This window comes from Schistocerca americana, chromosome 2 (assembly GCF_021461395.2).
Source record: "Schistocerca americana isolate TAMUIC-IGC-003095 chromosome 2, iqSchAmer2.1, whole genome shotgun sequence".
Taxonomy (NCBI): Eukaryota; Metazoa; Arthropoda; class Insecta; order Orthoptera; family Acrididae; genus Schistocerca; species Schistocerca americana.
This window is the reverse complement of record NC_060120.1, coordinates 628,023,802-628,095,890: the sequence shown is the minus strand read 5'-3', so window position 1 is coordinate 628,095,890 and position 72,089 is coordinate 628,023,802.

Here is a 72,089-nt window from a genome sequence, read left to right as displayed (position 1 = left end):
GGCAATGGACATTTATAAACAGAGCAGTCACATATGTACAAGGAAGGTAACTAAGATGAAACCTTGGCTAGCCGAAGAAATACTTCACTTGATCAATGAGAGAAAAGTACAGAAATATTCAAGGAAAGATAGGAATACAAAAACATTAATTACATTGGAATGAAACATACACGAACTGCGGGGAAACCAAGGCGAAATAGCTGAAGGAAAAATGTGAAGAAACAGAAGAATCTGCGGTCCTCTGAAGGACTGACTCGGCTTACAGAAAAGTTATAACAACTGACTGTGAAATTAAAACAAGGGTGGCAATGTTAATAGTGTAAAGGGAATCCCAGTGTTAAACGGAGGGAAAAAGCGGATAGTCGGAAAAAGTACACAGAATGCCTCTGTGAGGGGAAGGAATTATCTGATGACGTTATAGAAGTGAAAACTTTAGTTGATATGGAAGAGATTGCTAAAGAGTCAGAATTTAAAAGAACTGAGAACCACTTGAAGTCGAATAAAGTAGAAGGTTTAGATAATATTACATCGGAATTTCTAAAAGCATTAGAACACGTAGCAACCAAACTAATGTGAAGCTGTCGTGTACAATTGTGAGGCAGCCGATATACCATCAGACCTTCGAAAAGTATGTCATCTACAAATTTCCGAAAACAGCCAGAGCAGCTTAGTCCGAGAACTGTGCTACAATTGTCTTAACAGCTCATGCATCTAAAACGCTGACAAGAATAACAGAAAGTATAGTCTCCACGTGGGATCGCATTGTAGACATGGTTATTCAGAAATATTTCCATATTTCTGGTTTTGTACTTAAAATATCGTGAAAAAATTACGAAAACAACAATATGAATTTTTATGATTGGAAATTTCTTGAATGGGTAATTAAAAGTACACAATGAACCTTCCTTAAAAACTGATATGTCAGGAAACACTTCAGTGATTTCATGTACCTGTAATCAAAAGTCGTATGGACGTTTGGAATCGAATCTGGTTGTGTAATCAAGGTGGTTGCACCAAAAACGATACCTCAGCCATTCAGACTGTGGGGTTAAATCTCTTTCTGTATATAAGGATCTGTCGACAAGTAAGTCGATGTAGTTGCAAGGGTTCAAAGAAATCGCCCGTAAATTCGCGCCAGTAAATAGGCAGCCTGCAATCTGAGAGCGTAAAGGGAGGAATCGCGTGGAGGCGTTTTAATAGCTTCTGTGAAAGACTGCTACTGAGGCAGTAATTGCAAATAGGAACGTGCCGCAGGAGGTAAAAGGAAGCAAAGTATTCCTAACGCTTAAGAAATGGCCTTCCCTGACAAGTACGATTAAACTTAGGATCATAGCAACGAAATACATTATACTAAGGAGCGGGAGACGGTTAAAAACAAATGGACTGTAAGTATGACACCAAAAAAGCCAGCGGCAGGACGGCTCCCGGGCCAAAGAGTAGAAACGAATATTATTGTGTAAGGAAAACGATGTGATTGTACGAGGGCTGTAGTCCAGACATATGAACTGTGCTGTCAGTTGTTCCGCCACTAAGAGGGCTGTAGTCCAGACATATGAATTGTACGGTCAGTTGTTCTACCATTACCTTCTTCTCGTTTGCGTTGACTCATAGTATTCCTTTCCCAGTAAGTTTTTCAAGAAAACATGACCAATCTTTCCTCATCTTCTTTTCCGTTACAAGCCAACCAACGACCAGATTCGACTTGCTAATTTAGCTTGAAGCCTTCTCCAGCATGTTGTTTACATAAACTTTTCAGCTGTCCCTTTTCCTTTGCATTCACTGTTTCATTTAATATTTGTGATCTCCTATTTCCTCTGTCGTCAATTTATCACTTATTTATGACCTTTTCTCCATGTTCCCTGTCTAAGACTATTTATTTCTGGCATTTAATTTTAGCAAGAATTCCATAATTAACCTTGTCAGAATGCCACGAACCGTTTTTGGGAAGTGCCGATAAATTAATGTTTCCTTTCATATTTTACCAACTTTTTCCTATGCTACATTATACATGTCAGTTAGTAGTGAAATGTGAAAGCGGTGAGATTTTTCAGTGACCTAATATACTCCTTGCGCCCTTTGCTTAATCACTGAAGAGCCAAAGATACTGGTACACCTGCCGAATATGGTGTAGGGTCCCCGCGAACACGCAGAAGTGTCGCAACACAACGTGGCATGGAGTCGACTAGTGTCTGAAGTAGTGCTGGAAGGAATTGACACCAAGAATCCTGCAGGGCTGTCCATAAATACGGAAGAGTACAAGGGGCTGGAGATCTCTTCTGAACAACACGTTGCAAGGTAGCCCACATATGCTCAATACCACTAATGTCTGGGGAGTTTGGTGGACAGTGGAAGTGTTTAAACTCAGAAGTGTGTTCCTGGATACACTCTGTAGCAATTTTGGAGGTGTGGGGTGTCGCTTTGTCCTGATGGAATTTCCCAAGTCCGTCGGAATGCACAACGGACATGAATGGATGAAGGTGATCAAACGGTATGCTTACGTACGTGCCACCTGTCAGAGTCGTATCTAGATCTATCAGGGGTCCGATATAACTAAAATTGCGCACGCCTCACTCTATTACAGAGCCTCCACCAGCTTCAACAGTCCCCTGCTGACATGCAGGGTCCATAGATTCATGAGCTTGCCTTCATACTTGTGTACATCCATCCGCTCGATACAATATGAAATGAGATTCGTCCGACCAGGAAACATGTTTCGTGTCGTCAACAGTCGAATTTCGGTGTTGATGGGCTCAGGAGATGCGTTAAGCTTTGTCTCGTGTAGTCATCAAGGATACACGAGTGGGTCTTCGGCTCCGAAAGGCCATATCGATCATGTTTCCTTGAATGGCTCGTGCGCTGACACTTGTTGATGGCACAGCACTGAAATCTGCAGCAATTTGCGGAAGGGTTGAACTTCTGTCACGCTGAACGATTCTCTTCAGTCGTCATCGGTGCCGTTCTTGCGGGATCTTTTTCCGGCCGCAGCAATGTCGGAGATTTGATGTTTTAGCGGATTCCTGATATTCATGGTACACTGGTGAAATGGTCGTATGGGAAAACCACTACTTCACCGCTACATCGCAGACGCTGTGCCACACCGCTCGTGCACCGACTGTAGCACCACGTTGAAACTCACTTAAATCTTGATATCGTGCCATTTTAGCAGCAGTAAGCGATCTAGCAATTGCGCCAGACACTTGTCTTACACAGGCGTTGCCGACCGCAGTGCCGTCTTCTGCCTGTTTACATGTCTCCGTTTTTGAATACGCATGCCTCTTTGGAACTTCAGTGTATATTTTCCGTGAGATTCCCTTTCCTGTGTTTGATACCCCACGAGTTACTACCAAGAGGAAATATACAGCCAGATATGCGACTTTGAAAGATTGCACATTGGCAAGGTCGAAGCGACTAAGAAACTCGTAACATGTTCGCTGCAAGTAGACTTTTTGGTGAAAGAAATTCTTCATGGAGTGCATATGAATTGTTTTCCTAATCTCGTATGTGCCCTCTCAGATGATGTACTGCACCACTCAAATTCTGACTGAAGTTGAAGAAAGCTCTATTGTCGTCGCCTGTTATGCTAACAACTGATAAGGAATTCAGTATCTCGGTAATAAGAAATTTCTTCAATAATGTACTCCTAACAAAAAAAAAGATAAAATGGACGTTAGATTGATAATGAATCAAACCAGTTGCTGTTTAGGTGAGAAAACACTTACGCTGAATGGTAGTATATTCAACAAACACCAGCTGTGTAAATTGTAACATCCAGGAGCAATACCAGGAAAGAATCCGATATTATAGAATAAAGCGGTGTGTCAGCAACATGTAAACATGAATGCGTGCACTAGATACGGAGCACTGGGTTCGGTAGCGCAGTCTTCGTATGCTGAGAGGTCAGTGGCTCCTCAATTTATTCAGAGGACACTCGTGAGACCAATAGGAAACGTGCCAGTATGTGGCGTCGACATCAAAGAGTGCACCAGTAGACTCGAGCATGGCAGAACGATGCGTCCTCGGGAAAGGAGCATGTCATACCGTGACATTAAGGCCCTTAAAGGCAATATATCTCGTATAGTGACACCTTTGTGATCGGAGTCGATATAGTATGGTCCTACATCGGTAATGTCTCATGGTACTACTTCTGCCCACAGTCATGTTCGGCGCCGGTGCGCTGACAACGCTGTGAATCACTGCTTGCAGTGCGAACGGTCGCTGGACACGTCACCGGACGTCGACACTTTGTTCAAGGCGATACCCCAGCAGACAAGAGTGATGCCTCGTGGAACTCACATACAAAAAATAACTTCTAAGGAAATTTCACAAAATATTTCAAGATTCTCTGATTCCTTAACTGCGACGTGTAATGCCTCTGATTCATGCGAAGGACTCACATAATACAGGATCGCTAAAGCCGAAGGAAATGTACAGTTCTAACACACTGTCATGAACCTCATAAACGGTAATAAATTTATTTCGCTCTCATATCTTCACGTTGCAATTTACAGAAACGTTACAGTGTTAGTTAAAAAATTATTGACGAGTACTTCCTAACAGAATTTTTTCACGGAAAGAAAATTAATATAATAAGGTTCGCTGACCACATAGCACTAACAGCCGAAAGTAAATAAGAATTGAGTCAGGTTGAACCACATGTGTCATATCTTCTTTAAATATAAACAGACATTTTTTAACTTCTTCATTATTATTTTGCCTGAAACTTGTAGTGCTATTTTGCAAAAGTATATATTGTAAAATTTATTGGGAATTATTTATTATTAATGCATTAATTTTTTACCATTAACGTAAATTTACTGATCCATGCATGCAGCTTGCAAGTAGTACAAGCAATACAACGTTACGGAGACACTAGAAAATGGAAACCAGTGGCGAAGCACCTCCGCGTAATATAGTCACGAAGGTCTGCGTGATATAGTCACGAAGGCGCTAAAGAAGAAGTTGGACAGTGTGAAGTGCGTGTACAACAAGTCAGTACACTTAGTCCAGTTGTGGCTGCCAGACAGTGCAGTCAAACGAGTCGAGTGTTAGGTATTAGTCACTATAAGTTACGTTGGGAACTGTCCATCCACAAAGTATTCCAATGACCCTTAATCTTCCAATTTTACGTGGTACGGACCCAGCCAACACAACCTTTCACCATACCTGCAAACCCCTCATTAGCAACCCTGTTCTCCAGGCAATGACCAGGCTGCTACCTAGTTTGATGGCACTGAAGTATGCAGTAGTACTCCTGCGTTAGAAGGCCCACTTTTGATATACCGCATATATACTCCAGGCAAGGCGAACAGATTTTCGGCACGGCTGAGCTATGTACCGACACCCAGTGTGAGTGGGTCATCTCTGCTGCGTCGACTTTGTTTTCTGGATGCATTTATCATATTCGCAGTACGGATGCGAATCCTCGACTCCTGTCTCACGGCCTAGACATTAGGTCACTTGCTGCCATTTTCACGAGATCGTCTGCCGGTAATCCTGTCGCAACCTCAGGTTCCGATGTGCCAATGGAGGTCTTCCCAGCTTTGAGGCATAGGGGCCCAATGCCGCCAGACGGATCTTTCCAGCCATCACTCCAGGTTTCATCAACCTGGGTGTCCCTACCCTATACAGCGTCACTAGGACAGTGGGTCACCACCGCTTGAAACCTTTGCCCGAACAGCCACAAGTCGTCAGCCAGCCTACACCAGCCACCAGCCAAGTCATGGACTTATCACCACGACTGGTGTCTCAGCACCTGCCATTTCGGCATCGTTGACTAGTTGCATTGCTTCGCAGCAGCGAGCATAAACTGTAGAAAACTGCCAAGTCTACTGAACCAGCTTAAGGACAATGTAGCTTAGCAGTGGGCTTCGCCTGGGTCATGGGCAGCTGTTCAAGGTTAATAAGGTGGACGCTAGTTGAATAATAATTATACTTCTTGTACAAGTACTGTCTATCAGGAGCCACCCACAAGCATATAAAGTTGCGGTCGTTGGTTCACAGCCCAGTTGCGTTGATGGTAACTGCATCTGGAGGATGTTGTGAGCCTGCAGCGGTGACCCACTCACTTTGGACATCACTACGAAGCCCAGCCATACCGATGAATCCCAAGTTGATTATTTTCATGGGGGACATCTGCTGGTGCCAAAATTAGCCCGCCACCCCAGCCCCCTGGGGGTGGGGCGGGACGTAACTATAAAATTTCAGATGGACATCCCCAATTTTTATTGCAGAATCAGATTCAAGAAAATCTATGTTCTCCTTCTTACGTGAAAAGTCGTTAGAGATAAATAAAAAATACTTATTTACTTCTAAAATTTTGGTTCGCTAAAACCAAAAATCACCCTCTCTCCCCATAGGGTTTGAGAGAGAGGAATTAGAGTTTTGCAATGTTGACCCAAATATTAATTTTTTCCGCAGATTCAGATAGGTTTTGTTTGTTTGGTTGTCATAAGCCCACACAACTTTTAATTGTCAAGCAAATCGTCTGACAAGCTAAATAACTAACCAAATATCCTACTTACTAACGAGTGAACTCATTAACTAAAAAACTAAACTGACTCGCGAACCTATTTTTATATTAGATTCGGAGTAATCACTCTTGTTTCTCAAGAAGTCTCACAACTGGGGTGCTTGCTTGATTTGAGTCGTTTAATTTCACGTGGAAAAACGTAGAAAACGACATTCATACATTTATTAACATAAATCACATTGTTCACACCTTTATTTCATTTTATTTCGGAATATCGCGGCTGTTACGTCGTTTACATTTTACTTGAATTACAGTGGCAACTACCAAGAATCAAAACAAATGTTTAAGACAAAATGTACGTAGTTTATTATGTATAATCTGATTGTGCAATAAATAATGGGGGTTCCCATTTGAAATTTTAAAATTGCCTCCCGCTCCACCCCCTGGGGGCTGGGGTGGTGGGCTAATTTTAGCACTAGCAGATGTCCCCCTCGAAAACAATCAACTTTGGATTCTACAATTATTTTCGTGTGAAGCTTATTTTTCGAGTTATTCTGGTTTGTCAGCTTAAAATTTACACCCTGTATATACCCCTGGAAATGGAAAAAAGAACACATTGACACCGGTGTGTCAGACCCACCATACTTGCTCCGGACACTGCGAGAGGGCTGTACAAGCAATGATCACACGCACGGCACAGCGGACACACCAGGAACCGCGGTGTCGGCCGTCGAATGGCGCTAGCTGCGCAGCATTTGTGCACCGCCGCCGTCAGTGTCAGAAAGTTTGCCGTGGCATACGGAGCTCCATCGCAGTCTTTAACACTGGTAGCATGCCGCGACAGCGTGGACGTGAACCGTATGTGCAGTTGACGGACTTTGAGCGAGGGCGTATAGTGGGCATGCGGGAGGCCGGGTGGACGTACCGCCGAATTGCTCAACACGTGGGGCGTGAGGTCTCCACAGTACATCGATGTTGTCGCCAGTGGTCGGCGGAAGGTGCACGTGCCCGTCGACCTGGGACCGGACCGCAGCGACGCACGGATGCACGCCAAGACCGTAGGATCCTATGCAGTGCCGTAGGGGACCGCACCGCTACTTCCCAGCAAATTAGGGACACTGTTGCTCCTGGGGTATCGGCGAGGACCATTCGCAACCTTCTCCATGAAGCTGAGCTACGGTCCCGCACACCGTTAGGCCGTCTTCCGCTCACGCCCCAACATCGTGCAGCCCGCCTCCAGTGCTGTCGCGACAGGCGTGAATGAGGGACGAATGGAGACGTGTCGTCTTCAGCGATGAGAGTCGCTTCTGCCTTGGTGCCAATGATGGTCGTATGCGTGTTTGGCGCCGTGCAGGTGAGCGCCACAATCAGGACTGCATACGACCGAGGCACACAGGGCCAACACCCGGCATCATGGTGTGGGGAGCGATCTCCTACACTGGCCGTACACCACTGGTGATCGTCGAGGGGGCACTGAATAGTGCACGGTACATCCAAACCGTCATCGAACCCATCGTTCTACCATTCCTAGACCGGTTAGGGAACTTGCTGTTCCAACAGGACAATGCACGTCCGCATGTATCCCGTGCCACCCAACGTGCTCTAGAAGGTGTAAGTCAACTACCCTGGCCAGCAAGATCTCCGGATCTGTCCCCCGTTGAGCATGTTTGGGACTGGATGAAGCGTCGTCTCACGCGGTCTGCACGTCCAGCACGAACGCTGGTCCAACTGAGGCGCCAGGTGGAAATGGCATGGCAAGCCGTTCCACAGGACTACATCCAGCATCTCTACGATCGTCTCCATGGGAGAATAGCAGCCTGCATTGCTGCGAAAGGTGGATATACACTGTACTAGTGCCGACACATTGTGCATGCTCTGTTGCCTGTGTCTATGTGCCTGTGGTTCTGTCAGTGTGATCATGTGATGTATCTGACCCCAGGAATGTGTCAATAAAGTTTCCCCTTCCTGGGACAATTAATTCACGGTGTTCTTATTTCAATTTCCAGGAGTGTATGTGGTCAAAGGACGCTTGTAAATGCATAACTCAAGTAATACTGCATACTTCACTGCTGTCGAAACTTCTTTAGGCTGGCCAGTACTGGAGATATGGGGGAATTTGAAGGAGCATGGAGAAATGTTCCGTCCGCTGGGTGTGGCTTGATAGCTAGCTATATGAACCCAGTATGTCTATATGGGAAATCAGGAAGCCTCCTGACTAAAATTAAGAACGGCTCCTGGTTTCTGACGTCAGACGTGAGTTGGAGCATATGGTACCTGCAGTGGTGATTCTATGTGTGAAACAGCAACGAATATAATACTAAAAAAGGCATGTTACATACTATTCGGGTATGGCTCTTGTAGCATTCAGTTTGTCTTCTTGCAGCCGTTCTGTTATCATTATGGCATAGACTCTACTATGATACCTGGAAGGAGGCAGATGTGTGAACTCCTTGTGTGTAACCAAAGTAATAGACCTGGACACGTGGTCCTGTGCGCCAAGTAACGTGATATAGTTTGCTGGGTATGCAGACACAAAGAGCGTTGTACGAGAAAGTACAGAGAAAACGCTTAGCCAAGACGAGGAAAGCCATGAGTGCTGAGAAAATTCATCAGATCGACGCACACAAGTTCGTTTGCGTGTTGGTATTCGGCTGCTATGGGTTTAATTATCTTTTTTTTGTGTTTCATAGCTGCTCTTTGAGTTTAAGTATTGTCATTTTGTCATTTGGGATAGTGCGTGGAGCTGTGGACGCTAGAAAGTGGAGTTCCAAATGGAGAAATCGGAACATTTCCGGCATATACCGGGTGATCAAAAAGTCAGTATAAATTTGAAAACTTAATAAACCACGGAATAATGTAGATAGAGAGGTAAAAATTTACACACATGCTTCGAATGACATGGGGTTTTATTAGAACCACCCCATATTGCTAGACGCGTGAAAGATCTCTTACGCGCGTCGTTTGGTGATGATCGTGTGCTCAGACGCCACTTTCGTCATGCTTGGCCTGCCAGTTCCCCAGACCTCAGTCCGTGCGATTATTGGCTTTGGGGTTACCTGATGTCGCACGTGTATCGTGATCGGCCGACTACTCTACGGACGCTGAAAGACAACATCCAACGCCAATGTCTTACCATAACTCCGGACATGCTTTACAGTGCTGTTCAAAACATTATTCCTCGACTACAGCTATTGTTGAGGAATGATGGTGGACATATTGAGCATTTTCTGTAAAGAACATCATCTTTGCCTTGTCTTACTTTGCTATGCTAATTATTGCTATTCTGATCAGATGAGGCGCCATCTGTCGTAAATTTTTTGAACTTTTGTATTTTTTCGGTTCTAATAAAACCCCATGTCATTCCAAGCATGTGTGTCAATTTGTACCTCTCTATTTAGATTATTCCGTGATTTATTCAGTTTTCAAATTTATAGTGAATTTTTTATCACCCGGTAAGTTCAGTAGAGTGTGGACAACAGGGGAGGCAGTCAGAAACATTTTTGCAGTGTATGGGGATGATGCAGCTGGACAGAGCACGACAAAAGAACGGTTTCGATTTTACGGAGGATCGTTTGACATTAGTGACTCTCCGTACCCAGGAAGACTTTCGGGTTTGATGAGCATCATTTAAACGCATTAATCCACAATGATCCATGCCATTGTACTCAAGAACCGGTAAATGTAATGGGCTGTCATGACTGCGCTGTCGTAGAACATTTGTATGCAGTGGGGAAGATTCAAAAATCGGGTGTATTGGTACCACATACTCTCAGCAAAAATCATAAAAAATCTGTGGGTAGCCGTACGTGTATCTCTGCCTGCTCGTCATCAGCTGGCTCATCCCGTATAGGAACTAGTGAAATAGTGTCTTTCTGTTAACATAAGGAAAAGAAAGTAGTGGCTGAGAGCAAATAAAGCAGCAAGTCCCCGCGCAAAGACTTCTGTTCATCCAGAAATGATAATTTCATGCAGGTGGTGGAACAGCGACGGTGTGGTACTCTGCAAATTGCTTCCCCGAGATATAATCATCACGGCTGAGATTTGTTGTCAACAGTTCAGATGTTTTGCAGACGCAATCCAAGAACTACGATCAGGAAGACTACATGAAGGGATGCTTTTTTTTGTCATCAGTCATCTCACTGGTTTGATGAGGCCCGCCACCAATTCCTTTCCTGTGCTAGCCTCTTCATCTCAGAGTAGCACTTGCAACCTACGTCCTCAATTATTTGCTGGATGTATACCAATCTCTGTCTTCCTCTACAATTTTTGCTCTCTACAGCTCCCTTTAGTACCGTGGAAATCATTCCCTCATGTCTTTACAGATGTCCTATCACCCTGTCCTTCTCCTCATCAGTATTTCCCACACGTTCCTTTTCTCTCCGATTCTGCGCAGAACCTCCTCATTCCTTACCTTATCAGTCCACCTAATTTTCAACATTCGTCTGTAGTACCACATCTCAAATGTTTCGATTCTCTTCTGTTCCGGTTTTCCCACAGTCCACGTCTCACTATCGTACAATGCTATACTCTAGACCAGGGCCGCCCAGAAATTCTGCACGAGTGCGGTGCTCCTGCACATGTGCAACTTCCGAGTCACAGCGTGCACGCCGCAGCCGTCAGCGTTCATGTAGTGCATGTTTCTACGCACAGATGTCGCTTTATCCAGATGCTGGTATACTCTGTACCGGCGCGTTCTCTTTCCACAGCTTGCAAACCAACCATGGGAAGGTATTTCACGTATTAAACATTTAAAATACTGTCACAGTCTACTCATTGAGATTTCTACTGTTATGTTAACAGTTTAACCCAGTAAGGCAAGTAATACAGCTAACAACCGTGGGTTTTTATTAAAGCAGCTTGACTGACGGCACGTAAATACGCGTAATGTTTTTTATCAAGTTTTTAAGAAATAGAGCACTTAGCGACTTCCAACGAACCTTATTCATGATTTCAAATAACATTAAACTAATGCAAGGTTTCCTATAACTAATTCTCGGTGCCCTCAGTTACACCCACATAATTTCTGTCCCACTGACCTCTGAGTGGAATGATAACCGCAGACCTCTCGATGATCACCTGTTATTTCAATACCATTATTGCTACATCTTTCATCAGTTCCGTCTGAAATCTGCGTAATAACTGACAATTAGATGAATGTTACGTTTTATCGACTTCAGCTGAGCGTAGCCCGTCACACATTAAAAAATACCTAAATGTAAGTATACATTGGAACAATCGGTTTAATGACCAACTTTCCTGATAATAATGTAACATGGCGCAGAATGAGGCAATAATGCACAGTTAGTAAACAATAATTTTTAATTATGAAAGGAATAAATCCAAACACTTTTATCATTGGTCATTAGAAATGATAATCGAGTTAATGTGTCTCATCCATTTTCTTAAGGACATTTAATTTTGCTTGGCGTTCTTCACTGTTGAGTACACTACACTCGTCTTTGGGATATGTATTGTAGTGTTTTTCAATTGAAAACTTACGCTGGCCGCCTATTATTCGGCGGCATAGCAAACACTGAGTTTTCACCAACGGCTACAAGAAAGAATTGCAGTTCCCAGTCGTTTTTGAACTACTGAGAACATAGATCTCCCGTCCTTTGCTTTTTCACAGTACCTGCCATTTCTCAGTACTTCTTTGTTAAGGTTACGGTTACCAGGGGTAAACGAGACTGGGTATGTTGCACTCTTGCTTGTACCACATAAACAGGAAGTGGAGCCGCCGCCGTTCGTTTAGGACACATGACTAATAACAAATGTTGCTGTCACTCGCTGTCGCACACGTGCGCACACGTGCAGCACTTCCGCACGTCTGCACACTGTGCAGCGTTTGGCCGGCCCTGCTCTAGACGTACATTCTCAAATCTTTCTGTCTCAAATTAAGGCCGAAATTTTATAGTAGTAGACTTCTCTTGGCCAGGAATGCCCTTTTTTGCCATATCTAGTCTGCTTTTGATGTCCTCCTTGCTTCGTCCGTAGCCTTGGTAGCAAAATTCCTTAACTTCATCTAGTTCGTTATCATCAATCCATTACCTTCGTCTTTATTCGATTTGCTACTCCACGCTAATACCCACGCGCATTCTGCTAGACTGACAAAAAACACTGCACGTAATCTGCTTTGGGAAGTTATTCCACACTCTTATTCATCTGATCTTGTGCCCTCAGATTTTCATCTTTCCCGCTCTCTGTCGAACAACCTTCAAGGAACTTCCTTTCTGGAGGAAAATGGGCTCTGAACATGTCTCTACGAGTTATTTGCCTCAAAACTATGTAATTTCTACAGATGCGAAATCGAAAAGTTACCCCACTGCAGGTAGACTGTTATAAATAGTGAAGCAGAATAAATTACTGATGTCTGAAGTGTCTGTTTTGTTTATCTGTTGGGTCAGGGATTTTCTCTGCCTCGTGATGACTGGGTGTTGTGTGATGTCCTTAGGTTAGTTAGGTTTAAGTAGTTCTAAGTTCTAGGGGAATGATGACCATAGATGTTAAGTCCCATAGTGCTCAGAGCCATTTGAACCATTTTTTTTTTGTTTATCTGTTGCGTCTATTTGACTTGTGGAAAAACGCTAAGAACTTGTGCACGAACCCCATGCAACAACTCATGCGGATAAAGTGGATGTACAGCGCAGGCCAGGAAGAACATGGTTACTGTGTCTCAACGGTAACATATGGTTAGATTGTCCTCTCTTTACATAATTCAACGCTGACTCAAAGCAGCAAGGCGCTGAGATAATCGCAGATGCCAGACAAATTACTGACTACGAAATAGTCAATTAAATCGCTTCTGTTCCCTCGCAATACACTGAGCACAGTAGCAGAAAATCAGCCTAAGGTACTTACCCAAGCAACAGAATTGCATTAAGGGAGGATGTATTGGATGCAAAAGAAAGTAATGTATGTACTAAGGGCACAGAGAGTAAGTCAAAAGGGACTATGACATAGGAAATAAATCTGTGATATCCGAGAACTCTAGCAGTTTGATATGCTGTACAAGACTCTCATCATGAGAGATAACTGTAAGCTGAAGTGCCGAGGATTCATTAAGAGACTGTAACAATTATGATGATATGTCCGAATCCAGCGAAGCATATTGTTAACTTTCTACGGGTGATTGAGACTCAAATAAAATGTATCACAACGGCCATTTGGCATTTACATATACCATGAATAATTCAGTAAAGATAAAAAAAATCAGGCGTTCAGTCATCAGCTACGCAAGAAAACCTTTATTTGGTGCACTTTCCCAGTTTCAGCAGTTTTAAACTGTCATCTTCATAAGTGAAATTGGCTCAAATCATTGGCAAGCAGATGGCCGCTGTGGCTCAGTGGTTCTAGGCGCTTCAGTCCGGAACCGCGCTGCTGCTACGGTCGCAGGTTCGAATCCTGCCTCGGGCATGGATTTGTGTGCTGTCCTTAAGTTAGTTAGGTTTAAGTAGTTCTAAGTCTAGGGGACTGACGACCTCAGATGTTAAGTCCCATAGTGCTCAGAGACATTTGAACCATCATTGGTAAGCCAATGTCAAAATAGGAATTGGACGGTAGTGTCCTTTGCTACACAATCAATAAGACGGACTGGCACATACATTATATGTGCGATGAGTAGCAAGTAGTAGTATGTGTGACAACAGTCAACCTACATACTGTATGTACATATACCAGCATACATATATACAGCGTGTTGGTTGGCTGTCGTCGCACATAGTATGTATGATGTGAGATTTGACAGTTAATTGCCTGCTACTCATCGCACATACCATGTATTTTTAGCAATGTCACTGTATTCTGCAGAAAAAGACGCTGACGTCAAATCCTATTTTTACATTGACTTACTAATGATTTCAGCCGATTTAGCTTCTGAAGATGACAGTTTAAACCGTCGACTCTAGTAAAGTGAACCAAATAAAGATTTTCTTGTGCAGATTATAACTTACTTTTTATCTTTGTTAAAATATTCTGCAACTGCTGAATTACAGCTATGAACAAGACTATGAATGAATTAGGAATACAGTCTCTCGATATAAAAACAACAGCAGTGGTACAATTTCCAGGACAAATATTTATTTACCTAGTGGGCAACTGCTTGCACTGGTGTAGGACGGTAAGAGGCGTTGTAAGCGAGGGAGAGAATATGCTGTGTGGATTGTTGATCGAGAGGAGATGACCAAATTCAGATACAGGCAGTCAGCTAGTTAAATGTTATTCATGAACTCTGTCAAAAATCTGCTTGTAATGTTTCATAACCCGACAGCTTCAAACAAGAAACGATCGAGGACTACGACGAACTCTGGAGCGGGTGTTTACTTCCGTGTACAAGAAATACAAGGATAGCGAGACCACAGCGAATAGGATCTGTCACTATTGCAGCAACCGTAAGGGCTCATGAAAATGGTAATCTCCTTCTAACGGAAATCGCATTCCTTACTAACTTTATTTACTCTAGAACTGGTAAATTCGTTTCCTTCGCATCAAACATATTCCATGTTTCAAAAATAAATTCTTTATCTGCGCTATTGCGTTCATGTCTACTTTCGTGACATGTGATATTCAGGTATTTGAGTTACAATTATTCTCCATCGATTTTTGGAAAACAGTCTGTTAAGCGTTAGCGTTCTAACAGTAAGGTTCAGTACAGTAGCTGACAGCGCCAAGTAGAAACCAAAGTCAAGACAGATATCATTTTCGTTAATGATCAAAGTTTAGAATCTCTATCACTATTGGATAGTGTGAAGTGTAATTATTGATAAACGGGTTAAGAATGTAAGTAGCAAATTAAAATGAGATACTACCACATGTGCTGTTTCATAGAAGGCATGAGGTTGTGAATAGTCATGTTACTCACAGCAATAAATCGGTGCAAAGAATCAGTTGCATGCCTTGTCAACTGTCCATATACTCCTTTCCACATTTGCGTTTTCACAATATTTGGAAATACGTTGCCCATGTTGAATAAACTCAATTCACACTTCGTTACATGTGCCCAAAAGTCTGGTGTTTCACATAATTTTAATCGCTCATAGTGCAGCATTGTATTGTGTACAATAACGAGGTTTTTATTTGTACTTTCCGTTACTGGACGTCAATGACCCCGTTAAAGTCAGATTCCTATTTCTTAAATACTTCTCAGAGTTTTGATAAATATCCTTCTTTGACGAACAACGCGAAGCAAAGATTTTTATGACGGTTTCTTGATTTGATTACGTGCGAACAACACTACCAGTTTCTACAGTCATACAAAAAAACTTTCCTCTAAACAAGTTGACACATGGCTAACGTTACTGTGGGTTGCCTACAGGACATAGCTCTCATTCTGTAGATCTCGGCAGCACCTTACTATAAAGTTGATAAATTTTCATAGCGCCATCATATTGTAAATTGTAGACTAGAACACAGAAGACAACTCGTGTTTACCTTGTACCTTCAATCTAAGTCACGCAGTTTTAGGCTATGGTTATTCCCGCACCAACAACTGCACAATTTAAAAACATTACTTAAAGCCCAGCATAAAATGTGGATACTGTTACTAGCCAAACGATAACGACATTTATTTAAGGAAGCAGATGACGGTGATAGGATCTCGTGTGGCACTTCCAGCGGATATTCTAGACAACTTTGGATGACGATTTAACAAAAGCTACAGAGAATATAAATCTCCAAGGTATAACGAACGGCCAAAAACTAAATTAAGACAATAAATAATGAAGAAAATGAGTCTTTTAATCGTTAAGCGAGATATCCTGAGTAATTAATGAACCACTTAGCGAAGTCGATGGAATATCGGAGACTGGGAGAGGTATTTCCAGTTCATAATTAGAAGCTGTAGGGTTGCGGGAGCAATAACGAAGGTCGCTTGAGAAACGGGTCTAAGAAAATAAACTTGGAATAACGACGACGCTGCAGGAGTAACATTACGACTGCAATGGGAATGCAATGCCGATTCTGGACCAAACAACCTTTGTTCTTGAACATTGACCTCCCACCCCCTTCCCCCAACAATTCCCGACCCCTGCCCCTCCCATTCCCATATACTTACCTCTCCTAATTCGTAAGCCATACCACGTCCCTCCCTCCCTAAGCCACACCCATCTTTCATAATAGATCAACCAGAGCTTTCAAGGCAACACATATTTTTATCCCGCAATAATAGTTCAGAATCTCACTCTCCTATCACGTTTCTCGATTCCTTAAACCATACCCGCTTTCTTGAAAACAGATGAGTCAGAGAGCTCATAATCCAGATGTGTTACACATATTTACATCTCCCAATCACAACTCACTGTCATACTGCCACGTTATGTTTATCGCATTGCATGTTCCGCAATCATTGTAAATCCAATTCATGTTTGGTTGAAAAGCTAAAGTTATGTATGTTGTTGTTTCAAGAGCTGTAAAGAATTTAATTTCTCATTTCCACGTAATTTCTGGTACAACATATTCTATTAAATCCCAATAACAGAATGCCAGACAGAGGTATTTTTTCAGATATTCCATAATTATATTTGCCCTCTCTCGGACATTTGAATTTCTATCATTTCCTGGCACGTGTTTTTCGAGCGTGAATTTCAGCTTGATGGTTTCCTTATCCAAGATGTCACAGTTAAAGTTCTGCATGAAGCAAAACAGTAGAAAATCCTGGTGAACGTCTCAAATAACCTTCCTGTAATCCTCTGAGAAGACACAAGTTGAGCGAGATGCATAAGCTGAAACATCCATTATTATCAACAATTTGTTTTAGTTCTTATTATTCTTTCTATTTTCATACGTAGTATGTGGCTCTTTACGACACCCAATACATTCCCCTAAATAGAATCAAACAATTATTTCTTCACCATCGAAATCTATTTGATAACTAATATCTTGAGTACTAGCGTGTAAATGGATGAATTTGGTAGCTCCATAATCTTATACAGAGATGGTACTGCGGGCCTCAACTGATGTGTGTGTGTATTTTTTTTTTTTTTGTTTTTTGTTTCTTTTTTTTTTTTTGTTTTAGGAGCAGTTACAGTCAATTCATAGGAAGTCAATCTTCTGAGTATTTACTGGATTTATAGCGCCTTTACTGCATCTTTTTCAAAAAAGTTTCTCAAAACCTAAAACTGAGCCTACATTAAAATCCAGTTTAAAATATATTCATTCATTACTGCACATCTCCCATGGTTTGATATTTATTGTAACTGATGCTCAGTTTTACACTGATGTCGCTTACTTTTCTCCTCGTTGCATTACTATCTCTCTGTCTTTCTGTCTGTCTGCCTCTCTCTCTCTCTCTCTCTCTCTGTATCTCTCTCTCAGGAAGGCCCAAAGAAAGTCACGGAGTTCATAAGTTCCACGTTTTAAAGTAACTCTGTCCAGAATTTCCTGATTGCTTATCTTATTATTGAAGCAGAAATAATTTTGTCTCGACGTAATATTAGCTTGGAATTAAATTTAAATAAATGAAGTAAGGAAATTTCCAACGCCTGATAAAAATAAATTAGCACTAGATTGTATATCATAGTGATCATCGAGGTTTTGCCCTATAAGTGAAGCGAAATATCTTCTTCAACGGTATCCGCAGTGATCTGTCACAATACTTAAAAATACTTGCTAATTTAGCTGGAACGGAAACTTTGGACAGAGGTGGCCACATTACTTACTTTAAAGTGACTGAAACATACTGTTGTTATATTTTACTATTGTTGTTGTTGTGATCTTCTCTCTGAGACTGTTTGATGCAGCTCTCCATCCTGTGCAAGCCTCTTCGTCTCCAGATAACGGCTGCAACCTACATCCACCTGAACTTGCGTACTGTATTCGTATCTTGATCTGCCTCTACAGTTTTTAGTCGCCCCTCCCCCACCCTCCACTTCCCTCAATACTAAATTGTTATTCCTTGATGTCTCGGAATGTGTTTTATCAATCGATTCCTTTATTTAGTCAAGTTGGTACACATTGTTTTTCTTCTCTTCAGTACTATTCAGTACCTCCTTAAAAGTTAGACGACCTACCCACCTAATCTTTAATATTCTTCAGTGCTACCACACTTCAAAAGTTTTTGTTCTCTCCTTGTCTGAACCTGTTGTTGTCGATATTTCACTTCGATACAAGATTACATCCAGACAAATAATGTCAGAAAATACCACCTAACACTTTCATCTGTATTCAACGTTAAAAAATTTCTTTTCTTCTGAAACACTTTCCTTGCCAATCCCAACTTACATTTTATGTCTTCACTACTTCGACCATCACCAGTTATTCTTCTAACCAAATGGCAGGTACATCCACTGCTTTAAGTATCTCATTTTCTAATCTAATTCACTCAACATCACCTGATTTAATTTGTCTTAATTCGGTTACCTTTCCTTTGTTTTTGTCAATGGTCAACTCAAATCCTCCTTTCAAGACACTGTCCATTCCGTTCAACAGCTCTTCAAGTCCTTTTCTATCACCGACATAATGACAATGTCACAGACATACTTCAAAGTCTTTCTCTCTTCTCCCTGAACTCCAAATCCTTCTTCACATTTTTGATTAGTTTTGTTTATTGCTTGCTCTATCAACAGACTGAAAAACATCTGGGACAGGCAACAACCCTGTCTCCAACCCATCTCACCCACTGCTTCCCATTCACGTGCTTAGACTCTCATAACTGCCATCTGGTTGCTGTATAAGGTTTCAATAAGCTTTAGCTCTGTGTATTTCATCCCTATTACCTTCAGAATTCCAAATAATGTGTTCCACCCAGCATTCTTAAAAGTTTTCTCTAAGTCTGCGAGTGCTATAAAAGTATGTTTGCCTTTGCTTAACCTATCATCTAAGAAGAGTCAGAATTGCCTTCCGCTTTCCTACATTCCCCACAATCCAAACTGATCGTGCCTGAAGTTGACTTTCTGCAGTTTTCCCACTCCTCTGTAAAGAATTTGCGTTAGTAATTTGCAACAATGACTTTTAAATTGATAGTTAGGTTATATTAGGACCTACCAGCACCTGCATTCTATGATGTTGGGGTTGTTACATTATTGTTGAGGTTTGATGTTCTTTTCTTGTCTCATACATTTCGTGCATCAGATGGAACAGTTCTTTCATGGCTGCTTCTCCCAAGGATATCAGCATTTCTGACGGAATCTGCCTTGTTTCGACTCCTCAGTGATCTGTCAAATTCTTCTCACAGTATCGTTCAAAAATGGTTCAAATGACTCTGCGCACTATGCGACTTAACTTCTAAGGTCATCAGTCGCCTAGAACTTAGAACTAACTAAACCTGACTAACCTAAGGACACCACACACATCCATGCTCGAGGCAGGATTCGAACCTGCGACCGGAGCGGTCACTCGGCTCCAGACTGTAGCGCCTAGAACCGCATGGCCACTCCGGTCGGCCACAATATCGTACCTCCAATCTCAACTATTCTCTGTTTTCTTTTTATAATCTCGCCTTCAACTTAATTTCACTTGTATAGCCCCCCTATATATTACTTTCGTATTTCAGCTTTCCCTTCTTTTTATTAATCAGGTTTGTCACGTGAGCTCTCGATACTCATACAGCTGATTTTCCTTTACTCAAAAGCCTCTTCAATGTACGTGCAGGTGATAGCCATCTTTCCTCTAGTTTTACAAGGTTCTATAGCCTTGCATTTGTGCTCTAGCCCTTACTGCTTACACATTTTGCACTTTCTGTTTTAGATGTACGTATTCTGTTTCGTCTGCTTCATTTGCTGCCTTTTTATACTGTCTCCTTTCATCACTTAAATTCAGTGTCACGTATGATATCCAAGGATGTGTATGAGCCTGAAAATTTCTTTAATTTTTTAGAATCTCTTAAAAGAATTTCTGGAAACCGCATTAGCTGTTGATGACCCTTTATTCCATGATTATACGCGAGCGATTTTGCAATATTGTATCTTCAGGTGAAAAAATCTCCAAAAACATGCAATGTGAATTAGTAGTAAATTAATAATGTCAAAAATGTAAGGTTCCTGGTTTAGGTACTTCACCTCTCTAACATACAAAAATAACATAAGGATCAAAATAACGATTTGTATTACTAATAAAAAATAATGATAGTAAACTAGTGGTAAAATAATGGACGCATTGGGACTGATATTGATTAGTTATTAGATAAATATCTCAGTAGTACTAATTTATATTATTGATAATAATGAAAGACGAGAAGATTGAAGTGAATGTGACAGTGGCTGTTAGGAATGAAGAAAATTTTAATGGAGATCACTGTATACAAAATTGACATATAAACCTGTACTACTGTAGTGGGGTTTGGCATTGTGTATATCTGTGCTTCGATTAGGCATTCACTACGCTGTTCACAGTACCGTATTCCTAGATGATTTTGTACTTACCATTTAGTACTCGTCAGACCACAAGTGCTATTCCTCGTGCCAACGAACTTCACTGTTTCCGACTGTATCTAACTTCAGCTTGTCCATATTCAGTCAAAAATTTTAGCCTGTGTGTCCAATTAAGGGATGTAACATTCCACTCTCCATGCATGGTCAGCCTCGAATCTTACACCATTAACACTAAAATCTGAACCGTGAATTCATCAAGTAATAAGACCAGTGTCAATACGTAGGTATTACGTCAGTTTCCTTTCCCTTTTATTCATGTTACTCTTTTTGATCTATTATTTGCGTATTGACTTCTTTCTCCCGCTACATATAACTAATGTGTAGTGTGCGACGCTATAGCCCATAGAATTTGTATTTTGTCATTGCATCATGTGGTCAGCTTGTGTCTCTATACGCTTTGTTTAATATTTCAATCAGTAGATGAATCGATAGCAGTTCGGACGTGCTACAGCTGGAAAATGACAGGCACCACCAGCGGTGGGTAACATGGGCCCCCCTCTCACAGCAAAGCTCCCCATAAGATCTTGAAAATGTAATAAAAACAATGTCATGCAACAGAAACGTCTTACTGACGGAAAGTAAGAGTGGTCCAATCAAGCATGAAAATAGCGTTAACACAAGACACATGGCTATATTAAAAAGGGGCCCATCTATCTAGAAAAGAAAATACTACTCACTATAAAAATTTAGTTTATTACCATGAAACATCAGACAAATAAATTACCCATTGAATTAAGTATGTAAACATTTAATGCGTGGCCAAAAAGATTGTAATTATAAAATAGAGTCTTGCCGCAGTTGGGTGGACTCATGAAAGCATGACATGGAACTATATTTCGGATGTAGCGAAGTATGCAAAAATCGTATGCAGTTTAATGAAAGGATGCAGAATAGTAACTACTAACATTAGCAGAATCGTCAAAGCCCATGATGGGAGGAACTGGTTGCCTATGAACTTTAAGATTGTGCAATTAAACGCTGATGTGGGGCGACTAGCCTCACATGCTCCTCGATTCAGTGATTGCATCACCAGCCCATTCTTCTCACACTTACCCAGTGTGAATTGGAAAGATGATGACAACAACGGCTGGAAATTATAAGCCCAACTCACTCTTTGTACTCTGGCTTAAGATGGAGACAGCCCTCTCTGTGACACTTTGGCAATAAGAGTCCGCTTACTTTCCCCTCGAAAAATTGGCTTGTTCTGCCAGTGTAGGAATGTAGTCACACTGTTGCAGCACACCTTGCTAGTTCCCACCAATAATAAACTTATAAACAAGTTTAACAAATTCCTCCACTCACAGCCATTTTCATGATTAATCAGTGATGATAGTGTGTCGGGACGACGGCAGAAAATCTCTCCCACTCCATGACAGGTTTCTAAACCCTGCCAATCAATAGGATTGTATATACACATATATAGGTTAACCTGCGCCTTCTATTGAAACAATTATTGTTAGCCAATCAGAGTCCTTGCTACATGTATTTAAACGAACATTCTACTGGTGCCAAACTCTCCCCTTAGTGCTACATCTGGCTTCAGATGTTATGTTTCCTGAAAGAATTCTTTCCAGTATCTTGCACAACGCAATTTTATTTGCCTAGAACAGCTGCTTTCAGTGCTGAACAGATTCTCTGATCCTCTTAACCCTTTCACTGCCACAGATGTGCTTTCTGCATTCCGTGATGAGTGTGGCTCTCCTGTCATTGTAGTGCTCGTCGAATTCTGCTACCTGCGCTGAGATACAGCGTTCCATCCGTTACGAAATACTTATCGCTCGACTATAGGAAAACTATTCGCTGAAAAAATGAATTTTTGCACATCTTACAATGTGATATCTAAGTAAAGGACTGAATTTCTTTTCGCTATTCGTCATAATTACAGTGCTGTACTATATTTTAAAATGTTTGCAGGGGTAATAAAGTGTTGCATATACTTTGTGTGTGGTTAATGTTAGCTCATACATTAGTTGTATGTAATTTAGACAAGATATAGAAATTTTATTTAAATCTGAGAGCACAACGATATCTCATTTCGATCTCTTGTTACTGGTTTTTATATCTGATGAACGGTCACCCGGGGTCTGCCCAGTTCTGATCATGCGGACTTGCCAGCTACGATGATATATTTATCATCCGCTTTCAAGAAAACTATATGGTGAAAAAATTTGATGTTTGCACGTCTCACAGTCTGACGTCTTTGCTCGACAAAGAACTGAATTTATTTTGGTTATTCATCATATTTACTGTGCTGCATCAAATTAAGTTACACATTGCACTAAATAACAAAGAGCATGCAGAGGTGAAAACACACTGCATAAACTTTGAGAGTGATTGATTTTAACTAACATACTGCTGTGTATGAAACGTAGATATCAAAACCTAATTTAAAATTGAGAGCCAAACGATATCGCATTTTATTCTCGAGTTACTGATTTCTGCATCCTGTGGACGACACGTATGATGCGTCCGTTTCCATACCAGTGCATTGGAAATCGTGTGACCACAACAATCGCCATGATTCATAAACAGTTCAAGCTAAATAAAGGAGGTCTTTTTCAAAGAAAGCATGGAAATAGGTATATATGTTGTATGATAATTACTTGAAACTATTTTATTTGCTGTAATATGGGAACAACTCGTCCGTAGCAGTGAAAGGTAAGCGGAATGTCATGCATATACACATCAATATTGCTTAAAGGAAAACCACAGGGACCACGTTCAAGTATGTCCTGAGTACCTGGGGAGTGATGGAGCATGAGTTAATTCGTCCACAGCAGTCAAAAGTGTTAAGTTAACTTACATGTCACGAGCCAGCTAGAAAGAGCTCCCAAGGCTGCAGAAAATACCAGGTTCCAATCATCGCTATAAAGGAAAGGAAAAGGATAAAGGATAAAGGAAAAAGGAAAAAGGAAAAAGGAAAAAGGGAAAGGAAAAGGAAAAGGAAAAGGGAAAAGGAAAAGGGAAAAGGAAAAGGGAAAAGGAAAAGGGAAAAGGAAAAGGGAAAAGAAAAAGGGAAAAGGAAAAGGGAAAAGGAAAAGGGAAAAGTAACTAGCTGTACATTGCTTGGCAATAGTGAGTATTGTGTGCAGTTATCATAATTATCATACAGCTTCAAAGAACTGACTATGCTGAGAATTGGGATGTGCATATTACGATGTAAAATAGGTTGTGTGGCAGTTTGTGCATAGTCCGCTTCATCACACTAGGCAATTGACCATGCGTTAGTCTTTAATAGTCACCACGTGAGCGATTACAAATCTCGCCTAGCTGCTATTTTGGTACTGACCAGACTGTAAATTTTGACTTTCCGGGTACTGTTACTGGAATACCTTCTGTGACCTCCTTGACTTTGTTTGTGGATTATTTGCTTGTATCAACAGTAGACGTAAAAGTGGAAATGAGGTTTTACCCTATCGTGTTGATAGTGACACACTCACACCCAATGTCAATGTCGTGGATGCTAATTTCTACAGCCTTGACAGCTACAGTTCCTACTACAGTGGCAATACCTTATGACTGAAGACGAACTACAGCAGCACCAGATGTCATTGCAACCGCAACAGTACAAAGAACCACGTGGCGCGTGATGTGTTGGTAAATGTGCCAACACCTTGTAGATAGAGGAGGCCGAAATGGAAGCTATCTAACGCAGACGGGCGTGAATTCTGGAACAGGATAAGTATTGAATTCTAACAAGAAAAGTATGCAGCTCCTCGAATACTTAACTTTATTCGATCCTTGTGGTACATCGCTCTTGATAATACAAATAAGACTATCTTCAGATACGGTTAATGGCGCCTTGCTAGGTCATAGCCATGGACTTAGCTGAAGGCTATTCTAACTGTCTCTCGGCAAATGAGAGAAAGGCTTCGTCAGTGTAGTCGCTGGCAAAGTCGTCGTACAACTGGGGCGAGTGCTATTCCGTATCTCGAGACCTGCCTTGTGGTGGCGCTCGGTCTGCGATCACACAGTGGCGACACGCGGGTCCGACATGTACTAAATGGACCGCGGCCGATTTAAGCTACTACCTAGCAAGTGTGGTGTCTGGCGGTGACACCACATTCCTCCCCCGCAAATCGGCGAACGGTCGTGTGATAAGGCTTCCGCCCGCCGTGGGGAGGACCCCATGTTGACGTATGCGATGAGGTGGGGAGCCTAACAACAGGCCCTCGCACCCGGCCATTCGGTCCGAAGGGAACTAGGAAACGCCTGAAAACGTACTCCAGGGTGCACGTCAACATGCGGTGTATGCGCCCGTAAAGAGACAGCAGGGGCCGAAGGGTCGACCTCCATTGCGTCGGGGTATCTGACGCGCGATGACGTCACGTGGTCCGGAGCGGGCAAGAGTTCCATGGCGGAGGACAGCTGGTCACGGGAAGCGATCGGCGGCGCGTGACCCAGTGAGGCGCTTGGCGGCTGCAGCGAAGCGTCGAATGCGGGCGGCGCCGGCGGGAGAACAGGCGGCGGCGGCGGCGGCTGCGGCGGCGCGTCGCCATGGGGCAAAATGGAAGGCATCGTCGGTAACACCTGGGGATGAGGCGAGTCAGTAGATGGGTCCCCAGGGCGCTGACCGGACGGCACCGTCGCTGAAAGCAGACAGGGAGCGGCAGAACCCGTGCGACGACATAGGCGCCGCTGATTGAGATGCCGACGCACCTCACCAGAGGCCCCCAAAACCAAATACATCGCGCGGCCGAGGCAGCGAAGAATGCGCCCTGCGAGCCAACGCCGTGAACCTCGATAGTTGTGATAGAATACAACGTCGCCTGGAGCAAAAGCAGGAGTCTGCCGCTGCACAGGAACCTGATGCGGCGGATGCAGCAAAGACATCAAGGTTCGATGAGGACGACCGTGGAGCAACTCAGCCGGCGAGCGACCATCTCGGGGCTGAGAGCGATACGATGACAAAAAGAGCAACAAAGCGTCCTCCCGAGAATGCGACTCTTTCTACTTCAACATCTGTGACCTGAAAGCGCGGACCAATCGTTCAGCGGCACCGTTTGACTGAGGCGAAAACGGCGCGGATGTCAGATGTTGAATACCATTGGCCTGGCAGAATGACAAATTCTGCGGACATGAATTGTGGGCCATTGTCGGAAACAATAGTCTGCGGAAGACCTTCAATACAAAAGATAGCAGACAACACTTGGATGGTGGCGGAAGACGTCGTGGAAGACATCCGGACAACAAAAAGGAAAATTACTGAAGACGTCGACCAGAACCAACCATCGAGCATTCCAGAATGGACCAGCAAAATCAACGTGCAAGCGTTGCCAAGGGGAAGTAGCTTTTGGCCATGCAAAGACTTTCCACGGCGGTGCGGATTGTTGTTCGGCACACGCCGTGCAAGAAGAACACATATTCGTAATCGCAGCATCGATTCCGAACCAAGTACAGTGCTGACGAGCAAGTTGTTTCGTTCGCACTATACCCCAATGTCCTTGGTGAAGAAGCCGTAAGACAGAGGACTGTAACGAACGTGGGACCACGACTCTGGACTGATCATTATCAGAACGCAACAACAAAACACCACGTCGTACAAAAAGTCTCTCCTTATGAGCGAAAAATCGGCGAACCAACGGATCCTCGATCCGAGACTTTGACAAAGGCCATTGCGTAGCAACAAAACGCAAAACGGTAGCAAGGACAGGGTCAGCAGCTGTGGCTGTAGCTACACGACGAAAATCAATCGGAAACGATTCGACCACTTCATCGGTTTCCGAATCAATGAACATGCAAGCAAGTTCGGAAGAATCGAATGCTTTATCCTCAGCAACAGGCAAACGGGACAACGCATCGGCGTTTCCGTGCTTAGCAGTGGACCGATACAAGATATCGTAGCGGTACTGCGAGAGGAAAATAGACCAGCGAATGAATTTCTGCGCTGTACGTGGAGGTACAGGCTTGTTCGGATGAAAAAGCGATGTCAAAGGCTTGTGGTCTGTGATGATGGTAAAGTGACGACCATACAAGAAATCATGGAACTTAGTAACACCAAACACGAGAGCCAAAGCTTCTTTCTCTATCTGTGAGTAATTTCTTTGGGCAGACGAGAGCAATTTTGACGCAAAGGCAATAGGGCGATCATGCGAGCCAACTTTGTGCGCAAGCACAGCACCGATCCCGAAATCCGATGCATCTACCATCAACAAAAGGGGTTTCTGGGGATCGAATGGCGTAAGGCAAGTATTAGAAAGCAACGCCGATTTCAACTGGCGAACAGCGCGTTCGCATTCCGTCGTCCAGAGAAACGGAACACCTGTACGGCGCAAGCGATGAAGCGGAGCTGAAATGGAAGAGGCATGGCGCACATTCACTCACACCTCGTGATGCTAAATCGTTTAATGGTCTTGCGACCTCATCACGCAATGCGTGGGGAACATTGCGCGCTCTGAAAAATTTCGGTTGCGCGTTTACTTTCAGTTCCAAATGTGCTGCATAGTTTTTAGCGCAACCCAGGCCCGGTGCTAAGATGTCTGCAAAGTCTTCACATAGCCGAGAAACACTGTCTGAAGGCACAGTCTGATTCCCTGATAGGACCTGATTTACGATAGACATGTTAAACAACTGAAATAAATCTAAACCAAACAAGTTCACTGCAGTAGAAGAACGAAGAACGTAAAATGACACAAGTTTTGTTTGTCCCTTGTATGTTGCAAGAAGAGTGCACTGTCCTAACACAGGGAGCTGCTGTCCTGAATAACTTTTTAACTGAACATTTGCGGCACGCAACGGAGGTTTGCCCAGTTGTATGTACGTGTCGTGATTGAGCAATGAAACTGCAGCTCCGGTATCGAGCTGGAATGGAATGACCTTGCCATTAAAGTCCAAATCTACAAAAAGTTTGTTGTCCTGCTGGCGACAAGAGCGACTGTCTCGTGCAATTTGAACTGATACAGGTACAGCATCACTTGCTAATTGACGTGATTTCCGGCGACGTCGACGCACACTTTTTGTGGGACGAACACAGTCACTGTTAGAGAAAGTGGCACTGGACGAAGCGGAATTAACTACATGAATGTCCATGGGCGAAGGTTCACGAGCCTGAGTATTCTGGGTTTGATTCCGGCGCGAAGCAAATGGCCTGGAATGATTAAGAGTGTCTGATCTGAGCTTTTTCTGGCAAACACTTTGAACATGTCCTTTCTTATTACAGAAAAAGCAAATAGCTCGGCGTGACGGGCAATTGTCACGCGAATGTCTAGTAGCACACCGCGGGCATGATTTCACTGCATTTGTATGCTGTCGCGGCACACCTGGTTTAAAGCGTGGCGGCAGCTGTGCGAACGTGCGCGAGGGCAGTTGACCGGGCCGCGCAGCACGCCCGGCGGGCCGGTTAATGTTACACACTGCTGGCGAAGTTTCAAATGATTCCTGAGCAAAGTCAAGTGTGTCTTGTCTATTCAATATGTCTATCACTTGTTGAAGGGAGGGATTAACTAGTTTCAAAATTTGTTCCCGTATGCGAACATCAGAAACGTTCTGTGCAATTGCATCACGCACCATAGTATCTGAATAAGGAAGGCCACAGTCACATTCAAACGCACAATCCCTAGTAAGGCCTTGCAAAGTTGCAACCCACTCCCTATTAGTTTGACCGGCCGTACGTTTCGTACGAAAGAACGTATACCTTTTTGCAACGACATTAACTGTTTCTTTGAAATAGGCGTCCAATGCCGACAAAATTTCCTCGTAGGACAGAGTTGCTACGTCGCGGCGAGGAAATAGTTTCACTATCACACGGTAGGTGGACACACCTACACACGAAAGCAAAAACGGCTGCCGCTCATTACCTTGAATTCTGTAGGCGGCGAGATGGAATCCAAACTGGCGTGACCATTCAGTCCAGGTCTCGTGCTGTGCATCAAAATTGCGAAACTGCGGTGCAACTGCATGTTGTGGCTGCGGGAGCGGTGAAGCGGCGGCTGCCGCATCGGTTTGAATGGCACGTTGACCCTGGACGAGCTGTCCAAGGGCATCCAATAACGCCTGGGTCTGCTGAGTCTGCAAGCGATAAAATTCGGACAGTACATCTGGCGAAGCCATGACACAAGTAAATCAGAGCAAGTTACTATCAAAATGACTGCAACGTGGGCGCGTCACCAATACTCAGCGCCAATGATGTGTTGGTAAATGTGCCAACACCTTGTAGAAAGAGTAGGCCGAAATGGAAGCTATCTAACGCAGACGGGCGTGAATTCTGGAACAGCATAAGTATTGAATTCTAACAAGAAAAGTATGCAGCTCCTCGAATACTTAACTTTATTCAATCCTTGTGGTACATCGCTCTTGATAATACAAATAAGACTATCTTCAGATACGGTTAATGGCGCCTTGCTAGGTCGTAGCCATGGACTTAGCTGAAGGCTATTCTAACTGTCTCTCGGCAAATGAGAGAAAGGCTTCGTCAGTGTAGTCGCTAGCAAAGTCGTCCTACAACTGGGGCGAGTGCTATTCCGTATCTCGAGACCTGCCTTGTGGTGGCGCTCGGTCTGCGATCACACAGTGGCGACACGCGGGTCCGACATGTACTAAATGGACCGCGGCCGATTTAAGCTACCACCTAGCAAGTGTGGTGTCTGGCGGTGACACCACAGCGCGCTCTTGTATGTTTCGACATAGGAGCAACAAGTCAGTCAGTAACCATGGTTGTGGCTCCTGCTGTTCGCTACATACAACAAATCTCCAGGAAACTGGGAACTCTACTTTCACGGTTTTGAACTGTTCTGTTTTGCTTACGCCATTTACGGCGAGCTACTTTTAATAATCGTTTATTCAAAGTGGCGCAGAAATTGTAACCACTCTCGGTCCCTGTTAAGTTGTCTTTCAGTGATCTCCGTGATTCATTAACTGAATGCTACAGTCAGCAGACGCACCTTGTTGCAGATGTGCAGCTGTTCAATCAGTGTCATAAACCACACAGACAGTCTTATGCAGCACGGGCTGCCAATTTGTAGGGTCTCTCACACAAGTGAAATACCAAATGGCACAACTCTAAACTAATGCTCTAACCAAGTCAAATTCCAGTCTTGGTGAAATGCCAGAAATTGCTTTTTTGAGGTTGCTTTTGCAAATGACATACAATTTTTGACAGTCTTTAGGCGCCATCACAAGCAGCAGTCAACTCATGAGCCGTACTCTTCATCCCCTATTTCAGCCTCAATGTCTAACCTGAATACACGGGCGTCCAGATCACTGACGTTTCTCAAGGGATTTAAGTACCGGATAGTTATAATTAAAGTGCAGCTACTTGCGGAGATCCAGTGTGGACTGTAATTATCGTATGACAGGAAACTTGTTAGATGTGCTAATGGCGTTAAAGCAGAGCTAATTTACGCTGGAAAACAAATTAGTTCCCATTGTGGCCATCTGGTGCAAATCTGTCACTGTAAACTGTTTTTATACGACGATATGACATCTACGCTGTCATTTGACAAGCCATATTGTGAGTGAACTGTATGGCTGTTGATAAGAGAGACCGTGTGCTGTTAGTGAAACTATTTAAAGTGAAAGTAGGAATCACTGTGCTGCATTGAGGGGTACCGCCAACTGCAAGGTCTGAGAAAAAGCCCAATGTTATTAAATGTTTTAAAGAAGATGATAAGGAAATTCTAAAACACGAGTGAGCTCGGTGTGGCTCCTGCAAGAGGAATGCGTCCTATCCCGGTGAAAGTTGAGAAGGTTGCTGCTAACATAACTGGCCATGTAGCACAAGACCACGGTAGCGATAGTGCTCGCGCAGTGTCACTAGAAATGTCTATCCCATGGCCAACAGTCCGCAAAGTTGTGAAGTCTATTTTGCACTCGTACCCGTACAAGTTCCAGATAATGCAACAACTGAAACCTTAATATCTGCAGCTTCGCTCTGTTTTTGCTCTTCGGTTTCTGGCACGGATCGAAGTTCATGATTTGTGGCCGAGAAATGTTCTATTGCATGACGAGACACATTTTACACTATAGGCAGCTGTGTTTGGAGTATTGTTAGATTGCACTTTGTGCATGGAGAGCCACTGCACTCGCCGTGAGTGACTGCATGGGGCTGATTCACCAGCACTTTTATTCTCGGTCCGTTCTTCTTTGGAGATAATACTCCCTGAGGGTCTATCAGGTGTACCACGATGTCTGCACGTTATTGAAACCTACTTGCCTAGCATGCCATTCTTGCTTTGGAAACCACTCATTTCAAGCAAGACAGGGCGACACCTAGTGTCGCTCGCCCAATAAACGGTCTGCTTAATGCAACCTTCCACGAACGTGTTATCTCCAGAGGTTTTCCAGGTCCGTGGCCGTAACACCAACCGATCTGAATCCTTGTCACGTTGGCTCTGGGTTTATCTAAAAGAACGCATTTCAATTGCTACGAACAACTGTTGATCACGTAGTTTTACGGATGCAGCGTCTCGTCAATGATTCCGGAGCTCATACACAACAAATCGTGTAAGCGGTGGATAACAATAAAATTTCTATTATGACTTTCACACTTGTTTGATCGTTCATGTCCACGTTATATTCCTCAATCATCACACATGGGAAAATTTCTTGACGTCTTTCTTGCATTCACAGCGCCAAATTTGCCACAAGTAGCCACAATTGGAACTGAGTTTCCTCCAAAACGAATCAATTTGACAGTGATACATTAGAGTGTCTATTTTTGGTGTCACACGATAATTACAGCCCACACAGGACTGTCAGTAGCTGCACTTTAATTAGAACCACGTGGTACGTCGATCATTACGCTTGTGCCTCAGAATTAGATGAAATTTTCCTAATGTTAACTGCATGGGTCAGGAGCAGCCACGCTCGTCGAATTGCGACGTATTTCAGAGAAGTGAAGACGCTCCAGTCCTTTCTTGAATGCAGACGCGTGGTCGAATGTTGGGCCTGCGGCCAACCTCTTCATGTCAGAGTAGCATTTGCAAGCAACGTCCTCAGTTATTTGCTGGATGCATTCCAATCTGTCCTCCTCTGCAGATTCTTCCGTTACAGCTCCCTTTAGTACCTTGGAAGTTACTCCATGATGTGTTAAAATGTCCTATCATCCTGTCCCTTGTCCTTCTCGGTGTTTACCGTATATTCCTTTCCTCCCCGATACTGTGCAGAGCCTCCTTATTCTTTATCTTTTCAGTCCACCTAATTTTCAAAATTCGTCTGTAACACCATACTTCAAATGCTTCTATTCTCTTCTGTTCCGGTTTTCCTACAGTCCATGTTTCACTATCATACAATTCTGCACTCCAAACGTACATTGTCAGAAAATTCTTCCTCAAATTAAGGCCTGTGTTTGATGCCAGTAACTTCTCTTGGCCAGAAATGCCCTTTTTTCATTGATAGCCTTCTTTTGATTTCCTCCTTGCTCCTCCGTCCTTGGCTAGTTTGCTGTGTGGGTATTAGAATTCCTTATCTTCATCTACTACGTGACCGTCGATCCTGATGCTATGTTTCTCGCTGTTCTCATTTCCACTTCTTCTCATTACTTTCAACGTTCTTCGATTTACACTCAGTCCGTATTCTGTACTCGTTAGACTGTTCACTCCATTAAACACCTCTTGTAATTCTTCTTCACATTCACTCAGGAAAGTAATGTCATCAGCGAATCGTATCATGATATCCTTCCATCTCGAATTTTAATTCAACTCTTAAACCTCTCTTCTATTCCATCATTATTTCTTCGATGTATAGATCGAACAGTAGGGGCGAAAGACCACATCACTGCTTACACCCTCGTTAATCCCAGCACTTCGTTCTTGGTCGTCCACTCTTATTATTCCCAATTTGGCTCTTGTAGATGTTATATAGTACCTGTCTCTCCCTACAGTTTATCCGTATTTTCCTCAGAATTTCGAACATCTTGCACCATCTGACACTGTTGAACGCTTTATCCAGGTCGACAAATCCTGTGAATGAGTCTTGGTTTTTCTTTAGTCTTGCTTAAATTGTCAATTGCAAAGACAGAATTGCCTATCAGGTGCATTTACCTTTTCTAAAGCAAAACTGATAGTCAACTAGCACATCCACAATTTTCTTTTCCATTCTTCTATATTTTATTCTACTCAGCAACTTGAACGCATGAGCTGTTAAGCTGATTGGGCCACACTTCTCTCACTTGTCAGCTCTTGCAGTTTCCGTAGCTATGTGGAGGATATTTTTCCGAAATTCAGATGGTGTATTACCAGATTCCTAGATTCTCCACACCAAGGTAAATAGTCATTTTGTTGCCACTTCCTCTAATGATTTTAGAAATTGTGATGGAACGTTGTTAGTCCCTTCTGCCTTATTTAATCTTAAGTCTTTCAGAGCTCTTTTAAATTCTTATTCCAATACTGGATCCCTTATCTCTTCTAAAGCGACCCCTGTTTCTTCTTCTATCACATCAGGCAAATCGGTCTCCTCATGGAGGCCTTCCATATACTATTTCCATCTGTCTGCTCCCTTCTGCTCATTCAACAGTGGAATTCCCATTGCATTATTAATGTTATCACCCTTGCTTTAAATTACACCGAAAGTTGTTTTGATTTTCTGTGTGCTGAGTCAGTCCTTCCGACTGTCATTTCCTATTCGATTTCTTCACATTTTATTGCAGTCACTTCGTCTTAGCTTCCCTGCACTTCCTATTTATTGCATTCCTCAGCAACTTTCTGTATTCCTGAATTTCCCTGAACATTTTTGCACTTCCTTCTTTCATCGACCAACTGAAATAATTCTTCTGTTATTCTGGGTTTTCGCAGTTACCTACTTTGATCCTATGTTTTTCTTTCCAAATTCTGTGATTTCCGTTTTCAGTTATATTCCTCTTCAACTGAACTGCCCCCTTGTTGCAGTATCTATAGCAGTGGTTCCCAACTTGAGGGTAATTAACCCCCTTCTGAGGATAAAACGAAATTTTCTGAGGTGTAATAATTAAACGAATGGAATCTGTGTCAGTCAGGAAACTAAATTATTTTGAAAATATCATTACTGTTAGCACAATTTTGTAAGACTCTAATATTGATTATATAAGTTGTCAATAATTATTTTTCTTCAGTTAGTAGCATTAATGACATTGTGGTTACAGGTTCTTCACACAGTTCACCGTTTACATAAATATATTGTGCTTCGTCACCTACAGCGCGGATGATTTAGACATATCTGTAACAAGTGCTAAATATTTCAAGAGAATCTTCTTCAGGTTGTAGATAGTACCTGCAGTAATCCATAAATTATTTCATTACTCGCTTCGCAAAAGTTAAATGAAATAATTGACAGCAGTGGCTACACAGTGCTGTAAACAGTATTATTATTAAAGTATTAAATGTGGCTATGAAAGAGTTCAAAGAAAGGCAGCACGTTTTGTACTATTGCGAGATATGGGAGAGAGTGTCACGATACAAGATTTGGAATGGAAATTATTAAAAGAAGGGCGTTTTTCGTTACGATGGAATCTTCTCACCAACTTTCTCCTCCGAATGCGAAAATATTTTGTTGACAGAGACATACAAAAGGAGGAACGATCACCAAGATAAAGTAAGGGAAATCAGAGCTCGTACGGAAAGATACAGGTGTTCATTCTTTCCGCGCGCTGTACGAGATTGGAATAACAGAGAATTGTGAAGGTGGTTCGATGAACCCTCTGCCAGGCACTTAAATGTGATTTGCAGAGTATACATGTAGATGTACGTGGTCAGCGACCATTTAAAAATTACACTTAAAGCAATTACAACCCTCGGTCGCAAAATTTAAGTCTTTTGACCTGGTTTCGGCACTTCTATGAGTGCCTTCATCAGAAATTAACATTCAGATTGGTCTATAATACAAAATTATGGGATTTTTTTTATATAAAAGTGTAAGTACTGACTAACAGTAGAAGAAAGAAACAGTACTTACAAGTCACGTATAAAATAAATATAAAGCGATAAAACTTTAGTCACAAAAACGTTTTAAAAAAGAAGCCGCTAAGGACTGCTCACACTTGTCAAACCACAGGTGGCAGCAGACTGAGACTCCCGCGTTAGCAACTGCGAGCAGGTGAACATTACACCAAGAGTGCCATCTAGCAGCCCCAAATACACTGGCTACGTAACATTGAAATAAAAACAGACGAATATTGTGATGAACATTATTTAGGACATGAAGTAAAAGTCAATATTTTGTATGACAGCAGTAGACAAGGTAACATTTTGTGTACATCAGAGCTTAGAACTACAGTTTAAAGGATGAAAACATTATTACGGAAAATACAAAGAGGGCTGAATGACACAGCCTATGGAAAAAAATGTAACATGAAATGCAGCCAATACAAGCAATTTAATAAACGATAAAATATGAGTTGACTTAGATAGAAAAAGCATTTCGGTAACTGCATGAAGAAAGCTGAAATCAAATATCAGGTAACGGCTTTATACCGTTGAAGAAGTTTCTATTACGTGATTTTAGCTGCTCATTAAGAATGATGCTATCATTTCGAGAAAGATGTTTAAAAAATTTCTAAATCTTCGAGAATATCTAATCTATTCCCTTTCTTCTCGGTGTGCAAACTGCTGATATCGTGAGGTGGTCAGCAAAAGAAGAAGTTTCGGTGTTGGTGCCATTTCTTCATAAAAGATGTTCTTTATATCTGGTTGTAAAGGCACGCCCTGTTCTATGTAGTAAGAACAGCAGGTGTCGCAGAAAGTCTTATGGACGCCAGAGTTTTCAAAAGCGGGAACGAGTCGACTTTAAATTATGAATAAAGTTCTTTTATTTTTGGAGAAAAATTTGGAAAAACCAATATCCATAATTTAAAACCGACTCGTTCCCCCTTTGGAAAATTCTGGCGTCCATAAGATATTCTGCGACACCCGCTCTTCGTACTTCATAGGACAAAGAGATAACCAATTTAGCACTGGAGGGCGGTGTGGAGGGTAAAAATCGTAGAGGAAGACCAAGAGAGGATCAGATTCAGAAGGATGTTGGTTGCAATAGTTACATGAAAATGAAGCAGTTTCCACAGGATAGAGCAACATGGAGAGTTGCATCGAACCAATCTCTGGAATGAAGCCCACAACAACAACAACAGAGAACATTCTCTTCAAGAATCACAACAGGAAGAGATATACTTGGAAAAAGCCGTGAGGTACGAGAAGATTACAGTTAGAATACATCAACGTCACGTAGAGATCCGAAATACGATCCTGGGACGTAAGGCGAACCCAAGAGCTGATATACACTCCTGGAAATTGAAATAAGAACACCGTGAATTCATTGCCCTAGGAAGGGGAAACTTTATTGACACATTCCTGGGGTCAGATACATCACATGATCACACTGACAGAACCACAGGCACATAGACACAGGCAACAGAGCATGTACAATATCGGCACTAGTACAGTGTATATCCACCTTTCGGAGCAATGCAGGCTGCTATTCTCCCATGGAGACGATCGTAGAGATGCTGGATGTCGTCCTGTGGAACGGCTTGCCATGCCATTTCCACCTGGCGCCTCAGTTGGACCAGCGTTCGTGCTGGACGTGCAGACCGCGTGAGACGACGCTTCATCCAGTCCCAAACATGCTCAATGGGGGACAGATCCGGAGATCTTGCTGGCCAGGGTAGTTGACTTACACCTTCTAGAGCACGTTGGGTGGCACGGGATACATGCGTACGTGCATTGACCTGTTGGAACAGCAAGTTCCCTTGTCGGTCTAGGAATGGTAGAACGATGGGTTCGATGACGGTTTGGATGTACCGTGCACTATTCAGTGTCCCCTCGACGATCACCAGTGGTGTACGGCCAGTGTAGGAGATCGCTCCCCACACCATGATACCGGGTGTTGGCCCTGTGTGCCTCGGTCGTATGCAGTCCTGATTGTGGCGCTCACCTGCACGGCGCCAAACACGCATACGACCATCATTGGCACCAAGGCAGAAGCGACTCTCAGCGCTGAAGACGACACGTCTCCATTCGTCCCTCCATTCACGCCTGTCGCGACACCACTGGAGGCGGGCTGCACGATGTTGGGGCGTGAGCGGAAGACGGCCTAACGGTGTGCGGGACCGTAGCCCAGCTTCATGGAGACGGTTGCGAATGGTCCTCGCCGATACCCCAGGAGCAACAGTGTCCCTAATTTGCTGGGAAGTGGCGGTGCGGTCCCCTACGGCACTGCGTAGGATCCTACGGTCTTGGCGTGCATCCGTGCGTCGCTGCGGTCCGGTCCCAGGTCGACGGGCACGTGCACCTTCCGCCGACCACTGGCGACAACATCGATGTACTGTGGAGACCTCACGCCCCACGTGTTGAGCAATTCGGCGGTACGTCCACCCGGCCTCCCGCATGCCCACTATACGCCCTCGCTCAAAGTCCGTCAACTGCACACACGGTTCACGTCCACGCTGTCGCGGCATGCTACCAGTGTTAAAGACTGCGATGGAGCTCCGTATGCCACGGCAAACTGGCTGACACTGACGGCGGCGGTGCACAAATGCTGCGCAGCTAGCGCCATTCGACGGCCAACACCGCGGTTCCTGGTGTGTCCGCTGTGCCGTGCGTGTGATCATTGATTGTACAGCCCTCTCGCAATGTCCGGAGCAAGTATGGTGGGTCTGACACACCGGTGTCAATGTGTTCTTTTTTCCATTTCCAGGAGTGTAGATTCAGATTACAATGTACTAGCGATGAATAGTGGGCTCAAGTTTAAGAGATTGCCAGGAAGAATCGATACACGAAGATTTGGAATATGGAGGTACTAAGGAATGACGAGATACGTTTGAAATTCTCTGAGACTGTAGATCAGTGGTTCCCATCTTTCTTAGACCATTACCCCTGAGTGAAATTAGACAGTAGGACATTAGCTAGTACCCCCACCCTCCCTTCCCCTCGTCCCCCTCCCCCTGCTGTCTGTTGCCCCCTCCCTCCCACGCATTATCACCAAATTTAACACCTAATTAAACTGTATAATGAAAGACTTTCTTGGAACAGTTTTATTTTTTTAAATGATGAAAGATGGACGGTATTTAGTTCGTGCGCGTGCGTGCATGGGTGTTTGTGTGTGTGTGTGTGTGTGTGTGTGTGTGTGTGTGTGTGTATGCTAGATTGAATGGTGAAGGAACTCGTAGTGAACCGCAAATACTACCCACGACTCCTTCCCAGAAAAGAAAGCTATCTATCCACAGAGAGCGTAGACACTTGTTACAAAAACTTCCCCTGCATTACTTCTTTCCATTGAGGCACTTGCTTGACCAGCACAATGCAGCCCCATTTAAAATCAACCAAGTTGAAATGTGTGCACTGTAGTTACCTTTCATAAATCACTTGATTCTTGAACGGCCAGAAATTGCAAGATTTTAGGCTGTTAATGGTTTGTGTCTCACTGCAGCCACTAATAGTGATGATAATAATAATAGTAATAATAATAATAAATAAAGTTAAAGCAATTACAGCCGCGGTCGGAAAAATTGTCTTTTGACCTGGTTTTGGCACTTCCATGAGTGACTTCATCAGAAATTAAACATTCAAATTAGCCTATACCATAATAACACATTTCTGGAAAATTCAAAAAATGGTTCAAATGGCTCTCAGCACTATGGGACTCAACATCTTCTATTCTCTTCTTGCCTAAACGACTTATCGTCCTTGTTTCACTTCCATACATGACTACACTACATAAAAATACTTACAGGAAAGATTTCCTGACGGTTAAATCCACACTCGATGCTAACAACTTTATCTTCGTCAGAAACGTTTTACCTGCCTTTGCCGTTATACATTTTATATCCTCTCTACTTCGACCATCATCAGCTAGTTTCCTCCCCAAATAGCAAAACTACTGCTTTAAGTGTCTCATCCCCTAATCTAATTCCCTCAGCATCACCGGATTTCATTCGGCTACATTCCATTATCCTCGTTTCTCTTTTGTTGACGCTCATCTTATATCCTCCTTCCAAGACACTGTCCATTCCGATCAACTGCTCTTCCAGGTCCATTGCTGTCTCCGACGGAATTACAATGTCATCGGTAAATTTATCTTTCCTTTCTTTTACTGCTTGCTCAATATACAGATTGAATAACATCGGGGAGAGGCTGCAACCCTGTCTCACTCCCTTCACAACCATTGGTCCCCTTCATGCCCCTCGACTCTTATAACTACCACCAGGTTTCTGTACAAATTGTAAATAGCCTTGCGATCCCTTTATTTTACCCCTGCAGCCTTTAGAATTTGAAAGAGAGTAATACAGTCAACATTTTCAAAAGCTTTCTCTAAAATACAATTGCTAGAAACATAGGTTTATCTTTCCTTAATCTATCTTCTAAGATAAATCGTAGGGTCAGTATTGCCTCGCATGTTCCAACATTTCTACGGAATTCAAATTCAAGCAGTTTTTCCATTCTTTTGTATAGAATTCTTGTTAGTATTTTGCAGCTGTGACTCATTAAACTGATAGTTCTGTAGGTTTCACTCCTGTCAACTACTGCTTTCTTTAGACGGCCGGTGTGGCCGTGCGGTTCTAAGCGCGTCAGTTTGGAACCGCGTGACCGCTACGGTCGCAGGTTCGAATCCTGCCTCGGGCATGGATGTGTGTGATGTCCTCAGGTTAGTTAGGTTTAAGTAGTTCTAAGTTCTAGGGGAATGATGACCTCAGTAGTTAAGTCCCATAGTGCTCAGAGCCATTTGAACCATTTTGAACTGCTTTCTTTGGGATTGGAATTATTATATTCTTCTTCAAGTCTGAGGGTATTTCTCTTGTCTCATACATCTTGCCCAGCAAATGGTAGAGTTTTGTCAGGGCTGGCTCTCCCAATGCTATCCGTGGTTGTAATGGAATGTTGTCTACTCCCAGGGCCTTGTTTCGAAATAGGTCTTTCAGTGTTCTGTCAAATTATTCACGCAGCATCATGTCTCCCATTTCATCTTCATCTCTCTTCCATTTCCATAATACTGCCCTCAAGCACGTCGTCCCTGTATAGACCCTCTAAATACTCCTTCCACCTTTCTGCTTTCCTTTCTTTGCTTAGAACTGGTTTCCCATCTGAGCTCTTGATATTCATACAAGTAATTTTCCTGCAGGCGTTATCTATCTTACCCCTATTGATATAGGCCTCTAAATCCTTATATTTGTCCTCTAGCCATCCCTGCTTAGCCATTTTGCACTTCCTGTAGATCTCATATTTGCCTACTTCATTTACTGCATTTTTATATTTTCAGCAATTAAATTCAATTTATCTTCTGTTACCCAAAGATTTCTACCAGCCCTCGTCGTTTTATTTAGAAAATTTAAAAAGGGAAGTGGATAGGTTAAACTTAAATATAGTGGGAATTAGTGAACCGCATAAAAAGCATCAAGCACATCGGTTATCAATTGCCCAGAGGCCAAAAACCGCATAAAAGTATCAATAAAGATCAAATCGGATTATTAATTTCCGTGTGACTGGCGCAAAACATTTTCAATATGTTGTCCACCATTTTCTGCAACAAGTTTAAATCGAGAAACAGCATATTCCACAACTGATTGAAGTGTTTCCGGGGTCACGTTCAGAATGTGTTGTGCAATTAGTGCCTTCAGTGCAGCTAAGTTTGCAGTCAGAACACTGAACACAACATCTTTCAGATAGCCCCACAACTAGAAACACGGATTAAGATCAGGTGATCGGGACGGCCAGGTTGTATGGAAATGGCAGCAGATAATTCTAGCACTTCCGAAATGGCGCTTCAGCAGCTGCTTAACTGGATTTTCAACGTGCGGAGGTGCGCCATCTGGCATAAAATTGATCCCATCCAAACAACCTCGTGGTTGGAGAGCTGGAATGACGTGGCTGCACAAAAGACACTCATAGCGCTTACCAGTGACGGTACTGGTAACAGGGCCGGAAGCACCTGTCTCTTCGAAATAATATGGCGCTATGATAAATGATGTCGTAAACCTGCACCACACAGAGACTGTTTCATAATGAGGTGGTACTGTTTGATTTGCGTGTGGATTTTCCGTTGCCCATATTCGGCAGTTCTGTGGTTCTGTGTATTGACATATCCTGTCAGATGGAAGTGGGCTTCGTCTGTCCACAAAATCTTCCACCAGCTAATCATTGTCCACTTCCATGCGAGCAAGAAATTCTAGAGCAAAGGTTTCTCTTGCTGGCAGGTCAACAGGAAGCCACTCGTGCGCAAGACTAATTTTGAATGGATAACAAGGAAGGATGTTTCGTAGGATTTTACGCACCTTAGTCACGGTTATGTCCAATGTTTGGGGGAAATGCTCCGTGCACTACACGTTTCCACACCGCCATTCGTCTCCTCCTGCAGTGTTATGGCCACTGCTTCCACGACGTCGAAGCAATTTGTTTCCTCCCTCTGCCAGGTAGCATACCAAAAGAAACCGTCTTTTCGAATTTCCGAATCATTTTCTCCAGATCCACGGCAGTCATCGGACCAACGCCTTTCTTCAAACCCTTCAGTGTCCGAACTCCTGCTGAGCGATGTGTGCACAGTCATCATTCTTCTGATACAGCTTTACAAGCAGAGCGCGATCCTGCATTGAGACGGTCAGGGCGAATGTCGCAGAAGCGAAAGGAGGAAAAATCGTGTACCCGGCGTGTTTATACCAACTTCAGTGGGTCCTACCAATGACAGGTGTTTTCATTTGCGTATTCTGACACGTACAGCGGCCGATGAGGCCGAGCGGTTCAATGCGCTTCCGTCCGGAACCGCGCTGCTGCTACGGTCGCAGGTTCGAATCCTGCATCGGGCATGGGTGTGTGTGACGTCCTTAGGTTAGTTAGGCTTAAACAGTTCTAGGTCTAGGGGACTGATGACCTCAGAAGTTAAGTCACATAATGCTTGGAGCTACTTCAACTTTTTTTTTCTGACACGTACAGCGCCATCTATTGATCAATTTTCACGCTATTTTTTTTCTTCTGCCATACGTTTTCCCCTTTCTCCGATAATCTTCCATTGCAATTTGACGTCATTCTGACCTGTAGTGTTAATTCTACAGCGTTTTGAAAGTTTGAGTCTAATTGTATTCACCCTGTATATCTCGGAAAATTTTAAGGCGCTCCCTGAAGTGTGAAGTTTATCTATGTTACGTCGATTATAGCTGGTCTGAACCCACGTCATTATTTTTAACCACGTTTCTGTTCTTTTGCTCAATAGACAATTTTTTCAAAGCTACTTTTGAGTTTCCATGGACTAGTTGGTTGAATCGCGTTTGAAATCGGTGGTACACATGGTCTGGTGTGCCTTGTTAGTCCTAACAACAACATAACCTAGAGTCAAATTTCCGTAGCAGAGAAATACCCATATGATTCCGCCTATCTTATCATGATGTACGGAATGAATAAATATTGGTGTATTTTGTAAGCTTCGACATATTTACATAGATATTAACGATAACACGTGAAACTAAAGGCAAAAGGCAATCGGAAACTTTTTAGTTCGGGGGTGAAGAACTCGCATACAGGCAGACAAGGGAAGGTTAACAGCTATGGTCGTGCAGCCAAGTTATACCAATCCCGTGACACTGTCCCAAACCATTAGTACAGTTTCATAGGCAATTATTCAGTTTCATAGGTAACAGAATGCCAATGATAATAATTAAGATGGAGAACTTGCTGTTATATTCACTGTTTTCTGAACAAAAATTTCAATCCTACTGAGTTTAATTTCGCTCTAACGTTACAGCCTTAGAACGCTATTTTCACGCTGATTAGGGCCATTCTGGAATATTCTTCATGAAAATTAGTAGCAAGGCGAAGACCTCATATACGGTCCATCGATTGGGCTCATATGTGGCCGGTCGCTTGGCTCAATATCCCTCCACCCTCCACGCGTTTTAGAAAAAACCGTCCCTAAATTTCATGATGCGCAATGTATGCAAAATAGACGCGATCGATAGCAAATTGAAAAGTAAGCACATTACATTATCGTTTTTGGGTCACAAACCCATATTTTCCTACAAATCGAGGAAACAAACGCTTTCGACTTCCGCTATGTACCCATTAGGTCAACAGTATGCAACGAAATCACTGCTGGTACAGTGAACAAGGCATCTGGCTCCAGAGCAGAAAACCTGTGTTCCATTCTATAGTAAATTCATGGTTTTTTATTCGTTTCGTTTTCAGAGTTTCTAAACTGGTAGGAGTAGCAGAGTTACGAAGGTGAATGAATCATTAAGGAATAATAAAAAGGTAGGCAAATAAATTATCAAACGACTTGTGAAACGTTTTGCTCAAAATTGGAAAATGTGTGTAGTGTGACAAAACCTCTTGCTAAAGAAAGTTTCTTATTACCATTACTGTATACTTTATACACTTTAGTAGTATTTTCTGCTTTTAGTTTTACGTTTCTACAAGATTATAGTGTCTTAACGTATTACTAGCAAAGTGAAAGCAAATCCTCTACATTAAATGTTCTACATTCCGATTACAGTGTCGTCCATGAATTCTGATCTCGAGAGTTCTTTGCTACACTACTTTTTAATTTGAACGTAACTGTAAATTACATTCGAGGGGGGCGATGCCAATGAAATTAAAGCGAATCAAGCAATCTGTAAAGGAAACAGAATATAAAGAACTGTTACCAATAATATACACCTCAAACGATCACTAAATATTGGCTAACGTCGTGTATTGTTAGAAAATGTTACCTCTGAACATACAAAAGATTTATTAATGAACACAATTTCGTAACGTCACCTCACAAGGATCATTTTGGCCCTGCCATAAATTCTTACCTGCACAACAGGTAACTCTGCTCGGTTCTTCTTTACTGCATTATATTAAACACTGAACTTTATGTTCCTGAAATAAATCACCGTGCGGCTGTTTGCCTCATTATTTACTTTAAGACGTTTGCAAATAAGAAATTGCTACCTTTCATTAAGCGCAGCTAGCTGTCCACGCAATAGTGCAAGGCTTAACAACAAGGTTGTGTTAAGGTTTGCATTCAAACAATGAGGAAAAACTTAATGAAATGTTGGCAAATGTATGAAAAGATTGCTTTTAATTTAAACTGTATTACGATTTTTTTAATAACTAAGAAGTGAATTACATTAATTTGAAAACTATGCTCTTCTTTTTGCATTGCCTCAAACTATAAAAACTGATTCAGACAAAGTGTACCAAGTGACGAAATTTACTCCTTACTTCTCTTATGAAATAATTGTAACTGGAAGCGGAGGTTGAAGAATAGTTATTTAAAATCTGAACACATGACCGCTTATTTGCCCTGAAAACCAAATAGTGTTGAACGGAATGCACTCAATGGACTATAATATGTCACGGTTAGCGCTTGCAGCAAATACTAACTCTGTTCATGATGCTTCTTTTCCAAATTTACAACCACCCTACGAAAACATCTTACAAATCCTCTATCCTCCATGTTTCAGCGAAGCATCTCAAATGAAAATCATACTCTATCCACCACGTCCCCTCTATGGTCTCCTCACTCACCGACCACTCGACATACACTCTCGCAGTAGAATGACAGTGATTTCGTCTACTAAAGGAGCCTTTGGGAGCTACATCGTAGGGTGTAGGATGGGTGTGGTGAATACTTATTGTACAGTTAGACTTTCATGTAGATTAGTATCGCCTCATTTGGACTCACTCCTTCATGTGGCCTAGTAGCGCTTCATTTTCAGTAACAAGAAATTAAAATTGTGATGGATGGGTGTGGTGAATACCTATTTACAGTTAGTCCTTAATGTAGATTAGTATCGCCTCATTTGGACTTACTCCTGCATGTGGCTTAGTAGCGTTTCATTTTCAGTAGCAAGAAATTAAAATTGTGATTTTGGCCACTACACAACGGCACATACTGTTACGATTGTTACGCGCACAAACATCGCGTGTAGCGTAGGTGTGGTAAATACTAATTGTACAGTTACTGTTTCATGTGGCTTAGTAGAGTCTCATTTGCATTAATAATAAATCAAAATTATGGTTTTGGTCACTACTCAACGGCACATACTCTTGTGACTGTTACGCGCACAAGCATTGCTTCAGAAATCGGTGCTGACAGCTTGCATCCGGGCTGTTGTCAATTTCCAGAAGAAAAGTGAAATTTTGGAGCGTAGGTGCGGTAAATACTAATTGTACAGTTACTGTTTCATGTGGCTTAGTAGAGTCTCATTTGCAATAATAATAAATCAAAATTATGGTTTTGGTCACTACTCAACGGCACATACTCTTGTGACTGTTACGCGCACAAGCATTGCTTCAGAAATCGGTGCTGACAGCTTGCATCCGGGCTGTTGTCAATTTCCAGAAGAAAAGTGAAATTTTGGAGCGTAGGTGTGGTAAATACTAATTGTACAGTTACTGTTTCATGTGGCTTAGTGGTGGCTTAGTAGCGTCTCATTTGCAATAATAAGAAATTAAAATTATAGTTTTGGTCACTACTCAACGGCACATACTCTTATGACTGTTACGCGCACAAGCATTGCTTCAGAAATCGGTTCTGACAGCTTGCATCCGGGCTGTTGTCAATTTCCAGAAGAAAATAGAAATTTTGGAGCTTCAAAATAAAGCTTTTAACTTCATACTGATAATAAACATCAGTTAGCTGGCACACGGAAGTTTAGTTAGGCCTGTTATCAGCAACATATGGATTTGCAATGTTCTCAGGAGCCAGCCGTGGTGGCCGTGCGGTTCTAGGCGCTCCAGTCCGGAGCCGCGCTGCTGCTACGGTCGCAGGTTCAAATCCTGCCTCGGGCATGGGTGTGTGTGATGTCCTTAGGTTAGTTAGGTTTAAGTTGTTCTAGGGGACTGATGACCACAGCAGTTGAGTCCCATAGTGCTCAGAGCCATTTGGACCATTTTTGTTCTCATGATATGTTTAGTAAATTTAATATGCCCATGTACTGATTTGAAGCATGTGACGCAAATGTGTCGTAACGAGTCGGTTAAATGAGTGACATCTGCTATACCCCGAGGACTTAATTAATACAAATTAATTTCTCCTAAGTACATGAAAATTTAGACATAAATATAATTTACAGGCTGTGTTGGAACACTGCGCCCTGTACGAATGCTGTATTTTTTGCAAACCACCATTGCAACATTGGTTCGTTTTTCTCCCTTATGCAGTAACATCTGTCGTACTAAACCAAGTCATTTAAGAAATGTATTGCTTACGTTGTTATCGTACTTTCCAGTCACATCAACGTGACAACCGCCTACACTCGACGTGAACATGCAATAACCACACACAGATGGCAGTGACAGCAGTGAAGGGCATACAGAGCGTACTGGGTTGGGGGGGGTGGGGGGGGACGCGGAAAGCAGTACAGTCGTACACTCTCGCAGTAGAATGACAGTGATTTCGTCTACTAAACGAGCCTTTGGGAGGTAGATCATAGGGTGTAGGTTGGGTGTGGTGGATACTTATTGTCCAGTTAGGCTTTCATGTAGATTGGTATCGCCTCATTTGGACTTACTCCTTCATGTGGCTTAGCAGCGCTTCATTTTCAGTAACAAGAAATTAAAATTGTGATGGATGGGTGTGGTGAATACTTATTGTACAGTTAGTCTTTCATGTAGGCTTCATTTTCAGTAACAAGAAATTAAAATTGTGATTTTGGCCACTACACAACGGCACATACTGTTATGATTGTTACGCGCACAAACATCGCGTGTAGCGTAGGTGTGGTAAATACTAATTGTACAGTTACTGTTTCATGTGGCTTAGTAGCGTCTCATTTGCAATAATAAGAAATTAAAATTATGGTTTTAGTCACTACTCAACGGCACATACTCTTATGACTGTTACGCGCACAAGCATTGCTTCAGAAATCGGTGCTGACAGCTTGCATCCGGGCTGTTGTCAATTTCCAGAAGAAAATTGAAAATTTGGAGCTTCAAAATAAAGCTTTTAACTTCATACTGATAATAAACATCAGTTAGCTGGCACACGGAAGTGTAGTTAGGCCTGTTATCAGCAACATATGGATTTGCAATGTTCTCAGGAGCCAGCCGTGGTGGCCGTGCGGTTCTAGGCGCTCCAGTCCGGAGCCGCGCTGCTGCTACGGTCGCAGGTTCAAATCCTGCCTCGGGCATGGGTGTGTGTGATGTCCTTAGGTTAGTTATGTTTAAGTTGTTCTAGGGGACTGATGACCACAGCAGTTGAGTCCCATAGTGCTCAGAGCCATTTGAACCATTTTTGTTCTCATGATATGTTTAGTAAATTTAATATGCCCATGTACTGATTTGAAGCATGTGACGCAAATGTGTCGTAACGAGTCGGTTAAACGAGTGACATCTGCTATACCCGAGGACTTTATCAATACAAATTAATTTCTCATAAGTACATGAAAATTTAGACATAAATATAATTTACAGGCTGTGTTGGAACACTGTGCCCTGTACGAATGCTGTATTTTTTGCAAACCACCATTGCAACATTGGTTCGTTTTTCTCCCTTATGCAGTAACATCTGTCGTACTAAACCAAGTCATTTAAGAAATGTATTGCTTACGTTGTTATCGTACTTTCCAGTCACATCAACGTGACAACCGCCTACACTCGACGTGAACATGCAATAACCAAACACAGATGGCAGTGACAGCAGTGAATGGCATACAGAGCGTACTGGGTTGGGGGGGGGGGGGGGGACGCGGAAAGCAGTACAGTCGTACACTCTCGCAGTAGAATGACAGTGATTTCGTCTACTAAACGAGCCTTTGGGAGCTACATCGTAGGGTATAGGATGCGTGTGGTAAATACTTATTGTACAGTTAGACTTTCATGTAGATTAGTGTCGCCTCATTTGGACTTACTCCTTCATGTGGCTTAGTAGCGCTTCATTTTCAGTAACAAGAAATTAAAATTGTGATGGATGGGTGTGGTGAATTCTTATTGTACAGTTATTCTTTCATGTAGGTTAGTATCGCCTCATTTGGTCTTACTCCTTCATGTCGCTTAGTAGCGCTTCATTTTCAGTAACAAGAAATTAAAATTGTGATTTTGGCCACTACACAACGGCACATACTGTTATGATTGTTACGCGCACAAACATCGCGTGTAGCGTAGGTGTGGTAAATACTAATTGTACAGTTACTGTTTCATGTGGCTTAGTAGCGTCTCATTTGCAATAATAATAAATTAAAATTATGGTTTTGGTCACTACTCAACGGCACATACTCTTATGACTGTTACGCGCACAAGCATTGCTTCAGAAATCGGTGCTGACAGCTTGCATCCGGGCTGTTGTCAATTTCCAGAAGAAAAGTGAAACTTTGGAGCGTAGGTGTGGTAAATACTAATTGTACAGTTACTGTTTCATGTGGCTTAGTGGTGGCTTAGTAGCGTCTCATTTGCAATAATAAGAAATTAAAATTATAGTTTTGGTCACTACTCAACGGCACATACTCTTATGACTGTTACGCGCACAAGCATTGCTTCAGAAATCGGTGCTGACAGCTTGCATCCGGGCTGTTGTCAATTTCCAGAAGAAAATTGAAATTTTGGAGCTTCAAAATAATGCTTTCAGCTTCATACTGATAATAAACATCAGTTAGCTGGCACACGGATGTTTAGTTAGGCCTGTTATCAGCAACATATGGATTTGCAATGTTCTCAGGAGCCAGCCGTGGTGGCCGTGCGGTTCTAGGCGCTCCAGTCCGGAGCCGCGCTGCTGCTACGGTCGCAGGTTCAAATCCTGCCTAGGGCATGGGTGTGTGTGATGTCCTTAGGTTAGTTAGGTTTAAGTTGTTCTAGGGGACTGATGACCTCAGCAGTTGAGTCCCATAGTGCTCAGAGCCATTTGAACCATTTTTGTTCTCATGATATGTTTAGTAAATTTAATATGCCCATGTACTGATTTGAAGCATGTGACGCAAATGTGTCGTAACGAGTCGGTTAAACGAGTGACATCTGCTATACTCGAGGACTTAATTAATACAAATTAATTTATCATATGTACATGAAAATTTAGACCTAAATATCATTTACAGGCTGTGTTGGAACACTGCGCCCCGTACGAATGCTGTATTTTTTGCAAACCACCATTGCAACATTGGTTCGTTTTTCTCCCTTATGCAGTAACATCTGTCGTACTAAACCAAGTCATTTAAGAAATGTATTGCTTACGTTGTTATCGTACTGTCCAGTCACATCAACGTGACAACCGCCTACACTCGACGTGAACATGCAATAACCACACACAGATGGCAGTGACAGCAGTGAAGGGCATACAGAGCGTACTGGGTTGGGGGGGGGGGGGGGGGGGGGACGCGGAAAGCAGTACAGTCGTTGTCGTAATGCAGAAACGGAGCGATTTATCTAAGATCAACAAGGAAATGATCACTGGCTTTCGGGAGGTGGGTGGAATTATATCCGAAACAGTTAAGTTTGTAAACTGTTCACATGTCGCCATGATTAAAGTATACCGTGCATGGCAAAATGGTACTACACAAAACCGGCGCCAAGGCAAGTGTGGTGCACCGCGGGGCATAGGTGATAGATAAGAACGACGACTGTGGATATGGGTTCTGGTGAACAGGTGCAGTTGTTGAGCAGTTGACCGCCCAGATGAACCAAGGTGCCACCAGTAGGGTCTCCTCAACTACTGGTCAGCGAACGTTGCTGCATGTGGGTCTCTGCAGGAGTCGCGTGGTTCATCCACCTATGCTGACTGCTGTTCATCGACAACGAAGGCTGGAATTTGCACGTCACTACCGCAGTTGGACGTCAACTGAGTGGCGACGGGTGGCCTTTTAACACGAATCACGTTTTATGCTCCATCAGCTTGAAACGTCTAAAAGCAAACATCTTAGGGAGGGTCCGAGCCAGAGGAGGGAGTGTTATGTCTGAGGGGTATATTTTCGTGGAATTCCCTGAGTAATATCGTTAGTCATAGTGGAAGGTAGACGCATCAACATACGTATGCGTCCTTGGGGACCCAGTTTGCTTTGGGTTCGCACGGTGGCGCCTACCAGCAGGACAATGCAACGTGTCGCACAGCTCGCAGTGTACGTGCGTGATTCGAAGAGCATCGGAATGAATTTACCGTACTCCCCTGGCCACCAGATCCATCGGATTTAAACGCAATCTAGAATCAGTGGGACCACCTCTGTGGAGGTGTTCATGCCATGTATCCTCAACGGAGAAATGTACCGCAGCCGGCCACGGGACTGGAGGCGGCTTGGCTCCACATTCCTGTAGCTAGCATCCAGAACATCACTGACGCTCTTCCTGTACGTCCGCGCTGCAAAGGCTGGTTATTGAGCCTTCTGACGGCTGATCACCTTAATTTCACCTTTATTTCTTATTGATTTACTTACCTTAGTAACCCTACTATTGCTACGAATTTCTATCCGAAAAAAGTATTAATGATACAAAAAATTGATAAGGGAGTGGACACAGCTTCTCTCTGCTCGCATGCCAGATACCTCTGTCGCGCCTTCGTTACACAACGTTTAACTCATGGCTCCATAAGCGTCAGGCAACAAATATTCTTTCCTTTGTTTCTAGGAAAACATGCAATTGCGGACCTACACTATGTGATCAAAAGTATCCGGCCACCTCCGACAACATACGTTTTTCGTATTGGGTGCATTGTGCTGCGACCTACTGCCAGGTACTCCGTATCGGCGACCTCTGTAGTCAATAGACATCGTGAGAGAGCAGAATGGACCGCTCCGGGGAACTCACGGACTTCGAGCGTGGCCATGTGATTGGATGTCACATGTGTCATACCTCTGTGCTTGAGATTTCCGCACTCCTAAACATCCCTAGGTCCACTGTTTCCGATGCGATGATGAAGTGGAAACGTGGACACTTACAGCACAAAAGAGTGCAGGCCGACCTCATCTGTTGACTGTCAGAGAGCGCCGACAGCTGGAGAGGGTCTTAAGGTAAAATAGGCATCACATAGGAATTTCAAACTGCATCAGGATCCAGTGCAAGTACTATGACATTTAGGCGGGAGGTGAAAAAACTTGTATTTCTTGGTCGGGCCGCGACGCTACGGTCGCAGGTTAGAATCCTGCCTCGGGCATGGATGTGTGTGATGTCCTTAGGTTAGTTAGGTTTAAGTAGTTCTAGGTTCTAGGGGACTGACGGCCTCAGATGTTAAGTCCGATAGTGCTCAGACCCATTTGAACCATGGTCGGGCGGCTGCTCGTAAGCCACACATAACGCTGGTGAGAAGCATAAACCTATAACGACTGAACAGTGGAAAAACGATGTGTGGAGTGACGAATCACTGTGCGCAAGGTGGCTGTCCGGTGGCAGGGTGTGGGTATGGCGAATGCCCGGTGGACGGCATCTGCCGGCGTGTGTAATGCCAGCAGTAAAATTCGGAGGCGGTGATGTTATGGCATGGTCCTCCTTTTCATGGAGGGGACTTTCACTTGTTATTTTGGGTGGCACTATCACAGGATAGGCCTACATTGATGTTTGAAGCATCTTCTTGCTTACCACTGTTCAAGATTAATTCACAGATGGCAATTGCATCTTTCAACACGATCGATCACCTGTTCATGATGCCCGGCCTCTGGCGGAGTGGTTACACGATAATCACGAAATAACATCCCTGTAATGGACTGGCTTGCACAGAGTCCTGACCTGAATCCTATAGAACACCTTCGGGATGTTTTGGAACGCCGACTTCGTGCCAGGCCTCACCGAGTGACATCGATACCTCTCGCCAGTGCTGCACTCCGAGAGGAACGGGCTCACTTTCCCTAAGAAACCTTCCAGCGTCTGATTGAACGTATGCCTGCGAGAGTGAAAGCTGTCATCTAGGCTAGAGAGAGGTAACCCAACACCATATTGAATTCCAGCATTATCGAAGGAGAGAGCCACGAATTTATAAGACATTTTCAGCCAGGTGTCCGGATACTTTTCATTACATAGTTTATATGTAATGAAAAATGTTAAGTTTTGTATATAAATCTAACATCGGATTTTACACTATTTTTTTCTCGTGATTTAAGTGTGATTGTTAATTTTCTACACTTTAAATGCGAGTGCCATTTACTTCATGACTTGTTATTCTCGTCTTTTCATCTGGATTGTCTAATAAATATTTTTCTACTCATCACTTTTCCTTTGCAAACCCTAGTCATTTATTTCACTGAAAACTTTACTAATAACTGTGCTTCACTCAAGATTACGTTTCGTGTTTTCCTGACAATACTTAGGCCTACTGGTCGAGTCAAACGACTTCCTGAAAACGCACGTGTACTCAGATCGAGTAACTCGCATTGTCGCAAGACCTCCCAACGAGTGTCCGGTTTCCGAAGTAGATACTAATGAAGCAGACAAATCTGCTAAGTGAGTCCGTGATCACTATATTTTATGAATAAAACCGTTTAGGTCGGTTAATATATTTATTTACTTATTACGACGTTACGGCGACTCACATCAGCGGATGAAAACCTAGAACTTGCCAAGCGAAGTCCCAGCGTCAGCATAAAAAACTTATGCCTAATCTGGGCATGCCGATAAGGCCTAGGTCCTTTACACTGACCGTGAATCTCGTTTTGAAATAGCTAAGTTTTTATATTGTGATAGCAGTAACCGAAACGATGTACTGAACAACGAAATATATTAAGTTAGAGTATATATGGCACTGATAGTCTGGAACTGAAAAAAAAGTTGTAGTCTAAACTGGAGCTGAAACGAATATATTGTCGGCTATCGAAACTATTAGTAATCACGTACTCGGAAACTGCAACGTCCGTTGAATGGTTAGTGCGCCGGTTAGAAGAAATTTTGGAGTTGCAAGAGTATTTATGTTCACGGAAAAATTGGTAGCCTAGGTTTTCCATGTTCTCTCACAACTGAAAAAAAATAATGGTCCGGTACTAAAGGTACGATGTAACAGTTGGAAGTCGCTAAGTGTTTGAGCTGAGGGGGAGGGGGGGGGGCTACGTACTCATTACAGCTACGAAGCGCGTCCCCGCTGTTTGCAGTGACAGAGGGCATGTCTCGAGCCCTGAGGGCACGGTGTCCGCGCGAGCCTGCAGCGCGCGGCTGAGAGCGCTCGCCCGCCGTGCACACACGGCGCCGGCTGGCTGGCTGGCTGGAGCCCGCTGTGTGCGCGGCTCTCAAGAGTGCTAGACATGCGAGGGGGCGCTCCAGCGGCGCGAGGGCCGCTGCCGGTGCTCCAGCACGGATAAAGCTGCCGCATTTCCTACCGGCGCTCAGCTCGCGCAAACACAGCGGAAAACTCTGTCGAGATTCGTAGTTTTTTTGTGCCCTCGACAGTCCGGATATCAACTGACAATACGCTATTGGGGGGTCGGTCCGAAATCGTTAATTTATTCACATGAAAAACGATAAAACCAACAGCTGCACTGCAATCCAACGTCGTTCATTCAAAACATGTTACCAGTTTCAACGCCAAAGAGCGTTATCTTCAGACTCAAAGCCTAACCTGCCGTGAACGTACGAACCGCAAGAAACGGAGCCTTCAAAGGGAAACACTGTAGCAGTAACAAGCCCAGCAACAGAAACTCCAAGATGCAGTACTGGCCATTAAAATTGCTACACCAAGAAGAAATGCAAATGATAAACGGGTATTCATTGGTCAAATATATTATACTAGAACTGATATCTGATTACATGTTCACGCACTTTGGGTGCTTAGATCCTGAAAAATCAGTACCCAGAACAACCACCTCTGGCCGTAATAACGGCCTTGATACGCCGGGGCATTGAGTCAAACAGTGCTTTGGTGGCGTGTACAGGTACAGCTACCCATGCAGCTTCAACACGATACCACAGTTCATCAAGAGTAGTGACTGGCGCATTGTGACGAGCCAGTTGCTCGGCCACCATTGACCGGACGTTTTCAATTGGTGAGGGATCTTTAGAATGTGCTGGTCGGGGCAGCAGTCGAACATTTCCTGTATCGAGGAAGGCCCCTCCAGCACCTGTAACATGCAGTCGTGCATTATCCTGCCAAAATGTAGGGTTTCGCAGGGATTGAATGAAGGGAAGAGCCACGGGTCGTAACGTACCTGAAATGTAACGTCCACTGTTCAAAGTGCCGTCAATGCGAACAAGAGGTGACAGAGACGTCTAACCAATGGCACCTCATACCATCACGCCTGAGTGATACGCCAGTATGGCGATGACGAATACGCGCTTCCAATGTGCGTTCACCACCATGTCGCCAAACATGGATGCGACCATATGATGCTGTAAACAGAATTTGGTTTCATCCGAAAAAATAACGTTTTTCCATTTCAGCACCCAGATTCGTCGTTGAGTACACCATCGCAGGCGTTCCCGTCTGTGACGCTCCGTCAAGGGTAACCACAGCCATGGTCTCCGCGCTGATAGTCCATGCTGCTGCAAATGTCGTCGAACTGTTTGCGCAGATGGTTGTTGTCTTGCAAACGTCCCCATCTGTTGACTCAGGGATCGAGACGTGGTTGCACGATCCGTTACAACCATGCAGATAAGATGCCTGTCATCTCGACTGCTAGTGATGCGAGGCCGTTGGGATCCAGTACGGCGTTCCGTATTACCCTCCTTAACCCACCTATTCCATATTCTGCTAACAATCATTGGATCTCGACCAACGCAAGGAGCAATGTCGCGATACGATAAACCGCAATGGCGATAGGCTACAATTCAACCTTTATCAAAGTCGGAAACGCGATGGTACGCATTTCTCCTCCTTACACGAGGCATCACAACAACGTTTCATCAGGCAACGCCGATCTACTGCTGTTTGTGTATGAGAAATCGGTTGGAAACGTTCCTCATGTCAGCACGTTGTAGGTGTCGCCACCGGCGCCAACCTTGTGTGAATGCTCTGAAAAGCTAATCATTTGCATATCACAGCATCTTCTTCCTGTCGGTTAAATTTCGTGTCTGTTGCACGTCATCTTCGTGCTGTAGCAGTTTTAATTGCCAGTAGTGTACATGGAGAAGAGTCAAGTTTCAGTTGTTGTCTGACCATCGCTGGGTTTGTTACTGCTACGAAGATACGGAATCAAATTGATTTCGACCCCTCTGCACACGACTTTGTTGGTTGCACATGCTGACGCGGTATCCAAGACCTTGGAATATACTGTTCGTCAATGGCTGACGAATTACCTCAAAACTAATAAGAGCTACGGTAAATATCAGTGAGGCTTCCGAAAACACCATTACAGCAACGACATAAAAGTGACTGACGACAACAGACACGCTATGGCCAGACATAAATCCACTATTATAACAATGTTTGATTTCAACAAAGCTCTCGATTCGGTTGGTTCAAATGGCTCTGAGCACTATGGGACTTAACATCTCTGGTCATCAGTCCCCTAGAACTTAGAACTACTTAAACCTAACTAACCTAAGGACATCACACACATCCATGCCCGAGGCAGGATTGAACCTGCGACCGTAGCAGTCGCGCGGTTCGGGACTCAGCGCCTGAACCGCTAGACCACCGCGGCCGGCTCTCGATTCGGTTGATTTCGATAACATGTTACTTATCAAAATGAAATATCTGAATATTTAACACAGTGCAATACGTCGGCTGCTTTGGCTGCAGATCCTCAAAAACAGATGGAATCGAGTAATCTGAGGTTAAGAGAAATCATTATGGAAAATGTACTCTCTGAAGTCCTTCAGTGTTACGGCCTTGGTCCGTTGCTTTTCTCGTTTTGTATCAATGATATATCATCCGTGCCTCACTCCTTCCCAGTTCAAGCATGTGACTACAATTTATTCTGTAACCTGCGTGTTACCCAAAGCCACTGTCCATTCAAGAGGAGATTAAAGCGTTGTCTTTTATCATCGGTATAGGTTCCCCCTCTACGATTTTCTCGTCACTTTGTATTTCTGTTTTCTTCTTTTCATCAAACTAATTTTGGGCTATTATATCTACCTCTGACTAGCTACCTTCTTCTCCACATTTATTCTTTCTGTTCCGCTGTATTATGTTTTTGTTAGATGTGATTAATCACATTCGAGAGGAAGCAGTGAGAAGACTGTTTAATGTTAGCAAGACTGACACTTCTTAAATTACACACATTAATTACTATCCACATTGTTATTGTTATTACTGTAATTGTTATTGCTATTGTAGTTATGTATTGCTCATGCACCATACAAACTGTACTGTTTACCCACTATGGAAGTCTGTTTAGATGTAGGAGAGCGCCTGAAGGCTATAATCATGCCAGAAAAAAAACTAAATAAATATCTACGTGTTACGTCTGTCAGTTGCATGCAATTACAGCTGCTAATGTCCTTCGCCGGATTTACATTCCGTTCTACCTGTTCTGTCACATGATGAGTAGCCACACGCTGTTTCTTTAGTTGAACCATCAGTGAAAATTATTTGCCAGCTCTTCGATAGGACAAATAATCTTCTAGGCTACGGTAACAACGACCTTCCATGAAACCCACACACATAACAACAACCATCTCCATGGCCTGCCTGCGCAACTGGAGTAAAAAAATCAAAACCAGCTGGCCCATCAGCTGTTGTACCCGTGGGTAATATAGTTAGAGGTATCTGCTGTGGAGGAGAAATCCCGCTCTTTTAGCCACAGCGAATGGAATACCTTGCCGAGTCACGTGACTGAAACGTCGTTAGATACTGCCTCCCAGATCGAGCACAGTGTTGGCAAGATTTAGCTCTTTTCATCACAGGCATACCGTGCGTTCGACAAAAGACGTACTCCAGTTCAATAGTTGCTCATTAGGATTATCAGATACTCCCGAGTCAATATGTGTCATGAATTCCTCACTTCAGGGAAACAAGCCACTGGCAACTGCCTTAAATAGTAACCGGTTGAAGACAGTGAAAGGTGGCTACACTGAATGCGCCAAAGATTATTATTACGCCGCCTCCATTGGTGTAGTGTAGTTCAGAGGATGTCGAGGGCAGCTGTTGTTCCGTTGGGCGAGAGAGTAGATGCTGTTCGGTTGGTGTAATGTATAGATGGAAGAAGTCGAAATTATCAGAGTGTATTTGAGAAAGAAGATGGGCTTTTGATTTATGATGCTGGTGTAATGGAAAATTTTCGTCAATATATAATGACGCAAAAAGGTATTACAGTTTTCTTATTGACAGTGCCTCTTGCTCACAGGTACAGTCAACAAGGCATCTGGCTCGTGTTCATTTATTAGACTTGTAATTCTGGTTTCTATGTGCAATTACAGTATTTCTTGTTTTTTCAATTAGTTCATTGTAAATGGTGTTTAAAATATTTTGTCGTATTGAGAAAGAACCGAGCCAGATACATGTACGTTGAGTCACACTACCACACACAGAACAGTTACACTTGTGCTTTGTTGTTTGGTAGCTTTTATAGTTGCAGGGGACTTAATTAATCAATTGTGTTAATGGAAATTCCTTATCATTTTTTATTTTTATTTTATGCAGTCAGATTGTGTGCTAATAATAGTCAGGGCCAACCGGTTACGAGACCTCCTAACCGGTCACACAGCTAGTAAAATTATTGGATTTATTCATTAATATGATACTTTTCTTTTTAATTAAGCCCGCATGCACGTGGCGACCGCTGCTACGGACCGTCCCTTCGAATTCTTTTGATAGTAAAAATAGTACATAGTAGTATTGTTGTAGTAATTTGTAGTTTAGTAATTGTCGTATATATTGCACGTATAGATTTTGTAATTGAACATTTGTAGTTGTCTTGTCATTCTTCTAACGGTATTTTTGCAGAATTGAATTTTTGATGTATACGGGTTTGACATTTTTGTACAATTGTGAAGGTTTTAACTGTTCGTTAATCGTGTTTGTCGGGCAGCATTTCGTGTGAATGGCGCCGTTGGTGATAAAGTGTTATATAGTGCGTAATTTTCGTGTAGTGACGAGTTTTGTATGTTTTGTAAATGATTTCGCGATCGATTAAAAAGGCAAGAATGACGGATAGTCAGAATAACGAAATTGTTAACATGGCGAACTAGCCAACACAGGAGAACAGTATGGTGAATAATGGAGTAGAAAACAATTTAATATATCGGGAAAATAGTCCGGAACCAGTTCAAATTTTTTCACAATCGGAAAATTTTCAGAATACGAGATTAACGATAGAAGATTCTGGAATAGTATCGAACACAGATAGCTTTACGGCTTTGACGAAGGAAGTTAGTTTTACGGGAAATGTTAGGGGCGAAACGAATTTCAAACCAGTTAATATGGAGCAGTTGATGACTGCAATATTAAATTTGGGATCACAAATAGGATCAATTAAAACTGATATGGGAACAATGAAAATACGGTTAGAATCTGAATTAAAAACAGAGATGGGAACAATGGCAACGCGGTTAGACTCACGAATAGGGAGATGTTTTGAAAACATGAAAGATGAATTAAAGAAAGAAACGAGAGAAGAAGTACAACCGATTTTCAATGCTCACAATAATAGATTAACTTCAATAGCAATTAGACAAAAGGAACAGGATAGAGAACAGGAAGAAAGAGATCGCGTGATAGTATAAAAATTTTCGGAGCTAAATTTACAACGTGCACACGATAAGGAAGAAATATTTGAAAGAATCGAGGAATCCGTACCAAATGACAGAATAAATAACCTAACACAATAATAGGAACAGTTAACAACTAAATGTGTCAATACTGAAACTCGAGTCGCGACACTTACGGAAGACGTAAATAAACAGAAAGAACAAATAGGTGACTTATCGGAAAGAGTTGAGGAGATTTCAGATAAATTGACAAGTCTTAGTTTCAATGGGGACAGAAATTCAGATGATGCAGCTCCATTGCCATTTGCAGAAACAGAAGAGTACCAGAATATAAATAAACATGTTGAAAATCAGGTAAAATTTAATGAACACATATTAAAGGTAATCACAATAGATTTTCAGAGAAAAGGGATAATGATCGGAACGGACGTTATAGCGGTAATTTTGAAAATGGCAGACGAAACAGACAGGACAATAGATACCAGCCTTATGACAATAACAGACGTTCTAACAGAAATTACACAGACAAGTACAGGGTTATTACAAATGATTGTAGCGACTTCACAGCTCTACAATAACTTTATTATTTGAGATATTTTCACAATACTTTGCACACACATACAAAAACTCAAAAAGTTTTTTTAGGCATTCACAAATGTACGATATGTGCCCCTTTAGTGATTCGGCAGACATCAAGCCGATAATCAAGTTCCTCCCACACTCGGCGCAGCATGTCCCCATCAATGAGTTCGAAAGCATCGTTGATGCGAGCTCGCAGTTCTGGCACGTTTCTTGGTAAAGGAGGTTTAAACACTGAATCTTTCACATAACCCCACAGAAAGAAATCGCATGGGGTTAAGTCGGGAGAACATGGAGGCCATAACATGAATTGCCGATCACGATCTCCACCACGACCGATCCATCGGTTTTCCAATCTCCTGTTTAAGAAATGCCGAACATCATGATGGAAGTGCGGTGAAGCTCCATCCTGTTGAAAGATGAAGTCGGCGCTGTCGGTCTCCAGTTGTGGCATGAGCCAATTTTCCAGTATGTCCAGATACACGTGTCCTTTAACGTTTTTTTCGCAGAAGAGAAAGGGGCCGTAAACTTTAAACGGTGAGATTGCACAAAACACGTTAACTTTTGGTGAATTGCGAATTTTCTGTACGAATGCGTGAGGATTCTCTACCGCCCAGATACGCACATTGTGTCTGTTCACTTCACTATTAAGAAAAAATGTTGCTTCATCGCTGAAAACAAGTTTCGCACTGAACGCATCCTCTTCCATGAGCTGTTGCAACCGCGCCGAAAATTCAAAGCGTTTGACTTTGTCATCGGGTGTCAGGGCTTGTAGCAATTGTAAACGGTAAGGCTTCTGCTTTAGCCTTTTCCGTAAGATTTTCCAAACCGTCGGCTATGGTACGTTTAGCTCCCTGCTTGCTTTATTCGTCGACTTCCGCGGGCTACGCGTGAAACTTGCCCGCACGCGTTCAACCGTTTCTTCGCTCACTGCAGGCCGACCCGTTGATTTCCCCTTACAGAGGCATCCAGAAGCTTTAAACTGCGCATACCATCGCCGAATGGAGTTAGCAGTTGGTGGATCTTTGTTGAACTTCGTCCTGAAGTGTCGTTGCACTGTTATGACTGACTGATGTGAGTGCATTTCAAGCACGACATACGCTTTCTCGGCTCTTGTCGCCATTGTGTCTCACTGCGCTCTCGAGCGCTCTGGCGGCAGAAACCTGAAGTGCGGCTTCAGCCGAACAAAACTTTATGAGTTTTTCTACGTATCTGTAGTGTGTCGTGACCATATGTCAATGAATGGAGCTACAGTGAATTTATGAAATCGCTTCAATCATTTGTAATAGCCCTGTATAATAACAGAAATTCTTACCGGAATGATCAGTCATACGGAAACAGTAATCGGTATCATCAAGACAAACTATTCATACAATAATAGAAATTTTTACTACAGAAATAACCAGGATACTAGACCTAACAATAATTTCAGAAGTGACATTCGAAATTACACAAGAACTAGTCATGCAGACACTCAGGAAAATAGAAATTTTAATAACAGACACAACCAAGAATTTACATCTAACAGACAGGAGGGACCGAATTGGCATTCTCCACGTGATAGAAATTCAGAGAGACAAGTGCAAATCGTAGAAACTGATCCGCGAAATGATGGGAATAATCAAAGACGTGACGCAAACAGTCGACAATGACTTGTAGCTTTGGCTTCTGGCAGCAATATAGACGGTTCAGAAAGTAATGACACTACGACTTTACACTACGTACGCTTGGAAGACATGAGAGATATTTTGCTAGACGAAAAGGAAAATAATGTAGACGCATTTTTACATTATGTTATTGAAGTATGCGTGAGTAAGAATAAGTTCACTGCGGTTTTAGATTCTGGGAGCCCATTGAATGTTATTAGTGAATAAGTTTTTCGTATATGTGTAAGAACTATTGCTTGTCCTATGTTACCTGTTTCTAAAACTTCAATTCGAGGAGTTGCTTCTGGAAAAAGTGTGGAAGTCAAATAACAGACCAACTTAAATTTCGTTTATCAAGGATATGAATTTTCTGCTAATTTTATTATTGTTCCATTACTCAGTACACAAATTATATTAGGTATGGAGTTTCTTAACACGTATAAGGCAATTTTAAACTTTAAGGAAGGAAGTGTGAACTTGACAGTTGCCGGAATGCCGAGACGTTTGAAATTTTTCGAGTGTGTAACGAAATCTGAATCAGACACAAATTGTTTAAGGTTTCTTACTTATGATGTTTTCGCTGAGTATTATGATGACAATGTGTTCCTTCATGACAACGATAATAGAGACAGAGACGCAATGAATGATATGTTTAATAGTGAAGAATTAATTAATGAAAAGGTTAACAAAGCTGAAGTGACAGATGATGTTGCAAGAGAATTGCAAAAATTTTGACTTCACATGCTACAGTATTTAGTCATCACACAGGAACCATATAAGGCTTACAATATTTATTTAAAGTAAAAGAACACACACCATTTCGGGGAAAACGTACGCTATTCCTTTGGCTTATAGAGCCAAGGTTAAGAGTGAACTTCAATACATGTTAGATCAAGGCATTATTGAGACAGCAGTCAGTCCTTGTACCAGCCCATTACATGTCGTTCTTAAAAAGGATGGGTCATTTCGTTTGGTTCTGGATTCCAGACAGATAAATAATATCTTCATTCCTGAAGCTGACCGTCCACAAAATTTTGATGAACGTCTTCCACATTTCCATGGAATTAAAGTTTTATCCACAATTGATATGCACGCAAGTTTTTCGCAAATTGAACTCCACCCTGATTGTAGAAAATACACTGCCGTTTTAGCCTTTGGTAACTGTTATCAATTTCGGAAATTACCGCTTTGACTTACTGTATCTTCAGCAGCATTCATTCGTGGTTTAAATGAAATTTTACCTGTTTATCTTCGTAAAAATATTGTTTCAAATGTTGAAGATATTCTTATTGCTAAACGTTCTTGGAGTGAGCATAACAGAATTTTGGATTCATTATTACATATTTTTGCAAGAGTTGGCATTACAGTGAACTTGGAAAAATCTGAATTTGGTCGTTCTCAGGTGAAATTTCTTGGTCATATTATTTCTACAGAAGGTATTCTTCCTGATCCAGAGAAACTAGATGCTATTCGTAATTATGCTGTTCCTACTACTAAACGTGATGTTCGTAGTTTCCTTGGTATTTGTAATTTTCTTAGATGCTTTCTTAGATCGGACAATTTGGCCACACCTCGTTTATGTGAACTTTCTGGAAAGAATTCTAATTGGTGTTGGGATGAGGAAGCTCAATTAGAATTTCAACAACTTCGTGATACTTTAGTTGCTGCTCCACTTCTTTCACATCCAGATTTATTTAAAGATTTTTTTTTTTTTTTTTTTTTTTTTTTTTGCGATGGACTCATCATACCAAGGCCTAGGTGCACACTTATTTCGAGAGATAAAAGAAAACGGCGTTGTAGTACAGAAGACTATTGCATTTGGAAGTCGTGTTCTCTCTAAATCAGAAAAGAATTATTCGATTATGAAGAAGCTTTGGCTGTTGTTTGGCCTTTCACAAAATTTCGCATATTTTTGTATGGCAGACATACTAAGGTCTACACCGAACATCGAGCTCTGGAATTTCTTATGGCAACCAAGTTAACACGAGGAAGATTATCACGAAGGGCACTGTATCTACAGGAATTTGATTTTAGTATTGTTTACATCCAGGGTTCTTCTAATATTATTGCTGATGCTTTATCACGTGCACCTATGGGTTTGAAACAAAATGCTGAGGAGGACTGCAAAGAAAACAATTATTGTTTAATGTATATTCAAGGTGTTGCGTTTAAAAATTTCATTTCGTGTTCGCTCCAGGACATCACTAAGGAGCAAAACAAGGACATTTAGGAGAAGTGGAGGAGAAAGGAAAGCGTAGCTATTTTACAATATTATTTAGTTCGCAATAATATTCTTTTTAAACGAAAATCGGTTGACAGCTTTATTTCGTTAGTTTGCATTCCTGATGAGTGGGTTAATAGATAGATTTGGTATACACATTTCAGTTATGCACACTTTGGTCCCAGAAAATGCTTTCATAAATTACGAGAAAATTGCTACTTCAGTAATATGGAAAAACGTATTCGATTTGTTCTTGCTAAATGCAAATTATGTCAAAAGGCTAAGCCGCCAACTATTTCTCACAGAGCACCGTTGTTTCCTATCATTCCAGCGAGATTAAAGCAGATGGCTGCAATCGATTTGTTCGGTCCAGTGGTTCGTTCTACTAATGGTTTTACGTACGTTTTGGAAGTAGTGGGATTGACATCAAAATATGTGTGTTTTACATCTTTACGCAGAGCAACAGCTCGTTCAGTATCTAATGCTTTCGTCAAACATTTTCTTAAAGAAGTGGGTCATGTTGATAAAGTTATAACAGATAATGGATCACAGTTTCGCTCTAAAATTTGGCTTCATACTCTACGACGTCGTAAAATTAAACCAATTTTCATTTCACTTTTTCACCCTCAATCTAACGCGTGAGAGAGGTAGATGAAGGAAATCAACAAATTGTATCTTCTTTATTGTCATCATAATCACAGACCGTGGGATCAGTATCTTCATATTTTTCAAAACTTTCTGAATGGACTCCCTAATGATTCAACTTTTTTACCGCCTATTTTGATATTAAAAAATAAAGCACCGACAAATCGTATTTCTGAAATCGTTCCTTTCCCGCCTACACGGAAACTGCGGCATTCTGAAGTTGTCAACCTCGCTCTACAAAATATTGCATCTGCGGCTGCTAGAAGAGAGAAATCAGCTAAACGTCCTGGTCGTTTAAAATATTTGCCAGTTTGTCAAAAGGTGTTAATTAAGTCTCATCGCTTGTCTCACAAAGGAAAAGGCTTCTACCGCAAATTTTTTCTGTTTTATAATGGTCCCAATAGAGTTCGCAAAATTATTCATGATAACACTGTTGAAGTAGAAACTCTTAAATCACGGCCCTCTAAAGGAATACACCATAAATCGAACGTAAAAATTTTTGTGGAATGACATACTTTTGAGAAATTAACAGTTACACGTAAACACGCAGAGAAACAGGGATACCGCGCCATGTTTTAGCGGCAGTACATACACAAAGCGACAGTCAGTCCACGCGCCTGCTGTGCCTATTTATTTAAATCATATTTGTCACCTGATTAGTTGTGCTGATATGGCTACGTATATAAGTCATACTTTGTGATTTATCTGCTTGCGTCATCATGTTTACTTATTGAGATTACATATGAACATTTATTTGCTTATGCTGATGTGATGCTAATGACCTATTTATTATGTACGGTATATACTTGCTGCTTTGCTAATGGATTGCATGTTTACACATTTCTGTTTTGTTGCCATAACTACTCTTTAATTTAGTATAGAGAAATACGTATATACTGTGTACGAACATAGAGTTTAGCTTACACTATGGTATTAATTATAGATTGTTCGCTTGGCAGAGCCTCGTTGTAGGGATTGTGCTGCATCCACTTGTTGACATTCTATTCTCTACTGGTATATTTACTCGCTATTGCATGTTTTGCTTACGCTCAGGGCTTTACATTTTAAGACAAGAAAATGAACTGCTATAATTCTACGAACTACATGGGTACAAGAAACATCATTGAATTCACATGCACTGGAGGTTTTATGGAACTGTATAAATTCATTATAATAGAAAGGAAGCTGACGACATGAAATACCAACACTAGCTTTAGATCATTGACAGTTATTACACTGCATTCTTCGTGAGCAATTGAAATAGCAAGTGACAGTTGACACAAAGAAATACTCCAAATGTTTGCTTCTGTTGGCCATGATTCTTGAAGTGGTGTACACACTGCGAAATATTACGATTTATTCATTCAAATTCCTATGTGATCATTAATACTGTGTACTCGCACCTACTTACTGAAAGTTATTCAAACTGAAGGCTGTTAGAGGTCATGAAGGCATTTCTTAAATTTTATAATGGACAAGGTAACAAAAATGTATTTTATCATTCATAATGAGTAGAAGATTTGGCTCAGGTGGATTACACAGAGGTTGTGTGTGGATACTGTGTCTTCGGATTGTATGGGATGATGAATTGAAGTTTGCACTAGGATTTTATCTGTACTTGTTCGAGGAGACTGACTAGAGGAAGGAGTTGTTATGGAAGTGAAATGATATTGATGATAAGGTTTATATGTATCAACATATTGAAGAGGTATTGCTGAAGTATTGAGATTATGTGAAGCTGATGATTATTGGAGTTTTGGTGGATAAGAGATAAGGTAAGTGAGGAGCATATTTCTTTTGTTAGTTTATATAGAACAAGAAGGATGAAGATGGCAGACTAGAACACTCCAGTGGATGGAGGATTGTCTACACACACATCGTTAAATCAATAAGCAGTTATACTTTTTTGGGGGGGGGGGGGGAGGAAGTATTTACGTATCTTGGCGAACTGACAGTTGTTCAGCAACCGTACATTTTGATTCGGCTTGGCAAACACTGGTCTTCACATGATAACTATGACGTTGACTAACTATTATTGACTATTATACACTGTTGCCACTACTATTTGATATACATGCTGAACATCTAATTTTGACAGAATTGCATTTACACAGTTAACACTATTCAATTACACAATAGTACTTAACATGTGGATGAAAGATGAGTGAGTGTGTTTTGTGTGTTTTCCTTTCCTAATCCCAAATAATTGGTACCGACCTGCCTCCTAAATGGCTTTGAGCACTATGTGACTTAACTTCTGAGGTCATCAGTCGCCTAGAACTTAGAACTAATTAAGCCTAACTAACCTAAGGACATCACACACATCCATGCCCGAGGCAGGATTCGAGCCTGCGACCGATACCTCCTAAATATTATTTTACTTATTTGTTGTGGCTTGCACTCACACCCATAAATACTATAGGTTTACTGATATTTGTGTATTTGTAATAGTTAATATGGCAATTATCTGATATCATTTGTGTGTTTATTATAATTTGTATGTTTAGTGTCAGAGCATTGATAATAATTTTGTAAAAGCAATTGTGTGTGCATTCAAACTGTTGTTCGTACTGACACCTATTATCATTGATGGGTGCCACTTGGACATGTTTAATTTCTGCTGACGAACTCTGGTGAACTGTTTAATTATTGCTGGTGAATATTATGGACTGTTACCTGCACCTGTTCAACATTGCTGGGTGCCACAGTTGGAACTGCTCCACCACTGATGAGATGTCACTTGTTGGTGTCTGCACCTGCTCGCCATTGCTGGGTGCCACTGTTGGAACTGCTACTCTTCGTGTGATGACACTCATTCCTGCCTGCACCTGCTCGCCATTACTGGGTGCCACTGTTGGAACTGCTGTTGCTGAAATGATATCACTTGTTGCTGTCTGCACCTGTTCAACACTGCTGGGTGCCACTGTTGGAAATGCTCAACCACTGATGAGATGTCACTTGTTGCTGTCTGCACCTACTCGCCATTGCTGGGTGCCACTGTTGGAGCTGTTCAAATACTCTGAGGAGTGCTACTTGTTCATTCAACTACTGAAATATTTGTGTAAACTGATTTATTGTGTATTTACTGTTTATGAAATGTTATGAGACTCTTATCTGCACCTATTCGTCATTGCTGGTGCCATTGATTGAACTGTTTAACTACTCTGAGAAATGATACTTGCGTAAACTACTATGTAAAATCACATGCATGCAAGCATTTGTATTTCTTACTGTATTTTTATATATTGGGTTATTCAAGGGTCAGTGCAAAGCCAGAATTTATTTAGTTATGTGATATTTACTTATTAATATCGTCTTTTATTTTTGTCTGTGTTTTTTGGACGAATTTGGTGGTATTTTCACCACCAATGCTGGCAAAAATACCACCAAATTCTAGCCTGTGGAGGAGGGGCATATGAAAGGTGGCTACACTGAGTCACAGTGCCAGAGATTGCGCCAAAGATTATTATTCCGCCGCCTCCACTGGTGAAGTAGTAGTTCAGAGGATGTCGAGGGCAGTTGTTGTTCTGTTGGGCGAGAGAGTAGATGCTGTTCGGTTGGTGTAATGTATAGATGGAAGAAGTTGCAATTGTCAGAGTGTATTTGAGAAAGGAGATGGGCTTTTGATTGATGATGCTGGTGTAATGGAAAATTTTCGTCAATATATAATGAGGTAAAAAGATATTACAGTTTTCTTTATTGACAATGCCTCTTGCTCACAGGTACAGTCAACAAGGCATCTGGCTCGTGTTCATTTATTGGACTTGTAATTCTGGTTTCTATGTGCAATTATGGTATTTCTGGTTTTTCAATTAGTTCATTCTAAATGGTGTTTAAAATATTTTGTCGTATTGAGGAAGAACCGAGCCAGATACATGTATGTTGAGTCACACTACCACACACAGAACAGTTACACTTGTGCATTGTTGTTTGGTAGCTTTTATAGTTGCAGGGGATCTAATTAATCAATAGTGTTAATGGAAATTCCTTGTCATTCATTATTTTTATTTTATGCAGTCAGATTGTGTGCTAATAATAGTCAGGGCCAACCGGTTACGAGACTTCGACTTTAATTAAGGCCCCTTGCAACGGGAGCTCCCGTCGTCTGTCACGAATATTGTAGCAGCATACAGACGTACCACAACGCAGTACATCACTCATCCATTGAATGTCGTCCACGACTTCCATGCCATAGACTACAGAATAAAGAAGATCTCAATCTCTATGGGTTCTGTCAACATTCGCCACATGTATCATCTGAATGCTGGCATGAGCCATAGAATCTAAAACCCTTTCAACTCATTTTATTAACTTTGTCAACTACTGTTTTTTCATCTGAGTACCTTTTAGTTAATTCTTAACTCATTTTTTTTAACTATTACTATTAATAATGATATACTGTGAAACACATATGTATTTTTGTCCCCGAAATGTCCATTCAGTCCCTTATTGACCAGTCTGGTGTGGCAGTTGAAGATAGCAATCCCAAAGCCGAAAGCTTAAATTTCATTTTCAAGAAATCGTTCACACAGGAGAATCGTACAGACATACCGTCATTTGACCATCGGACACTCTTCCGTATGGACCACATAGTAATAAGCTTACCTGGCATAGAGAAACAATTGAAAGATTTGAAAGCAAATAAACCACTGGCTCCGGATGGGATCCCAGTTCGATTTTACTAAGAGTACTCTACAGCATAGGCCCCTAACCTAACTTGCATTTATCGTGAATTTCTCGCCAAGCACAAAGTCCCAAGCGACTGGAAAAAAAGCTCAAGTGACTCCAGTTTATAAGAAGGGTAAGAGAACGGACCTTCAGAATCGTAGACCAACATCCCTAACTTCCGTTTGCTGTAGAGTCTTTGAACTTATTCTCAGTTCGAATAGAATAAACTTCCTCGAGAAGGACATGTCCACGAGTCAGCATGCTATTAGAAAGCATCGCACTTGCAAAACTCAGGTTGCCCTTTTCTCACATGATATACTGCGCACTATGGGCGAAGGGCAACAGTAGTTTTCATATTTCTATATTTCTCGAAAGCATTTGACACGGTGCCCCACTGCACGCTGTTAACGAAAGTACGAGCATATGGAATAAGTTCACGCATATGCGAGTGATTCGAACACTTCTTAAATAATAAATCCCAGTATGTCGTTTGTTCGATTACAGTTAGTTCCTGTGTGGTAGTTTTCTAGTTTAAGAAATGTTATGTTCATCCTGTGGAGCATGTTTACGGACAGTTTGTTCTTTCTGATGATTTGTTTCATTTCCTCTCTCACTAGTTCTCTTGTTGGGCCTGGACTGAAGTGTGGTGTGTTAGTTTTTCCATTTTGTCCTATGATGTATTCAGTCTCAGAAATGATATTTTCTGTGGTCTTATGTGTTACATGGGTGTCGAAATTGTATTCGGGGCCTTCCTCGAGCAGCTTCTGTTCTTCTTTTGTGAGTTTTATGTCAGTAAAACTAATGAAGCGTTCATGGAATGTGTGTTGCATGTGTGTCTCTCTTATTAGATCAGCTTTTGTTCATGAGTTTATTTAATTTATGCCCCTGTTTCTGTCATTTCCATTATTGACTGTGAATGGTGATTTATTCTTTCCATTATGTCATACGGTAGTGAGGAGCTGGAGATTTGGTTCGCTAATTCTAGGTGCCCATAAAGACAAATAAAAAGACATCTGATGAGAAAGCTATAAACAGTATACACAGAAAACTAAAACAACAGAAATCTCTCATTTCAAAGGCGGACAAAGAGAATAACCTACCGGTAGCGATATGTGGATGACGTAACCTGTCTCGTGGATGAAACACATATCAGGATAGAAGAGGTACACAGTAACGTCAACGCAGTACACCCATAAATCCATTGCACAATGGAAATAGAAAAAAAAGCGAGAAACTAAATTTCTTCGATCTTACAATGACAAGAAATAACCACCAACATGAATTTTTCATCTACGGAAAGCCCACATGTAAAGCAGTGTTATCCACAGCTCATCAAACCACCTGACAGTGCATAAATATGCCAGTTTCACACACATGCTCCACAGGATTAAAAAAAAAGTCTTAACCCAGAAAAGTACACACAGGCACTAAATGTAGTCGAACAAATTGCTGTTGAAAACGACTACAAAACTGGCATCATAAACAAACGCAACAACAAGGTAAAAATAAAACATAAAAATAGTGGCCAGCCACTCAAGAGTACAACAAAATGATCTCAAAACCCAGAGGAAGTACACACGGACAACACACCAGACCATACCATGTAAGGAGAAAGAGCCAGAAGTTACACACTAACATAAAATAATAAAATATCATGTAGAATTGGAAACATCTTGAGGAAGCAGTGACCCCAATAACATTCAGAACAAACAACACAGTTCAGAGAAGGCTCAGACCAGTAAGAAAAACCTCAGACAAATTCAGAAACGCAGGAACATATCAACTCACATGCAACTCCTGTCAGGCCCAACACATAGAACAAACAAGCAGAAACATCCAAATGAGGTTGGCAGCCCTGTACCCAGGCGACTAGTGTGAGTTTTTGTGTTCTCGTAAAGAGAAGTCACTTTATATTATAATAACATTTAGTTTACTACTGATTACGTTGTAAATAGGTGTATTAGTGTGCTTTTTAAGCGTACCTTTAAAGGTTTCATATAGCAGAAAATAATATAGCAGAAAACGCTAAAAGATCATAAAGTCTGGTTATAGTCGTATTTTCTGTTTTCGTTTCGCTGCAGTAGATCTACAGAATTTCATTTAATTGATCTTTGCTCTCTTCAGAAATTTAACTGTAGCTTACCCCTTCATTATTTAACTCACATTTCCGGAAAGTAGCGTAAAGTTTAACTTGTTGTTCCAGAAACTTTGCTCTGTTGTTTGTCTACATACAGTTGCGTATAGGCCAAATTTGTGGAATCATACTTTCGTGTTAATCATAAGTGAAAAGTGCTTGACGTGCTGTAGAATCGTTAGGTCGGGGCTTTGGTGTGATGGGTGCTGTAGTTTTTTCCATGTGGGTGAGTGTAGTGGCGTAGGAGTAGGGGAAGTAAATGAGAGTCATCGTGGTTTTGTAGGATATGTGGTAGCGATAGGAAGATGCTAGAACAAAAGGGGAAAATTGCCGCCCTTCAGGCAGAGTGAGACAAGGCCAGGGGAGATCTTGACAGGTTAAGGAGGCAGAAGGGTAAAGAGAGGTGGGAAGTGGGAACAGGCAACAGAAGGAACACGCCCCGAACTTTGACTGAGGGCTTTGTGGTGAATGTGGAAAATAGATTTCACCTGTTGCTTCAGTTAGAAGCTGGTGAGCCTCAAGCAGGTGTAGACAGGACACAACAAACTTTCAGCAGCAAATTGAAAAGTAAGAATGTAGGCAAATCAGTGAAGAGAAAGAAAGTGTTGTTGTTAAGTAGTTCCCATGGAAGAGGTGTTGGCCAACTTTTGGGATGAACTAGGATCAGGTCATCAATTTTTTTTTTTTAAACGCAATGCTCGTCTGGAGCATGTGGCAGAGGATATGGGATCACTTAGCAAAGATTTCACTTTGGAAGATACCATGGTTATAGTGGGTGGGCCAGCTAATAGTATTGATAGAGATCCTAGGTACAGTATAGAGTGTGATCTGGCAAAGATTGCATCAGCATCGAGCCATGCTAGTGTTGAGTTTGTATCTGTTATTGGGCGCCCTGACCGACCTCATTTGAACTCTTCTGTCAGGAGAGTTATTCTGGATTTGGAACAGCTCCTTCTTTCAGGTGCACGGTCACACACTGGTGTGGTTCCTGTTGATTATCTCAATAGGTGGGATTATATTAGGCGTGGCCTTCACCTCAACAATAACCTGTATGTACAATACGTTTCCTTTAATTTACTTGTATGTTCACAACAGATTACCGGTTTGAGTCTGTGATGACCATCATCTGATTTGATGATGGTCATTATAGACCGAAACCGGTAATCTGATGATGGTCATTATAGATCGAAACTGGTAATATGTTAACAAAAAGTTTGCGACCATAGACGAATATTAAAGGAAACTAAGGAAAGGGAAGGGTAAACTGGCTGGGAAAATAGCAGGAAAGTTAAAGGTGGGAGGCACTGTCTTGAGTGATAAAATACCAGTGGTTGTAGAGTTCAGAAAAGACCCTTTTTTAGAGTAGGGAGGATAGAAAGAAACCAAGTTTTAAGAGAGAAAGAAACCAAAAAACATAATTGTAGCCTATTACAACTGCATAAACAGCTGTTGGACAAGAATTTTCAGCAATCAGCAGAAGTTTCAGCTCTGCATAATTTTAACTCAGTCAATGTGAAATGTCAGCTATATTTATTGCATCAAAATATTCGAGGACTGATGAGTAAACTTAATGAATTAATTACATGCATAGATGAATTAGAGTCCTCAAACCCAGATGACATAATCTGCCTCTCTGAAAATCATGTGACCACTGGTATAGAACTTTTAAGTGTTAACATCTCACTTTTGTAGAGCAGAAATGGAGAAAAGAGGAATTGCCACAGTCATCAGGAACTGTCATAAATTCAAGAACATAGACATTCATAAATTTTGCCTATTACGGCACATGGAAACAGGTGCAACATAAGTAGAATTTCATAAAAAATCCTTCGTAAATTAAGAATATATTGAGCACCTGCAGGTAACTTTAATCTGTTCATAAACCACCTTGAAGCTGTACTGGCCCGTTTACCAAGCAAAAACAAAGAAATAATGGTACTTATTTGAGTTAGTAAGACTATCATTCAACATAATTCTCACTGTAAAGTTCCCAACTAGGATAGTGAATA